We start from the raw sequence: 72089 nt of genomic DNA on the forward strand, positions 1-72089 counted from the left end.
AAAAAAAGAAAATCAATAGTGCTACCCTTTTAATCAAGAGTGCTTGGAGCTTATGGCAGAATGCCACAAGAGAAAAGCAGCAATTGACTTTGGGTTTTTAAGCAGAAGGTGAAGCTTAGAACACAGGAGAACTGTTATCCAGCACTCACTTGGTGAATCAGAGACACAGAAGAACCAAACAAATTGTTAGAGGAAACTAATGCTCTGCTGCTGACAGCAGTTAAACACACAGTTGCCATATCCAGCAGATTATGGGCATTTTTATTCATTTGTTACATAATCCTCCCCTCCCCCTTATCTGACAAGTGATTAGTCAGTGAAGAGTTGTTTAACCAGGACAGATGGCTTTTTAATTGTACCTGATTGCCAAGAACAAGCTAGACAGTGGCTACTGTGTGAATTTATTGTTGTCTTCAAGAAGAAAACCTAGATCAGGAATCCAGATTGTTGTCTTACATGATCAAAACAATCAAACAGATGAGGTCGTCCACCTAATGATTCAATATGTTTTATTCTAGGGGGAAGAAATTGCTTACTGTATCATTTTGTTTGGAGTCATAGCATTTTTCAGCCATTTGTTTTGATTTTACTGCTTCTAACTTTACTGCTATGCTTCAATCTCCTCAGCAAAATCTCCATCAGGAGCTGTTTTTAGAAAAACCCACTGTTCTGCTAACCATTATCAGGTAGGCTATGTTTAGAACTAGTTGGTTGAACACAGTGGAGGATTTAGCCAATAAACTTACAAATACACAGCTGAAGTGTTGGTAGTGGGTAAAATACAGACAGGAGAATGCATCGGTTTTAGGGCCAAAAACCTGTGTGGAAAACAAAATAGCATTGAAAACAAAACAGGTAAGGAAATCCTGGACAGTTTAAACGATGAACAGCACTTTTGGGTTGCAAACACAAAGCTAACATGGAAGTGCAGATCTTGTTCAATGACCATTAGGGAGCGACTCCACTGGTTCCAAAAAGACTTCTGGTTGTAATAAACATCTGTTGGAGAAATCCTTGCTCCCATGCTCTGTGGCCTCCATGAAGACTTTCCTGATAAGTTTATGGGTTAAATAGCTAGTTTTAGCTCATTACCATGGACTGGATCTACCACGGATGCATAATGGATAAGGCTAAGTAACGGATTCTAGTTGGAATAGAATAGAATAGAATGCCTTTATTGTCACTATACAGTTGTACAATGAGATACAGAGCATCTCCCACTCAGTGTAAACATGCTGGGGAAGGGGGGGGGGGGGGGGGGGTACAGTTCTGCAGCGCTATGTACATATGGACAGTATTAACATAGGGAAAAACATATATATATATATAAAATGTACAATATACAAGATGTAAGTAATATGTAATAAATAGTGTTATGTATATACAGTTGAGTTATTGCACATAGAATTGGTATTGCACAGTGGTGGTCCATAGAGGAAGTGGGAAGTGGGGGGCTGTGTTATCTGTGCATGTGTGAGTTCAGGGTGGTTATCGCTTTGGGGAAGAAACTGTTTTTGAGTCTGTGGGGTTTTGTGTTGATGCACCTGTAGCGCTTCCCTGAGGGAAGCAGGCTGAACATGTTGAAACCAGGGTGGGAGCTGTCCTTGATAATGTTTGCTGCTCTGGTGAGGCAGCGGGAGGAATAAATGTCCATCAGGGAGGGGAGAGGGCAGCCGATGATCTTTTGTGCTGTCTCGACCACACTCTGAAGCCTCACTCTATCTGCTTTGGTGCAGCTGCCGTACCATACCGTGATGCAGTAGGTTAGCAGGCTCTCAATGGACGAGCGGTAGAAGGTCAGCAGCAGGTTGGAGTTCAGCTTGTACTTCCTGAGGACTCTCAGGAAGTGCAGCCGCTGTTGGGCCTTCTTGATGACCGCTGAGATGTTTCCTGTCCAGGAGATGTCAGCAGAGATGAGTACACCAAGGAAACGGAAAGTGTGGACCCTCTCCACACACTCCCCGTTGATGTAGAGGGGGGCCAAGTCGGTGCTGTGTCTCCTGAAGTCAACAACAAAAGTTTGTAGTTTGTAGTTGCACAACAAAATGAATATGGAACAGATCAGGACTGGAAACCATTTGGATGCAGTCATTTCCCAGTTCATTCGGCCCAGATCAGATACAGATCCGTTCATGTACAAGCTCATATGACCTGGATCCATTTTATATATTTTTATTTTTATAATTTAAATTTAAAAATGTAATTTTTTTATGACTTTGTAAATTATTATCCAGGATATGCTTATTGGCTAATGACTTGTCAGTCAGATCCATCCTTTGCTTTTCACATCCAATTCCAAACACCACACTGTTATATAATGTATGATAATGGCTCACATAATAAAACATATAAATAAAGAATTTCTTGCCTCTGTTTGAATAGGAATGTTGATTTGTTAACATTATTATGGTAATACACATGTTGTTAAAGATATGATGGATAAAATAAACTTCCATCCACCCCAATCTCAATTCTATTCAAACTTTGTTCCCATATAGCAAACTCATTTTAAGAAATGCTAATTTGTATGTGCATCATAGAGGATAATTATGGGTTATAATCAAACCGCTTCCCAAAGAAACCTATGGTCACCTATCAAACAGCTCTTTTCTCTAAGCAATCACGCATTTCATTTTTAGTCATTATTATTTTTCCTTCCACTAAGCCCAATAGTGTGTCCAAATCACGTGACGTCCGCCTGCTTATTATTGCAATAACACTTTGTTTGCATAACAGTCACCCTTTTGTTCCTTATCATGGTAATTTCCGAGTGCACGGTTCACTACAGCTTTTAGGGGGCCGGCTCTGACGTCAGCCCGCCCTGCCGGACGGACACCAGCAGCACTACGCTGACTGGGTGCTGCTGACTATTAATATTCACCTTGTGAAACTATCCACAGTCAGTATATGCGGTCAGCGTTGTGCACAAAGACACGGCCACTCAGCGATACTTTTCCCAAACTGAAATCCCCTTCAGGGGAGGGAGAGAGAGAGAGAGAGAGACGGGGAGCGAGAGGGGACTGCAGAACACACAGGGTCTGGATGAATAACCATGGCAACAGCAGCAGCAGCAGGAGAAGCGATGATATAAACATTTACATCCGCGCATCCGTCCGCAAACAGCAATTCACTCCAGTAGAGGCTTGGACCAGAAACCCTCTGCGGATATCGCTCCACATCAGCGCTAAGGTGAGGCTGTTTCATTCCTCATGTGACACCTTCCTCCTCTGCCTTTTGCTGGCTGGTTTGTTGTCTTCGGAACACGAGAGGATAGAGGGAAGCTCAGCTGTCATACATTACAACAGAGAAAGCTGCTTTCTGTAGTACACTGCTGCTCGGCGCCAGAGCTGCAAGGCTGACGGATTTGCTTAAAACACGGAGGCTAACGGGTTAAATTCATAGTCCATATGCGTTTCCTCTGTATGGCAGCTGAGGGTCTCTGTCTGACCTATTGCATATATGTGGTCACCACTGAGGAAACAAAACATTTAAGCCCACTCTACAGTGATAAGCTGAAGAAGCAATGGGGAAAATACATGTAGCTTTCAAAATAAAAGCATTGATAATTGTCTTTAAGCAAGCCACATACTACAGTGTGGTTTAATTTTGATAACTGGCAACTGTGTTTGGTGCAGCACTGGATTTCTTTTGATAACAAAGGATTTTTGTCAAAGCTGTCCCCCTGTAGGCTCAAATAGTGTAACACAAACACAGCAGAGACTGAAACTCGTGTGCAAAAATGCTAAAACAGACATAACTGATGACATAAGGGCAAATAGTCTTCATTTAATAATGCTGCTCATGTACTAATGTGACAAATTCAGGGACTGGTGTAGCTGACTGATCTCAAAATGTCATTATAGAACATAACGCCGAGGTTAGAGTACTTTGAAACCAGTTAATCCAACACCGAGCATTCCATTTTAATGCCCATCTTCACACTTTTAGCTAGTTTTTTCTTTGGACAACGTGACCAGCACTCGGTTTCCATACAAGTGAACAGTGCTTCAGAGTTGTGAATACAAATAGTACGTCTGTTTACGGATTGCATGCAGCCCTCCAAACGCCAGCAGAAAAGCCTTTTGATCTTCAGAGAATCTAATTTGGCGATTGCAGCGATGCCAGTCACATCCTCTCAAAGTCATATTCTGATTCATTTAACTCCTTAACTCGGCCCACTCCTCTCTCTTGTTCTCTTTCGTTTTTATCCTTTTTTTTTTTTGCAGGGATTTGGCGTAATATTGTAATTTAACAACAGAGAGCATAATACAGCATCATGGAGGGGTTTTAGCAAATGCTAGATTATGCCATCACATGATTGCTGGGCTGGCTCAGTGGATTTCTGTGAAGTGCCACTCCAGATAACCAATTTGCAGATAGCTTTCTCTCGAAATTAGAGATGGTGAAAATGATGGATTTGCTACAGCAACTGTGATTTGATACTTGCTTATAAGAAGGTGCTGTAACCTAACGGCCCTTTGTCACATATTTGGTGACAGCTTTTTGTTGTTGTGTGCTGGAGAGGGATGTGGATGTTAATCAGTGGAATAATGTCTGAGATTAATTTCCGGTTCTTTGAGCTATGTGCACATACAGCAGCTCATGGCAAACAATGGCTCTCTGTCTTACAGTGACATTTATGCCTGCTAAGCCTGCAAAAATGTGCTTATTTCACACGCAGACACTGTGAACGTGTTGCTTTTTCATCCGTTCTCAAATTGACACTGGAGATGTCATCGGTGGTCCCAGCTGAGCTGACGCCAACAGGAGCTGCAGCAAAGGAAAGAGGGCAGCTTAAGGACAACAAAGAGTTTTTAGGTTTTCCTTAAGGTGGTAGAATTAGCCAAGTTGCAAACTCTAGACCTCCAAGAATGCCAGAGTGTGTGGTGTGTTTGTGGCCTGCATTAAATAATAATAAGACAGCAGATGGGTGTTTTGCAACGATTAGTGTTTAATGATTTGCTTCTAGTAAGAAAGAGATAATTCACAAAATTGCACAAGCAGAAAATTCCAAGTGTAGTTTGGCTACAGGTTATGTAGAGATGTCTGGGAGCTGTGCTCGAACACAGTTAATTCAACAGTGTATTAAGGACATTGTATGAATGCAGGAATGTGTTTTTTACTTGTTATGTTAGTTGACATTGACCTGTTAATCATTCAGGCATAAAAGAGGCCTCCTAACTCAAAGGGTAAGCCAGGGTTGTGTCTACACATAACACACCTCTTAGCAAAGAACCAAATGTAAATTGTACCTTTAGGCACTTTGTCACTTTGTCACAGCATGTTGCAAAAACTCAACATCTGTTCAATTTCTTTTGTCGAATCTACAAAACAAACAGACAAAAAAACCTGTTTAGTATTTGTGCACCAGCACACCGATTCCCAAACATGTATTATCTAAAAATTGGGCTTATAGCAGCATCGTGTGCAATGGGTTTATAAAAAAATTGAGGAAATTGAACAAATGGAAGAAAAAAGAAAGCTGTGAGTTCTATTTTCTGCAAAGAGTTATGCAAATCGAGCAGTTAATAAAATAAAACTCTGTTGTTGTACTATTTTCGGGCCTTTACCTTACAATATAAAGCGCCTTAAGGTGACTGTTGTTGGGATTTGGCGCTATATTAATAATACTGAACTGCATTGGAATTTTCTCTCATCCTTAAATGCCAGCATTTCAAGTTCAGTCCCACAGGCATCTACATTCAACTTATTCACTAATTTATTAATGCTGACGTAAAGGTACAGAGAATGCTTTAAAACAGGGGTGTCAAACTCAAATACACAGTGGGCCAAAATTCAAAACTGGAACAAAGTCGCGGGCTAACATTAATATTTATTGAAAAATCTTCCTCCAGATATAAGAATGAATCTTTTGTTATGGACTCAAACAAGTTTTGCTGAAAAACTGAATATGGAACAAGCAAAGCTTAATACTAAACAATATATATATTACCTGTATAATACCAGTAGGCCAGCTCTAATAGTAATTTGGTATGGCTTCGCCAAATTTGGCCCGCGGGCCAGAGTTTGACACCTATGCTTTAAAAGGTCCGATGCTGCAGTTTAGCTGGTGGGGCGTTTCATCAACCAAGATCATTGTTGTCATCGTCATGAAAAGAAACACAGTGTGTCTCTCTTAGATGACTGACAGCTGTATGCCTCTGGAGCTGTCAGCGTGGGTGCTTTGGTGTGTGCCTCGCTGATTTGATTAACGTATTGATGAATTTTCAACACAGGCTGATAATCAGTGCATGCGTCTGGGTGCTCTTGTCATGTACTGTAGGCTGCTGATTGTTTCACTGGGAAATAAAAACATATTACAGTAAGTCCCCGGCCTGTGAGCTTCCATTTTATCAAGTACACAGTGTTCATTCGACTTACTGCCTACCTAACACATTGTCGGAGAAGTGAGCTGCTCCTTCTTATTATGTATGTTGGAGACAGCCGATAACAGATAAGTATAACGGTGGCCTGCACAACAGTTCAGTGAATTAAGGAAGCGACAAAGCAGCTTTAGCTATATCTTAAGCAGCGCAAAAAGAAACATATTTCAGCATCTCACCGTCTCCCATCAAATGACCTATAACTGTTCTTACAAGCAGCATGCCGAGTCAGCACAAAGAGAAAGCGTCTCTGTCGTTACTTGTCTCCTTAGGCCATTTGCGGCAGTGGGCAGCTGATGTACTACATTAGTGAAGGATACTGTGTGTCTCAGGACTGTACTCATTTGCTTTTATGGTCTTCAGCTTTAATGTGGGCACTGGATTTTACTTTCTTTCTCCACTGTTGGCAGGAATCTTCTAATCCATCTTATCAGCATTAGAAGAGAGCGTTTTTCTGCCAACTGTCAGGACACCTTAGATTCACCCTATTTGGTCAAATAAAGTGTTAAGAGAGGACACTGGGAATTAATTTCTCTGCTCAGATGAAGGGACAAGTCAGACTTTTTTCTCTAACATTTCTTTCTTTTTTAAAAGCTGTAACATCTTCTTAAAAGAATCTTGAAACAATTCTGAAATAAAAGAAGCCTTTTTGTCCCAGCCCAGACACATTTATGCAAATGGTACAATAACTGACTCAGAAACTCACCATTAGATGCTCATTGGATAACGGCTTACTAACTTTTCCCCAATGAGGATATTCCAGATAATCTTTCTTCCTTACTCGTAGAATGACCATCATTTTCAGGGAAATGTTTATTAAGGTGACACCTAAAGTGACCTGAAGGCGGGTGATTTCATGTAGCCTTCTATACCACCAGAAGTCTTTTTGCTTAGAGGAAGATTGCTCCCGGCTAAGCTAGCTTGGCACCTCCAAGTTAGCTTGGCCTGGACGCTCTTATACCGTCTGTGCTTTTGTCTGACTCATGCATATAGTTTAGCTGTTAATGAAATACTATGTGTGTAGTCAAGGACTCCTTTTACATAATCCTCAATTTAAAACAAATTAGATAAAAATAGAAAAAACAGTTGATATACCTGTAGTTTAGCTATTAGCACATCGTGTAAGTATTTTAAAGTGCATTCGTTTTAAAACAAGTGTCTTGAAGCTTTAAAAAAATGTGCCCCAAAGGCCCCTTTTTTAAACTAACTCAACCATTCACACCTATGGGCCATACTGAATCACCAATTAGCCTAACTGCAAACACACCCATCACCTTCTTGCTGTGAGGCAACAGTGCTAACCTCACGCTATATCGATATAAATACACTGAATACTAAGACAGGGACAGTTGTATTTTTTTCCCCCATTTTCCTTATTGCAAATTCAAATGATATACGCTCTGAGTGTCTGAGCTCTGATGAAATGAAACGTCACTGTGTACGTCTTACTTTATAGTAATATTGCTTTTATAGTTTTTACAGTGCTTACAGGAAGACTCACCCAATACCACACACATGGTGGTGTTATATTTCAAAGCGTTTAATTATGGGTTTCTTAATATGCTTGACTGTAAACACAGTCAGTGTTTGAGCACCTTTCGATTGATGGCAGCTCAAACTTGCCGTGTTTCAGCTCTCATAGCACTTTATAGCCTGTGTACTACGAGGTTGGTATCTAATGTTTGTAGTAAATTGGATGGTTCATGTTCTGAGCTTTAATTACAAGTGACAGGTAGTACTTTTAATATGGTATGAATGAACGGAGAGTCAGCAAGTCTAGTATGTACAGTACTGATCAGAAGTTATTTTGGACACATGGGTTTATAATTGTGATTTATTTAAGCAGGACTCAATGACTTGAAGCATACCTATTAGATCCTACCAATAAGAGATCCCAATAGATACCTAAGTCAAGAGACAATGGAAATTCAATATTAGTTTATATAACTGTATAATAGTAAGGCTTCTGGAGAAAGATAATGGGTTTCTGTGTTGTGTATCCAAAGGATGGATTCAAAAAAATTGTGCTACAGTAAACAAAACTGTGATAGATAATCACCCTTTCTTTTGAATAAATGGGCACCACAGCGATACACTACGTTAAACTATAAGTATTAAATGTTATTGTTATGTCAAACACAATAAGGAGACTCTTCTTCTTTGTGTTTTAAAATATTGGGCATACAAAAGTGATGTTTAAAAATGAAAAACATCTGTGTTATAAAAGTTATTATTATTCAAATGTACTATAAAGGTAATGTGACAATGCTACTGCTGCCAATAAACTGATGTTTTCTACAATAGAACCTGGCTCACAGCTTTTCTTTTTAAGGTAGATAGAAGACAGAGAACATACAGCTGCACGCATTCATTTTTTACTGTGACATAATTCAATCACAGGGGTGGTTGTCATATGTGCAACATTAACCTGACCACTGGTAATGAGAACTATATTCAGACCAGGGTCTCTATCTTTGTCTGCTATCCACACTGCAGTGGACTGAATGAGTCATGCAGTATCACTTCCATGGGAGCTAGTTTTAGAAATGTCATCATTTGTCTTACCTCTCAGTGTGGATTTGGTGTTATTTTGGCTCATTGGTCTTATACATCATATTGATTGGTTGTTTTCTTTTTTGACAGGTGATGAGTGGGATCATATCATGTCTGAAGTACAGGGAACAGTGGAGTTTTCTCTAGAGTTGCACAAGTTTCACAATGTGGATCTCTTTCAAAGGGGGTAAGAATTTTTCTTATATATATTTAATAGTATTTAAAAAGTGCACATATCCTGAATCATTTAATTTACTGGAAAATTTCTATTTCTATTTCTGCTGCTAGTTAAATACTCTGCTGGTTAAATGCAACCATTGTTAGCTAATATCAAAATCTCTGTTTGTTTCATCATAGAACAATAACAATGCTATTTTTTGACACAGAGCTTGTGTACGCAACTAATTAAAATGAGTTCAAACATTAGTTCAATTTGTTAGCACAATCTAAAGCTTTTGATGTGGCTAAAGTCCAAAAGCTATATCAAAACTGGCGCTAACTAGCTAGAGTGTTGTAGCTGCTAATTCTGCTATTGCTAGCCGATGCACAGGCCTAAGAAGAAATGTTTGCAGTAAAGTGTTGCAAAATGTCACATGCAGAGCACTGACAGTGCTGTTTGGAACAGTGTTCAAGAGAGGCAAATGAAAATGAAGCAGTGAGGCCCCCAGCAGACTGCCTGTAATGCAAAGTCGTCTTCCTATTATTATATAATGTAGTATTATTAATGAAAAAGACAGATGTTACATCCAGTGCTTTACAAATAGGGAGTTTAAAAGGTTTTGTTAATGATAGAGGTAGTTCTTCTTTCTTGTTGCAGTTTTTATGATATTCCCAGACTAAAAAAGGGCCCTGTGTAGCCTGCTCTGTCTGCAGATTAAAACATGTCATTTGGCTCAGTGAAACACCAGCTTTATCAAAATGATTTTCCCTCTCCAAATGTGATGGGCTAAAGCTTTATCACGATAATCCCTTCAGTTGAGTGCACTAATATGTTTGTTTTTACTCGATGCCACGTTGCTCTGTGATATCAGAAGAGATCCGTTGTGAGCACGAAACAAAATCTGACCCCAGTGTAAAGATAAAGCCCTATGGACAGAGAATAGTTTAGTTACCAACATCTACACATCTTCCCACACTGAAATGTGCTTTCTTAAGTCAATACTAATCCCTGTGCTAGACTAGTGGGCCACACAGCTGACCACTGATTGCATTAGGAATACTGATTAAACCTGCATTTGATTTGCAAAGGATAAAATGGCGATAAGCAGCATTTACATTTTATACTGTAATAGGAAAAGTACGTTTTAAAAACACAGGTGCATTTTCTTATTCAGTATTCTGTCCTTTCTGCAATTTAGCCTTTTAATAAAAACAATTCAGCTTGTTGAAAACTATTCATGGAACACTGCTATTTATACATCTCTGCCATAGCACATGAGTAAGAAGTGATCACTAAATTGACCTATTTTCTTTCCAAAAAAACACCTTTTTGATTTTCTTTATTGTGACATCTTCTCTATCGAGCGCTGTCATTAACACACTGATGACATAATCAAGTTCACAGCCATGCTTTGGTCTCAGCTTGCTAATGATGTGAAGGTTTTACCCAAATCTGCTTTGGGTCACAATGATTCAATGTAAATGATACATTTTTAACACAAAAAGACTGTTTATCATTTCAAATGAACCCTATTTGAGATATTTTCCAATACTTTTACCTAATTAATAACCCTCTGTCAATAATTCTTTAATAGTATAAGAATATTTGTGCAATCGATGGGCGACTTTGTGTAGCTTTAATGTTATTTTCTCATTAAGTTAATGGAAAGCATGTTAGAATCTGAAAACAAAGACTCTAATCAGTTTCAATAAACAGGATTACTGCAATACGTTGGTTTAAACAAGAGCTGCAAAGTTAGCCAAATTAGCCAAAGCTTTCTGTATTAGGCTCCAGGTGAATTTCACAATGCCAAAACTGCACATACCTTAAATCAGTTTCCCTGGATCTTCTTGTTAATAAAAAAAATGTAGTTACAAAGATCTGTAACTGCATTTTTCAGTTGCTGAAATTTCAGCAAGTCAAACTATAAGTGGCAAATATCTTAAATGAGTTTATCACATTAATATAAATACATGGTACAATGCACAGTTATGTTCCAGAAATGGTTTGGCTAACACATACATTACCTCCAAACCATGTATTTAATTGTTTTAATCGTTAATTGTCCTAGCAACGTCTGCTCCAAGTGTTTAACTACAAAACAAGTGGGCCTGGTGAACACAGTAAAATGAACAGACAATTTTATGCAATTTTTAAGTACCATTTTCTTGTCACTTCCACTATACTAACATGCAAACTGAATGTTAATTAGCCAGATATTAGCGTGGGCAGCATGATGGCGTGGTGTTTAGCACTGTTGCCTCATAGAAGAAGGGCCTGAGTTTGATTCCACCAAGTGTCCAGGGCCTTTCTGTGTGGAGTTTGTATGGATGGTTAGGAAGAGGCTAGAAAATATGATATTTAACATCTTTTGAATTTAAGTGGCTTTAGTTGAAGAATAGTTTTACAAACAACTGCAAAGTTAAATGAAAGATGGGCTTAAGAACATTTCTGTCAAGAAAATATTTTGTGGGAATGGGAATTGAAAGCCAATACTAAGGATATAAAAAACTAAAACCTTTATTAAGGTCAAAGAGCACCAACGAGACAAAAATACAGACAAAGTACAAGGAATGCATGTCTGAAACAATAAAACAGGAAATAACTAAACAGGGAAACACCTCACACAGAGACAGGACTTGACACAGGAGAGAAAGCCAAGGGTCTTATGGAGAAACTGTTATCAAAGCTAGAAACTAAAAGGAAACTAAGGGCACAGAATATATACCTATAAAGTTATAAGTATAGGTATATACTATATATATACCTATAATAATAATAATAATAATACATTTTATTTGAGGGCGCCTTTCAGAAACCCAAGGTCACCTTACAAAAAACACAATTAATAAAAGGAACAATAGTCATAAAATACATAAAATAAGTTAAAATTACAAAACAGAGCGTGACAACAGATAAAATCAGCATTAAAGCGAATAAGCCAGTTTAAACAGATGTGTTTTGAGCTGTGTCTTAAATACGGAGAGGGAGTCAATATTTCTTAGTGCAGGAGGAAGAGAGTTCCAGAGCCGAGGAGCAGAGCGACTGAAAGCTCTGTTCCCCATAGTGATAAGGTGTGAGGACGGAACAGTAAGATGAATAGCAGATGATGATCTGAGAGTGCGGGAAACAGTGGTGATATGGAGCAGGTCACACAAATATGAAGGAGCAGATTTATGGATACACTTGTATGCAAGAAGTAAGATTTTAAAATTTATCCTGGCTTCTATGGGCAACCAGTGAAGCTGCTGAAGAACTGGGGTAATATGAGCACTTAACGGAGTGCAAGTTATGACCCGAGCTGCAGAATTTTGAAGAAGTTGGAGTTTATGAAGGGACCTTTTAGGGAGACCAAATAGGAGGGAATTACAGTAATCAATACGGGATGTAATAAGACTATGGACAAGGATGGCAGCAGCATGGGGAGTAAGGAAGGGACGGAGTCGGTGAATATTACGTAAATGGAAGTAAGCAGACCGTGTTATGTAATTAATGTGAGACTGGAATGAAAGAGTATTATCAAGTATGACACCCAAACTCTTAACCTGAGGGGAGGGAAGGGTGGGAGAATTTTCAACGTTAATGGAAAAGCTGTGGGATTTGGTTAAGATAGATGGTGTACCAACAAGTAAAACTTCAGTTTTATTACTGTTAAGTTTGAGGAAATTGGAGGAGAACCAGGATCTAATCTCAATAAGACAGTCTGAGAGGGAGGTAGGTGGGAGGGATGAATTGGGTTTAGAAGAAAGGTAGAGCTGGGTGTCATCGGCATAACAGTGAAAATTTATATTATATTTTCGGAATATATAACCAAGAGGAAGCATATAAATAATGAATAAAAGAGGCCCTAATACTGAACCCTGGGGCACACCAGCAGAAACAGGATAGAGAGCTGAAGAATGGGATTTAAGTTGGATAAACTGAGTGCGGTCTGAGCGATAGGAGGTAAACCAGGTAAGTGGGGTATGACTAATACCAATGGAAGCTAACCGGTTCAGGAGAATATTGTGAGAAATGGTATCAAACGCTGCACTAAGATCAAGAAGGATGAGAATGGTATAGGTATATATATACTATATATACCTATACATAGTATATATATACCTATACTATGACTGAGACAGAGAAACTCTTGAATCAAAAGAAACAAACCCTGAGAAACAATTCAACTGTAATACCAATAAAGTGGATCTAAAGCACTGGATAAATAATACTAAGGAAATGGATAAAGATAAAAAATAAAAATAAAACCAATAAACATACAAAGAGTACAAACAGAGACAGTAAATCGAAAGTAATTTAAAATAAACATACAAAAAATTGTTAAAACCTAAAGTTGTGTTGATACCTTTCACCTACTCACAGACTGCAGAGGGTGAAGTTAAGCAGTGCTGCTTCGTTAAGCGTGACTGTTCTGTTTTTATCCACCACCTCAGGTTCTACCAGATACGAGCAGGGCTGAAGGTCTCACCTCGAGTGCCCCACAGGGTCATAGCAACAACACAAGACAATGCAGGTAAGACAGACGATGTTTACTTCCTCACACTCTGAGAAACACACACATCAACTTTACCACTCGTTCTGGTGTGTGGAGGAACTCTTAATTCGCTGTGTTGTGTTCAGTAATCTGTTTGTGTAGTTTTGTTAAATAGATGGTGGAGCACATGTCTGAATACTTTAGTTTGACACTGGGTACTAGACCATGGTTATTGTTTTTTTGCCTCATGTTTGGCCATTTTACTGGTGCTTTTTCATGGTCAATTTCCGTCACATTTTAATTCCTTCATTGTCCCTTTCTGGCCATTTAGTGTCTCTCAGCAGTTAGTTGGCATCACCCTTTAGTCGTTGTGCTTTCATATATAGTGTTGTTCTCTGTGTGTCGTTTGTGACTACAAAGGTTGTTCTGTGTTGCTTCACCATTGTTCTCTTTTTGAATATTTTTACAACCATGTTTGGCTGTTTTGTGGTCATTTCTGATCGATCTTTTCATACAGTTTTGGATCTTTTTAAACTTGTTTGAATGACTTTCTAACAGTTAAAGGTAAATTGCATTGAGAAACAGCACACAGACTCCAAATTTACCTGCATTAATAAATTACCAGACATGATAAAATTAGACCAAATAAACTTTTGAGTTAACACACTTTGTTTTTTGAAAAAGATTGAATATTGAATATAGTTAATATTTCATGAAAAATATTAGCTAAATAAGATTCTGTACACTGCAGTCATTTCTACGTGGCCTGGCTGTGAACACCTGTAGTATTGTAGTACCAGAGTCTTTTAAGCTGATCAATTGAAACTCTTCAAATAAACAAAGAGTTTAAGTGAAGGTTTAGAACGCATCATAGCAAAAAACAGCACTAGTGAAGGTTACTAATGATCTCAGTAATGGTCTCAGATTTGAGTCAATTTGTAAAAAACACTTTACTTCAGCATCTGTCTGATAGATTCTAATTTGTCCCGGTAAACAAAGAGTTTTCCTCGCACACAAAATAAGTCATAAAAATCTATCTCAGCCCCGCCCGCCGGGCAATCATATAGCCCGATGGGCGGGGCTGAGATAGATTTCGGTCGCCCGACCCGAGATATCGCTAGCCCCGGGCTAGAGATTTTGCGAGCCCTGCCCAGTGGTGACTAGTGAAACATGTAGCATTAGATTACATTTCAGTAACATGCAGAGAAATGTAAGAAAAAGTAGATGTCACCCTTCAAATCAAGTCACTTAGATGTTTCTTGGTTTCACAATTCTTCTAAGATTTTCAAATCAGACATGTATAAATTGGATACAAAGGACAAGATTTGAACCTTGCAGGGATATAAGAGGTTAATCAAATCTTTAAACTAGTCTTCATTCATCTGCACATCTGTCTATGAGTGATCCTGAAAGAATAATTGATGCAGTTGTTCTAAACTTCTAAGCTGGAACATTCAAATTCTTCGTCCTCAAAGCACTCTGAAAAGCCTCTAAGTGACCCCAAATGCTGCAGCATGAATGATAGAAGGGACTAGAAGGAAAGCTAATATTTCTCACATACCTCTTTATTTGCTCCTGTTAAATCCAGAATTGAGCTTAAATGTATTCTTCTAGCATATAATTCAAGTTTCCAAAAGTAGAATGGGAGGTCCCTGTGAAGCTAGCTCCCAGTTTGGGTTCAGAAGACAGACGCCTTCTCTACTTTTATGATTAGGTCTCCAATTTTCCTGTTTAAAGCTTACTGTTGAGGCTGGTTCTGGAAATCCTGAACCATTAAGCTGCTGTAGGCTTCGTATGATGCATCGACTACTGTCACTCACGTACTTTGACTCCCCTTGCATGCCCTCCTTTTTCTCTTCTTTTGCCCCTTACTCTCTAGTCAGCTGAAGACCCCTGAGCCTGCCTGATGTCTCTTCCTATTAAAAGCAGTTTTTCTCCCTACCATTAGGGACTGTCTCAACATGTGGTCCTCTATCTTTACCTAAGAATTTAAACCACCTTAAATTGGCACCATATTAAAAAATTGAATATAAAATTTTGATGTCTATATTTAAAAAAGTATCAATTAAAGATGTGACTGTTTTCTTAACGTAGAGCTGTCAACAGATGACAGATGATAATTTTAATAATAGTAATAATACTAATACTAATAATAATAATAATAATAATAATAATAATAATAATGACAATAGGAAAATAAAACAACCAACAATTTGACTGCTGAGTACTCAGATTTGTCTCCAAATGCACTGTAATTTCTCACTGCTATTGTGGATAAAAGACAGAAATTTACAAAAGGTTACAGTAAACAGTAAGTAGTCCCACCACTGTGCCAGCTATCCAGGATCTGTAGAGAGTGAGAGCGCTGTCTGGGAATTTTATGGCCCTGTCTTACCGATGTGATTTAGGATTTAAAAACTGAGTGATTCATCCTGCAGAATATCTGGCATCTAAAATAGCTTTGAAACATTTCAAACAATAACTCTTAAACGTTTAATAAAATTTTATTGGATTTCCAGTTATTGAGGGAAAGTCTTTAGTCTTGGCTGAAAAGGGCAAAGCCGGCTTAAAGCTGCACTGTGCTGCATAATAGAAAAACTCATCTTATGGAGAATGTCCATGTATTGAAAAAGCTCTTTAAATTTCTAAAATACATTTGTTTCCTACTTAATTAGAAAAAAAAGTGTAAACAATCACCAAAAAATACACTGTAGTGAAAGTTTTGTGAACATTGAATGCTTCATTCCTATACAAATATACAATTACTTTCAGGTTCCTCAAAGATCATGAAATATTCTTCTTCTGTTGCGTCCATATTTGTATTCATAGGTTGTGACTGAAGGCTTCCAAACCTACCTAACTGTCAAAATGTGGATCTGTGGCGTTGCAGAAAGCTGTTTCACTGCCAATCCTGATTCTCAATATTGGCTATTTTTAGCCTATCATGACTGGAGCAGTGTGTGTATGTGTGCGTGTGTGTGTACACCAGCTGTACTTGTGACAGTGCAGCCTACTGTTTTCACTAGGATGTTTTAGATTGTGAGGGCATTTTGGTCTTTTGGAGCAGGATATTAGTCTCAGGCATGTAGCTGTTGTCAGTGTTCTCACTGCTATAGAGGACAGCACCACCAGCAACACCAAACCGTCCATGCGTGCGTGATTGTAAAGATGATGTGTGAGTGTTTTCACCTAAAACACAGTGACAGGAGGCACGGGGTTTTTGATTAAGAAGAATTTCTTGCTCCCTCATTACTGCTGGTTCCAAGTAGCCACTATAATGTCAAGTTGAATAGAAATGAAGAATAGCGGTTTGTCTATTTTTAGGGCTGCTGAATCCTGGAGGATCAGCTTTTTTACATGTTGTAAAGAAAGAGGTAGATCATTTTCCAGACAGGGGAGGCTTCAGTTTTGTTACTTTAGCTCAGATTAGCTGACACAAATATATTTAATAATGTAACTCATTTTTAGAGGTGCCTAATGGTGCTTACTATTCAGTATTTTCACCTAAAAGCTGCTTAAGTATTGACAGTTTGTGTCTTGACAGAATGCTACCTGTTTACACAACTGTAGGCCCACACATTATCCCAAACTACAGGTGACTGTAGATGCTTGAGCTCATGATTTGTTTTAAACATGTAACTTTCCTCAAATTCACAAATTGCGTTTTTTATAAAATACTTCTTCATATACAGTAAGGAAAACTCCAGCATGCTAAGCTAGTCTAGTCTAAGCTAGTCTAAGGTCGCGCCATAGCATTTCAGTCAGGCTGATGTCTAGACTTTCACATTTGTGTTTGGTTTCATTATCTTGTTTCATAACCTAATTCGGGCCAAGCTTTAGTTGTCAGACAGATGGCGTCTCGTTGACTCTAGAATACTTTGATATATGCTCATGTTTGTGAGTTCATGGTTGACTCAAGGTTTCCAGATCCCGTGGCTGCAAAACAAGTTAAAATAATTATCCCTCCACCATCATGCTTGACAGCTGGCATGGGCTGTTTTGTTGATATACTGTGTTTAATGCAGCTTTGCAAAACCTAAGCCATTCAGTCCTGTTTTGTTTTTTAGAGAGAAGAGACTTTCTCTGGGCAATATTCTTTTATATAAGCAATATTTTATATATTTGTACTATCATGAGCTTTAACGTCTGACACTAACTGAGCTCTGTGGAGTCTGGATTGCAGCTCTTAGGTTTTTTGCAGTTTCTCTGAGAATTTTATGGTCTGATCTTGGGGTGTATTTGCTGGGTCATCTGCTCCGTGAACAATTTTTCCATTGTGTTAATGCTCACCTGAACGCTACAGAGCAGCAAACGGCCAAAACCTTTGCTTTAATAGTTGGCGTGACACTTTCTGATGATCAAATAATCAAATACATTTGATTAGCACTTGATATAGATTGGTATAGTGCATTTTTGATGCACTAATATCTAAGCTGCTGACTACACTGCAATGTTTCACCAGCCATTAGCATATGTAGACAGCAAGAAACACTGCAGCTACGTATATTACAGTGAAGATCTTGCATGCATATTGTAATTGGAAGGCTGCGGCCCTCCCCTCTCCTCTGCAGCTCTTTCCACAAGGTCATGCACTGAGCCTGCATACCTCACAGACTGAATCATAAACATAAAGCTGCCATTCTGGCCACAGATAGAACAATTACATTCATCATACAATTCCCTTACTGTGTCCTCTTTGAAAGCGTGTGCTTGACATTTCAATTGTCTGTGCCCTTCAGAAAAAAAATGAATTACTTGTGAAGGATCGTGCCACACACTCAGCTGAAGGATTTAATGACTGTGATTCATGCGCAGTAAGATTAGGATTTTCAAGTCAGAATGTTAACTGGGAGAACTGGAGTGTTGTTTACGGTGCACCGGCTAAGATGCCCTTTCTTATTAATATCATGAGGAGCAAATCTGTGTGGCGAGTTCTGTGTGCTTTACTGATAGGCAGAACACGAACACACACACACACACACACACACACACAAACACACACACACACACACACACACACACACACACACACACACACACACACACACACACACACACACACAGCAGATGCAGAGCAGAGGCTGTAAGCTGATTATTTCCAGCACAGAAGCACTGTGGCTAAAGCTGAAGGGCGTTTCAGCAGGTTTTAATGTGCAGGATGTGTTAACAGTCCAGTACCTGTGAGAAGCACAGTACACCAGAAGAGTGTCAGAACCGAGTGATTTCTGATGGCATGTGAATATGTAGTTAGTTTGATGATGCTAGGTAATTTTGTGTCAGGTAGGTTTAGCTTCTTACAAATTTCTGGACGACTAGTCCAGAAAAAAGACAAAGAAACTGGTCAAAACTGGGAGTAAGAAACCAAGATGTTTATGGCACGGTGGAACAGTGGTCAACACTGCTGCTTACAGCTACCAGATTCTGTCAATGAACATGTGGGTCAGCTTGAGCCTTCCTGTTGACATGTTTTGAACTGCCTGTGTGAGTTTTAAAGGCTCCTTCAGTTAACATGTGCCACCCTCTCATCGATATTGATTCAATCAAAAATATTATCATTTTACTTTCAAATAAGAACACTTTCATTTTGAGATGTTGTCGGCCTGAGTAAAAAAAATACCTTGGGATTGATGATGCTTAATATTTCCTTAAGAATAGGCATCCATCCATTCACTACAGCCTATCCTTTTCAGGGTCGTGGGGGCGGGCGCTGGAGCCTATCCCAGCTGTCATAGGGTCGCCAGTCTGTCGCAGGGCTAACATATAGACATAGACAATATTTACATTTAAAATAAGTAATCAGAAGTGTTATTATAGTAGATTATGATATTACTATTTTTTATCAATTAGCGTTAGATACCAGCAAAATTACAGTTTAATATATTTATATTGTAAGTCTTAAATTATATGTATGTATATATATATATATAATGTATATTATATATATAATATATGGTGTGTGAGTGTGTTCTACCGAATGTGTAAGAAAATGCAACTTTTAAAATTTTTTATATACTATATTTAAAGGTCTTTTCTTCTACAGCCTCATGTGACTGCCATGACAAATAGCTTACAGCCAATTTAGTGCCAGTTCTGTATAAACAAACTATAAACAATACAGTGTTACACCGATTATCAGTTTCCATCTTAACTGATCTTCAATCTTATGAAAGAAGGGTTCATAATATTGTTATATTGCATTTTACGGGTGGTTTAGTGTTTTTTCCACCTCAAGTGTGCACAGCACTGCTAGATGTGTCAAAGCTGTTATTTCAGTTAAGCTGCGTTCTTATCAAGGCCTTATCACTGAAAGTCCCTCGACACGTATTGTAACATTTAATCAAGTCTGTAGAACAAACAGGCATTGAAAGGGAAGTATAATATCTGTGAGCGTGTGAGAGTAGCCACTGCAGCAGGTGCAGTTTGTTGATTTAGTGATTCTGGCCACATGAAGGGAGAAATCCAGCGTTTGTGAAGCACGGAGGGTCCCGAGGGAAACGATGAGTCCTTCACAGGTCAAATAGACACAGAGGATAATTTATGTTAATGACAGCACACGGTGTCGAGTTTCTAATCTGCTTATGTGTCTTGAAACAGGAGCTTGAAACCTACACAAAAACAAAATAAAAACAAGAACATCAAAGTCACATTCATGCAACTGTAAGGAGACCGTGCTAACACCGCGCAACAACTCCTACCCCAGAAAGTACATCCCCAGAGGGATTACGCTGTCTGTGCCACACATCCACCAAGCCTTTGACAGCACTCGTGCTTCCACACATCCGTCACCCTGGCTGGGGCTGCTTGATGCTGCAAGTAGTGACAGCATTATCGGGAGGAGGCCTGCAGAGAGAGGGAGAGTAAGACCGAGACAGAAAAGAGCACAACCTCAGCAGGGGATTTCAAAGACCTCTCACGGCTCACAGCTGGACAGCAGCTCTGCAGTGCTGCCAGGGAAAAATGCGCTAGTAGCACACAGTAAACAGCCACCGCGTCGCACACCAAAGTGCTGCGACGTGGACGATGATGGCAGTTGAAACAATGGGCTGCCTCTGAGATCGTGTGAGTTTTGGGGGCAAATGTGTGACCTAAGTTTTGCACATAAAATCCAATTTATTAGTTTTCCCTTGTGCTTGAAAACATATGTGAATTTAAAGGTACTACTGGCTCTGCATTCCCACACCAAGAAGTTTAAAGGACTTTAAAGTTTATCAGTTGAACTTGATGTGAGCAACATCGATAGACCTAAATATGAAAAACAGCCCACAGCTGTTCGCTTTGCCTTGCTTTAGTTAAACAAGCCTAGAGACAAGCGGTAACTTTGCTAAGAAAAACTCCAGAGTAGTTTCTGGAGGTTGTTGGCTGGCCCTGGGCGAAATTGACTGCTGCACCAACGGCCTCACTGTGATTGCTTTGGTTGCTAACAGACTGCCACGATTGCCCATAGTTTGCATGGGAAACATGTGCCATTTGTCCATGGATTAATGAAATGGGGAATGTTCACCTTTCAAAGTAAATGTTGTTCCTTACTGCTGAAACCAACAGCTTTTACACTGACACTGAACATTCTCTGTTTCCTGTTTGCATCACAATTTTTCAGGTGTTTCGAGGTAGCTGCAAATAAAAGCTGACAGATCACCCAATGTTGTAGTCAACCCGAGTCAGTCTGCTCTCACCTGTGACTCTGGTTCTATTCTACAATATGTATTCTGATATAACAGAGCGTTGCCAGGTACATGTGGGATTTTGCAATTAAATTGCCATCTTGCAGCAACTACTTTGCTATTTGTGGAAGAACTTCTGAATTGAACTGATCAATACAACTGCAGGAAGGTTTTTTCTCTAGCATCCGCAGCCAGTGTGAATACAGGTTTAGAGGGAACCTACTCATAGATTTTTTTTTTGTTAACAGTGTGCGCTGACCTGCTTTCTGAACCAGCCTAAGTGGTCACATGAAGAACTGCAGTTTTTTATGTTTCCATTTTGCTGCTTGATTTCTTTTTTTTCAGCGTTCTTGGCCCAAAACTCATTTACAGATTTTATCACTTGGTTCTAGAGCTAAACGTAGATGCTTGCCTCTGAGTGCCTGTAAATATGTGCAAATGTCCTCACAAACCTGTTGATGCTGTGCAAAGATAAAGTGATGTTTTGTTTGTTTGTAGTCATGACAGAGAGCTCTGAGAAAGCTCCTGTTATCAGTTAAACATTGGTGTTTAATGCTTGTTTTAGTCTATCGGATCTATGTCTTATCATATGTGGATACTAATTGCACTTGCTGTCACTGTGCTGTGCTTTTGCGTCCCACATTAGGAGAGTGCAGCTTCAGCTCTGCGGGGGTTTACGACGGCACCGTGTTCAGCCGGATATTTCAGATCCTGTACAGAAACGAGGAGATTGCGGTGAATGACTGTATGATCTTCAAAGTCCACCTGCTATTGGACGGAGAACGGGTGAGTCATGCCGGTGACATTTTCTGCACACACACAGACAAATATCCAGTTTGAAAGGGGGGGGGGGGGGGGGGGGTGGATTGATTGCCATTTGCTCGCTTTTTTATTTATTCCATAGCAACTTGTAGCTTTACAGCATATTAAATGGCCCGTAATTAATGGATTTCATCATTCTCTGTTCCCTTCTGCACTTGTTGTTTTTATCATCTGACACAAACAATACTCCTTGTTCAGAACACACACATTCGTTCCACTTAATCACAGCAGATATTTTACACAACAGGGAATAAAAGATAAAAAACTACAGTGCTATATATTTTGCAGTCTGAACACCTGCAAAATATATAGTCTATCTGTCTATAGCAGTATAGATTTAAAGCAGGGGTGTTGGAGCCGTTCTATTTCTTTGGCCAAAGACAGCTCAATTTGCAAAGATGTACTTTCTGGAAACATTGACTTGTAAGGTTTGTCTAACAGAGCTTAAGATGTCTAAAGCATCATTGACTGTAGAATGAAAATAGGGCAGCAACCTCCTTGCGATTAGGAACAATCGATGGGCGCCCAGTGGTTGCATTAAATTGTTTTGCTGTTGGGAACCAATTGTAAGTAATTGTCAGTGCGCAACACCCTCACCTGACGATTGCACAGGCCACCTGGCAGGAGGCAACCTATCTCCAAACAGTTGCAGTCCGACTCAGACTAACTGCGGTCCCGCTCATCCAGATGAAGGCGAAGGTTTGCAAATAAAGCAGACGGATTGCCGATATGTTGCTTTCAATCGGACTCAGTCTTGTCAGTGACACGTAGGTAGGGACTCGACTCAACTTATATAAACTGTTTGCATTCTGATTATAGATTCCTGTTGAAAAGCAAGATTGCCGGGCAGCTATAGCAAATTGAAATTAAAGTGTCGTCATGCAGCAGAGGAATTTCTGAATTTCTACTTCAGATCTATGAACTGTGGCTGAAATGGAAGTAGTTGTGTATGAAGACAGCAACAGATTTGTGATTTTTGCAGACTGATCACAGTTACAGCTGCCATATTCTTAGAAGTTTGCACTGATGTTCTTGGTAAACATTTCATGTGATGGCTATAACAGGGATAAAAATGCATTTAAATAAACAAAGCTTATAAGTTAATGTAGCTCTAATCTTTGAAACTACTGGTCAGTCTGATGGCTCGCCCTTTGGTGCCGTTAGCTAATTTTCTGAGGCTACCAGTGTAGCCCGGATACTTGGATAGACGTTAAAGGAAATCCAGTTCAGAACTTCCTCTTAAATGTTTATGAACCCAGAAAATGTAATAAAGCTTATTGAAAGCTAAGTTGACCTCAGACACAGCAACTGTTTTTGCGATTGCATTGGTCATATTAAATTAACTATTAAATGGCTGCTAATTGGTTAGCTACATGCATGAACTGTTCCAGAAAGAGTTAGTGGTAAGTAAAAGATTTTTTTAAATGGGCACTGATTTTATTTTGGAGTAGGTCTGAAGTGGAACTTTTCAACTTTTTGACAGCTGGCTTTCATTTTCAGGCCTAGAACTTGTCTCCAATACTTTCTTTAAGGGTCTGTGGGCACACTATAGTTTTTTTTGTTAACGGAGGCATTAGCGGTTTTTAAATGTGATGAAATGATTGACAGGAGTTTGGTTCCCTGAAAGATAACAAAAGCTATTCAGTGGAAAAGGTTAATTGCCTTTTTCAAAGGAATTCTGTGCTAATCATAATAACCACTCAACCAGTGTGAGGGTCACTGAGCTCGTAGACGCGTTCCATGAAATTAATGTTATGTAACTGAAAGACTGTGCCTGTGCACCCAGACCGGCCATATTTAGTTCAGCTGATCAGGTGTGTAAACCTACCTGACAGTTATTGATGTTCTGTTTTACTGTGGGCGTGACCCTGAGAATCCACTCTGCCCGTTTTTGCCTGTGGGAGCCACCGGAGCTCAAATTGATCAGCAGTGACAGCGGTGACACGGGCTTGATGCTGGGACGTGGGAGTGTTAAGATGGCCTCATTTGAAGCTAATCATGCATTTGATAGCCGTAGCTCACACGCTGACAGTACTCTAAACCGTCGCTCAGCTGCTCCCTAACATGTGGTGTATACGCCTAGTTTACTGTGGAAGGATTCCTGCTTCTGCCAGAATGTGGATTTTCTGTCTCACATGACAACTAATTTTAGAAATTTTCATTAAACGTAGGTGTTGCTGTGGAGGTGTGGAGACAGAAGAGCTTAAAGGCATATCAGATTTCATCTGTAAGCTCTCCCGAAGGCTCCCCGCTCATTAACCTTCCGGAGGTTATCTGCTGTTCACAGCTACAGATAGCGCAGACGAAAATAGCCTCTCATTTCCCCTGTGCACACCCGATGTATTCTTAATCAATCACACCATCAATATCAGATGGATTTATACGTTTACTGTAAGCGCTACAAAAGTGGAACTACTTCTATTAAAATTTAACAGCGCTGCACACCAATCCTCAGAAGAGTCTGTTGCATCCATTTTCGGCCCCGGCTTTGTAGTTTCCTAATATCGTTTTCTTTTTCTTTTTTCACTTTGTTGTTCAGATTTATGCCTTTATTTTCTACCGCACTTTGAACATGAAAGTAATTGATTTTTTCAGCCCACATGAAAGACATAAATGCCGGAATACAGAGAACATAAACAGTTAATCAAAAAGAACACTAAAGTGGCTAAATCAGAATTGCAAACAAGGTTGGTTACATTAGCTTCTGTGCCAAATAGCAGCAAATCCATCATGTTCTTGTTGGTACCGTGTGATGGCCGTTCCCCTTCATTAATTCCGAATTTCTCCATTCACGTGAGTGACAGTAAATAAATGAGAGTCAGATCCTTCTCCACAGAGCACAGGTGGCTGCCGGATGGTTTGATGAGTGCAAAGATAATGTGAAAGCTGAGGCTACAGCTGTCACATCCACCTCTGGGAGATTTTTGAACATGTTAAATGAACCCTGTCATCTAGAAATGGCATTTATAAAAAAAATATGTTTTTGTGAAATATCAGAATCTACATACGTTGACTTTTACCAGCCTACCTGTGCTGCTTAAATCTGGATATGAACACTAGTCTAGTCTTCTGTGTGAAACACCCAACGGCCTCTTGCACTGATTTGTTGCACTTCCGTTCTGAAGTCTCAGTTTTGCATTCGCCATTGTGTCAGGATGGAAGCTGTTGGGTGTTATCAGCAGTGTTGGTCAAGTTACTTAAAAAAAGTAATTAGTTGCTGATTACTTCTCCAAGAAAGTAATCCCATTACTTTACTGATATTTATTTTCAGAAGTAAATAGTTACTTTATTACTTAGTTACATGATACACAACCCAAATACATACTAAAGCAATAGACCTTTCAGCCCAATTCTATTTTTTCTGCATAACCCATCATATAAAATTGAATCAAGTGAAAAACTTGTTTTATTAGTTTTAATCTTTTAGCTTTATGCACATTGCATTAAGCAAAAATGTAATTATATGAAACAGTCTTTGACTTGAACTTTGTTTAATAATTAAACCTATTTTTTTGCATATTCCAGCATATAACATAAAATAATGTTTTAGCGGCACTAAGTCCTGTCGCTCTTATATCTATGGTCACCTGGAGGTTTGCCCCGTGCTGCAGCGGTCATGTCAGTGGGAGGATCTCTGTGAATTTCACACTCCCGTGGCAGCGTGCTAGGTGCTTGCTCAGATTTGAAGTTAAATTTTTTGCTGTAGAAAGAAGTTTTCTTCCCACGCTGAGTGTACAGCAGATGCTAATGTTTTTGTCACTTTTTACGGAATCAAGCTCAAAGTAACGTCAGTACGTCCATACTTTAAACGCTGCACAGTCGTACTCTCTCCCGCTCTCCATATTATCCATTATTGATCTACACACGTCTGTTGCTGCCACGGACGTCGCACGCTTTTACGTAATTGTCATGAGACACTCTCACAAACAAAATCATGGTCTACTAACACAGTAACGCAGTGTGCTTACAGGAAAGTGACAGTAATCTAATTAGGTTTTTTTTTCAATAGTAGTGCCTTACTTTACTCATTGCTTGAAAAAAGTAATCGGATTACGGTAACGCGTTACTGCCCATCTCTGGTTATCAGCTATTGCTAACTAGCTTGATTAGCAAGGTGCAGTTACAATTCTATGTGATATCAATGCTACATTTGGTTAGCAAATAAACAGGTGGAAGTAAATAAGTATAATCCAACACCGATTAAAATACACTAATGCAAAGGTACAGAGACCAAAACTCTCACAGACTCATGGGCCACTTGATGCCATGTCCAAAGCGAGTTAACCCACGTTCATTTTTATTTTACACCATAAAAAAGCATGTTTAGAAACCTGGTAAAAAGGGATCTGGCTTCTATGGAAAGTTTCCCCACCATAATAACTGTGTGGACGGACAGATTTGTGTACATCTGGACACTGTAGTTAGGGGCGTGGTCACCTTGGCAGACAGGGACCAGTTGAGGTAGCTGAACTTGACCTGTCTACATGAGTTTTTTTGGTTTGTTCTGTGATACAAAGATTATGATTATGATTATTTTGTGCCCAAGGTCTTTCAATATTTATGCATCAACAATCCTTATCGTTCCCATTTGCAGGTGGAGGAGGCCTTGAGTGAGGTGGATTTTCAGTTGAAGCTGGATCTTCATTTCACTGACAATGAGCAGCAGTAAGTTTCTGAACCACTTTGAAAATATGTGTTTGGTGTGTATTTGAGATGTGAAGTGAGCGACTTTCCCATTTGGCTGCTAGACGTCACTTTAAGCACCTGATCACAAATATACGGCATACGATCCATGACTGCAGGGGTTTGTATGTTTGCTTGGGACAAAAGGAAGAAGAAGAAATATTTAGATTGTATCATCATTGTTGATATTGGATTATGAGTGAGCAGCTTTCCCAGTTATTTAAAACTGGTACTTGCTAAAGGCAGTTGCCCTGATATTTCCCACTCACTTAACAAAGAGATGCTCCTTTTAATGTGAAGTTTTAGGCGCTACAGGGTCACACTTTTACTGTCAGCAATAAAACCACTTCTTTAGTTAATCTGCACTCTGTGGCACAGATACAAAGATTATCAGATTTTAATTTTTTATGTATTATTTAATTCTCATTTTCAGTGCTGAAAAAAGCAGGCATTGAAATTCTGCTTAGTTTTAACAGTCTACTCATAACATAAATAACAGTTATGATTCGTCATATTAAAAACTTTAACTGTAAATATTTTCATTAGTGTTTCCTGATTAATTTAATATACCAACGGAGAACAGTGTAGCATTATCGAATTAAAACATCTGAGTACTTCCATCAATGATGTTGTTTAGTTATTCTGTCCTTTGCTACATGAGCCATTCTAATGGAACAGCTGCAAACATTATGGACGGTGGCAAAAAAGGACGATTTTCACTTAAAGAGTTGGGTTTTGTTTTTACTCCCTCAGGTTGGCTGATATAGCGACTGTCCCCTTGATCAGTAGTCGGACCCTCAGCCTCCATTTCCACCCGCGAAGAGGCCTCCACCACCACGTCCCTGTCATGTTCGACTATTTCCACCTGTCAGTCATTTCTGTCTCCATCCACGCTTCACTGGTTGCCTTACATCAGCCCCTGCTCAGGTAAAGTCTGGAAAGCTTGCAACTGTTTCGCATCCTGCAGACCCCGAATCTTCACATTACACAAATTTGTATCTGATTTGGTATGATCTCAGGAACCCAGCTATTCTTTTCACTGCACAATCTGCTAATCCGTTATCCAAACCTTGCTTGGATTCATTTTTGTTTCTTTATAAATAAGCCATTCATTTTGTAATCTATGGCTTTGAATGCTGTTTGGAGATGTGTTCAAGAAAAAAGGTCAACCATCTGCAATGAGCAGGTTTTAATTTTTTAAGTGAAAAATTTAACTGAAATGAAACCCATACAATCAAGCAGGCGAGAACGTGAGCTTGAACTGCTGGCACATCTTATAATATGATATATAATGTATCTCTTGGCGAGCTGAATGAATAATTTTCCAAACACTCATCTGATGAATTCAGCCGTCAGTGTCATAGTCGATGTTCCAACATGCATTACATAGATTACTGCAGCACTTGACTGATTGCAGCAGAACTGCTCTTATTTCTCAGTTCATGTCTTCCTTCAGAGTCACAAACACTAAATACAACACAAACATTATTCATGCTTTGCCCCTGCTGTGTCATCCCTGCCCTCTCTCCAGCTTTGCCCGTACAGGAAAGGGCTCCTGGCTTGGGAAGGGCTCGCCAGAGAGCACGAACGACCCGTCCGCCATGTCTGTAGAGAACCTCGTGTTCGGCGCTGGCTACTGCAAACCTGTCATCTCTGAGGTGTGTTAACCTTTAGCGGTTCAGCTGCTTTCAAATAGAAAGTCACACAAAGTCAAAGCCTATTTTGTCTCACAAAGCTGAAAACAAATGTCTCCCTTTGAGCTGGTTGTTCTCTTCTTTTTGTGAGCAAGCAGCTAAATGCCAAGCGATGACGTAAACAGAAAGGTTTAGGACAGAGGCCGACAGATTTAGCCGGGATTTGCTTGGGCATGTCATCCAGAAGCAACGGGATTTTGAGCTGGGAAGGGAGTCGTCCTGATTTGGATTACAGATTCCAGACCTTGTCTGTCCTTCGGAATCAGTCATTTGTTGGCACTATGCAGAATCCTGTAGGTTTTAAGACCAGAGGCCAACGTGGTGATTATCACTGTGCAGCGCTGTGGTGTTTCATACTATTTGTTGAAGCCGCTTGCCCAGGCTTGTAGGCTTCCAGGCTTAGCATCTGGAATTGATAGGAACTCCCACTGGAAATGATGGTGCTGTCTCTCATGCTTCTGGCTTATTTATAGCGCACTTAATTCACAATGAAATAAATAATAATCTATCATAATTACTAATCATGATCATATATGGCCTATAGCAAATTTATTTTATTGCCTTTTATTCACCTAGGCGTATATTAGTAAAAAGCTGTATTCAATAGTAGCAGGTGATAAAAGACACACATGACTCATGTTCGTTATTGTGACTCAACAACTTCTTTCTTTAGTTTTGTAATTAGCCTTGATTCTGTGAGTGTGTAGCTAGCTGTCAGTCAATAGGAGAGAATGCAGCACTTTGGTTAACAAGCCCTACAGCTCACAGATAAAAGTGAGAAATCTGCAGGCGTACGGAGACACAACCAGTATGCAGCAGGCGTGTCAAACGTATGGGAAGCGGGCCCGAAAAGGCCTCATCAGAGGGTCCAGTGTGAAAAGATATCATTAAAAATCAGAGTGGTGATTCCAGCAATTTCTTTTTTCCAAAAGACTCATAAAAAGGTTTTGTGCATTTGTCGATCCACTGTGTGGGTGCATTTGAGACACAGTGCCACTTATTTACCATCATTTCTCCTGTAAATGGAAGATTCATGTATAAAGTTACATGCACTTCTTAAAACTAGAAGAAAATGTTTTATATTTCAATATGTTACAATGCAGTGAATGCTGTGAAAGCACGGGTGAATGATAGTTTTAATCTTACATAGATTCCTGTCTAGACTAGTTTGCATAGTTTACAGATAAGGAGCCACACAGTATTAATAAAGTTCTATCTTATCTTATCTTATCTTATCTTATCTCTTTGCACTATCAAGCAACTAGCCTGTCCTCGTGACTCTTTGGACTCGGAGCAAACAGTACTGAGCAGACAAAAGGAAACAAAAAGTGTCACCTTTTTCAAGTCTTCCAAGAATTGCAGAACCCAATGCAGCGGTGTACTCCCAACACAACTCGAATCTATGATAGTTTCACTGCTGCTGTTTTCAGGTATCACCGCATATCCGAAAATTATATTTTGGGGCTGTTGCTCCTTACCGAGTTTAGCTTTCTTGTGTATATTTGGTAATTACACCAACATAAGGTACAAAGAGTTTTTCCTCAGGTTTTATAACATGCATCTCTCAGGTCTCCGTGAACGTCACGGTCTGCACAGTAAATCCTAATGAGCTCCCAGGCCCCCACGCCACCTTGCCTCTCCTCCTCCCGGTTTTTACTCCCACCCCTGGCTGGGCGCTTTAATAAGCTCAGTGTTTAGCCAAGCGGGGGGGTTCCGTTTGATCACAGTAATGAGTTGTGCTTGCAAGCGCCACGTACCACATAGCTGCAGGTGAAAGCTGCGCACAACGCTGCAGACTCTTTCACCTTTATTTATTTACAGCTTTTTACCCGCGGCTACGCTTAGTTTCCAGCACTTTCCCCCTTAACATGTGTCATTTTGTCTAAATCTTGTGCTTCTGCTGTAAGATAAGACTTTTTAAAATGTGGTGTTTCTTTGTGGAATGAAACGCTACCTGCATGCTTCAGAAGTAAACGGCTCCGTAGCCATAAACAAGCAGCAAACAGAAGCAGAAATCGACATCAGGTGAACTGTGGCAGATTTTAACCATTGTTAGTGTGCAGAGAAACTGTGCTTTTAGGATAATGACTAGTTTATGGGGGGAAAAAAGCTATTTTTCGGTGCATCTCGCTTACAGACTGTTCCCCAGCGGGCCTCTATAAAGCTAAAGAGAATTATGGAAGTAAACATACAGGTGTTCCTTCCTGGTTCGGGTATACTCCACTGGAGCAATTACAGAGTGTGCACAGGTATGATGATAGGGCCGGCAACTTTACTAGCTCGAGGGAAATTACAGTATGTCCTGATACTCAGGCATCACATGCCTTTTGGAGCTCTACGCTCCACAGAGGCAGCCAAAAATCTCGGCACTGGGTGGGAAGAACTCTGATGAGTGTTTGGGGTCAGGGACCATGGATGGTTGTAGGCATACTGTGATGACTCACGTCTAAAGTGATACAGTCTTTTTGGACCACTGTCTCTTCTAGAAGACTTCAAGGCTTTGGTGATTTGTAGTTGGTTGCACAGTGCCAGCAAATGCTATTAACGGCTTTGGTGAAGCACAGCTAGAGCCCGTCTTTCATTGTTAGAGAGCCATCTGCTGGAACAAAGGCCCATATTACAGCCCAGATTTTACTGGCCGATCAGAAAGCAGAGGTTTGTACTTGAGCTACCAGATCTTGTTGTTTTTATTATTTCTCTTTTTATGTGCTGGTTCCTCGTCAAGCAGCTTTTCACCTACATTTTAGCATACACTTATTTATGTAAGAAAGAAACACTCAGTGGTAAATGGGCTGGCAGGCAGATGAGTGAGCCACAGCAGACACTGATAGGGGTTAGTTGTTTTTGTTATACTTGATGACTCGCACCCTTTACATTCTGAGTTTCAGTTTCCTTCTTTTGGATGAAGTGCAAAATAACATGGTATAAAAATAACTTTTCTACACCAGCTACCAAACTGATGGTGGTGCTTTCCTGACGCAGATGCAATTTTTTGGGCACTATTTGGGGGATGACTCATCTACTCAAAACCATATCTACCTACAGGCACAAACAAAGGACCTGTGTTTGGACGTTTGATTCTAGTTCAGTGGATATAATGTGAAGCATAGTTAAATACTATTTCATACAGATTGTTGCACCGATTTTAAAAAGACTATTCTCCAAACAGTGCTTTGCTTCTTGGGCCAAGTTCCCACACCTGGGACCTCTGAAGGCCCTAAAGGGCTGCCATACATCCACGTGTGCCACATAAATGTCTTGATCTGCTTTTGCAGCTCACAGCTAGCTGTTTTTAAGAGGCATTTGTTTTATTGTATCAGATCTTCCAAGGAGTTATTGTGACTGCAAAAGTAAGCTTCTATTACTAAGAGGTCAGAGCAACAAACCTTCAAACCAGGCTATAGTAGAGCCTGTTAAGTTCAAGTATGTGTACATGTTTGTCATTAAAAGAGGACATTGTACTTGAGAGGTGGCTTGTGACCTACATAGTAGCTGACATTTCCTCTGTCCTTCTCCTCAGGGAAGTTTTTATGTGCCCAGTGAAAACTGCCTGCAGAGAGCTCATACGTGGCACTGGCGACTCTGTCGCCTCCTGTTGGTGGCACACAGAGGCCTGCACACGTACTACACAGCACTCATGAAGGAGATCCCACAGCTGCAGCAGATTCCTCTGGAATCAGGTGGCACATATATAGAAAGCCTTGGACCTGTTTCTTCATTAAAAGTCTAGTGAGATCTGAAAATAACATATTGGAACATTTTAATAATGCAGGAACTGTTTTTTTTTACGACAATGTAAATTATTAAAAAAATATGATTAAAACTGTAGAAAAAGTATTATTTTAATGACCTTGTCAGAAAGTAATTTAAAATCAGCCCAATAGAAATAGAGGACTAACATTAAACAGTTTACCTGTACTGAAAACTAAACTATAAGTACTGCTATTATTTGATGTACTTAGAGTACTTGTTGTGTATTCTGTAAACCTTTTTCCGACTCTGGTACAGTGACAGTATATTTCCGCTAAAACCTTAACTTCGTATATATGTAGTGGAGTACAAGCATGCTGATTGTAACCTCCAGTTTCCTGAACACAGTTTGATCACATGGTCTTAAGCAGTGAATGTAAAAGTTTCCGTATTTGCCCTTTTAGACGGGGCTTCGCGCAGCCTCTTAGCCGCTCAGTAAAACAAGCCATTTCTGTTCCCTTCACTTCAGCTTGTCTATATCTAAAACTGTGCACATATGCTTAACTTGTTTTATAAGATTTTCAAACTATATGTGTGTATGACCCCCTGTCACAGGATAACGAAAGTTAAAACTCCCCAAATATCTTTATTCCCACAGATGTGTCGCCTGTAGAAGAAACGCTAAATCAGCTGACAATAGAGCTACAGGTAAGTTCATGTCTTTGTATGATAGTAACAAACATATCTTATCTTATTGTATCTTTATAAATATTTTATTACACAAAAAGTAGGAAAAATGCAGGTTAATCTATAAGTAAAAATAATTAAACTTAACAATCAATCAAACCATTACTTGTATGTGAATTACTGACATAACGCTATTTTATTTTTAACCTCATCAACGCAGAGCACACACTGACAATAACAAAAATACTTTATTATAGAGCTCTATGTAAGAAAACATTACTTTTTTAGAGTCTAACCAACAAAGCAGCCTCTGTCACTTTTCACTTTGATATGTCACTAGTCCATAGTACCTGCTGTTTCCTGTTTGTTTCTATTCTAATACAAAAAATCACCAGCATGCTAAGAATAGATTCACATTAAAAAAGTTATTTCTTTATATTGTTATGTGCTTCTAAGGAATCAAACGTCTTAATTTTTAAAGTGATCTGGAGCAAAAGTTTTCTAGACATTCTAACTCAACATTTTTAGTCCACTCCTCACTGACCATTTATTAAGTCACTCAACACTGACCTATGAACTGTCAAGCAATCAAGTACAGGATGAGCCAGTGTTCTCACCGCACATAACAGAAACTTAGCAAAGAAAGACTTTTAAATACTATCTATAGGCACTTTGTTACGAGCAGCCTGTTAAAAAAAAATCACGATTTGCTTCCATGTGATTAGATGAATCTGCAAAAAATGCCAAAGACAACTTATAAAATAGTATTTTTACGCCAGTGAGGTGATTCCCAGAGAGCTATTAGTCAAAAACTTGGTGTATCTCATCATGGTGTGCAATGTGCTCTTAAAAAATTGGAGGTAACTGAGCAAGTGTCGGACAAAATAAGATATAGCAGACCTAATGATATATATCACAGATGAACAGTATCTGATTTAGGAAAAAATCCGAAGACTCATCAGAAAAGGACTCTGTGGAAGGGTGGTGATAGTATAAGTAGTGGTTATAAGTTTGGGGTTCAAATCATTGAGTGGGTCATCAGAGATATACAGATACAACTGGAGTTCTGATTGGCAACAGCTTTTTTTTAGCTTGACAATGACCCCAAACACACTGCAGTAAAAACATAGACACAGTGGAACATTATCAGTCATAGACAGGCCTCTCCAGAGTCCGGACCTCAACATTGCTGAAACAGTGTAACAGTTTGCTGTGGCTATAGCTCAGGAGGTAGCGCAGGTCAGCTGCTGATTGGAAGGTTGGTGGTTCGACCCCCGGCTCGCCCAGTCGGCATGACAAATATCCTCGTGTTGTACTAACCGACTTGCTCTCCAATGCATCCATCAGAGTATGAATGATAGTTAGAAAGCTCTCATAGTGCTTGTGTGAATGGGTGTGTATGGGGTGAATGTGGCGTGTTGTATAGAGTGCTTTGAGTACTCCGGGAGAGTAGAAAAGCACTATATAAGAACGAGTCTATTTAACAGTGTGCAGTGTTCATCTTGACCAAAAAGCATAAAGCAGCCAACATCCAAAGAAGAGTGAATCCTGGAGAACTATTCCTGAAGGCTCCTTAAAGAAATGACATGAAAGCTTGACTAAGAGAGTTCAGGCTCTCGTGATCTTTATGTTTATGTGCGGGAATCTATTCTTAGTACTTATTTCATTTTACTTCCTTTAGTTTAGCTGAAAAAAAAGAAGTGTTTTAGTTCCCTCATTTTTTTGTCCCGTCATTGTTGTTGTCCTGATGGCGTTCACCTGTTATTATTATTCTCCATGCTGTGTGCAATTAGTTGGTTTTCTACTTCAGTCTTTGTCAGCTTGTTGTGTGATCTCCGTCTCACTCCTTTCCCTCTCTGTTTGTTACTACTAAAGTGCTTTTACCCTGGTTGTTTTTCTGCATTTGGTTTTAATTTCTGTGTTTTTCTGGCATCTCAGTGTGCATTGATATGTGCCTTAATCAGAATATGTTGGGGCATTTAATAAAATCTGTTTATGAGGCCGGAGCTTTTCAGTATAATGAAGCTATTAGATGATACCAGTAAAAATGGTCGTGATTAGTGTTTAGGTGAGCAGCTGCCAACCAGTCAATCTAGGATCTGACAATTCTTCGCTGTGTAGGCAAACTGCCACTCCATACTTGGACATAAATTTCATATTAATAATCTGCCCACAGTCATTTTCATATCAGACAGATTGTAGACACTGTTTTCTTTGTAGGTATAAATATGTGAGCAGGACAATCACCCAGCCTTGGATTTGTGCATGCTTTATTCTGGGAGTTCTTTGAAATGCAACACTTTCAGCTAAATATTACAGGACTGCGTTTTTCTTTTCAGCTGCAAGAAGGCCACGAGAAGGTGGCGGAGCAGATCAGCAGGGACGTAAGCGAGCTCTGCTTCCAGCTGGCTGCTCTGTGGAGCTGCTTCCTGGAGGCCGCTGTGTTCAACCCCCACATCCTGTCCTATCTGGCCCAGGAGCACCACACGCTCAGGGTGAGAGTTCAGCTCCATCAAAGGCAGGCTTATACAATGTTCAAACGTCATCATTTGCCTCTCTGAGGTGCTGAGCCTTTATTAGGCCCTGGTGCCGATATGTTTAAATATAGTGATTGTGATCCACCCACGCTAAAATGCAAGAATACCACAGAACAATAAAACATGTTTCATAAGCATTGACATTTTATCTCTGAAAGCAGCTCCTTAAAGGCATGTTGTCACCAGTTTTCAGAAAGTAACATGATACTGAACAGTCTGTCTAAGAAGAATCAAACTAACTTTCACATTGATGAGGAAAAACATGTCAAAGTTAAGCCCAATCAAGCATCAATAACTGTTATGCACTAAAAAAGTTCGGATGATTACCTATAGAAAGTACTGTTAAATTTGTCCATCATGAAGATAGTTTGGATACAGCGCTTTCACAGGACTCAATGCGCACTCGTGAAAAATGAAGTACAGCCTTATTGCTTCCAATTTGGAGGTTAAGTAGGAGCCAAGTGCTACTGATTAAGTGATCGTCCCAAAAAGGACTGACCTCTGTAAAAGCAGGGTGACACAGTCCTCCCAGGGGTGGACATCCCAGCAAATTCATCCCAAGATTACCTCAAGCAAAGCTCAGAGATATTACAAAAATGACTTTTTAGGAAGAGCTGCCAGGAGAAAGTATCATCTCCCTAAAAAGAATATGGCAGCGACTTTGGTTGCATCTTAGCAAACCTCAAGACTTGAAAAATCCATCAATCAGATCAGACCTTCTACCTACTGTTTATCATCTTCTTCTTCTACTACTACCAATACTGGCTGCTCTCTGTTCACTGATCATCACCCACATCCTTAACCTTCAACACCTTCTTCCCAGATATCTGGCAACTCTTCCCTACCACCCAGGACCAGTTTTTGTGCTTTGCTCCTTCTTCAACTTCCAATATTTAATCCCTGTTCCTGCCTTCACTTGCTTCCTTTTCTTGACTTCCAAAGTCAACCTGCACCCTACCAACACGGTGTTGTAAAGATGAGTGGGCCAAAAATCCCCCCACAGTGATGTTAGAATCTAATAAAGTCATAGAGAAAGTGATTACTTCACATTCCCGCTAGTAAAGATGGTTCTATAAGCTCCTGAATGAGGTGTACTTAGTTTTTCACAGGAGTGCATAAAGTTCTGTAAAAAGAATATACATGTTACTGTCTCCTTAAAGTTTGGTATTGGAAATGCATCTGATCCCATGACATCAATGTCTGTTTAAATACATGAAGATAATAAGATACCAGAGGCAGCCAAGTCAGTCTTTAAAAGGGGAGCTTTGTTCTCAATTCCAGCTCTGCATATTTATTCTTGGATTCTTCTAGAGTAACTGCACATGATTTAAATTTATTATTATACATCCATACTGACCCTCAGTTCATCCTCTGTCTAAATAAGCCTTATAAGCTCTCCCTCCCCTGCCCTTAAGCCTAGTTGACTTTCTCAAACAGAAGATTTGATCGCAGGTGAGTAAGGAGCATGAAAAGTCTGTGCTTAGCTTACTGACAGGGCTGGACTGGGACAAAAAAATCTGCCCGGGCATTTTGACTAGAGACAAGGTATTATAGGAAAAGCCATAAAGCCTTTGAATGGTAATAAACGCTGTTGTGACAGTGATATGCACTGTCTTGTTGGTATATGTATGATTTCTATACATGTTACATCAGGTCAAAACTTTGGTTGTAAGATTCAGATAATTATTCATTAAAAGCAAAACATTTTAAATGTTAATGCCCTACCTGGCCACCTGCCAAAACTTTGCTAGACCCGCCGCTGCACAGTTACCAGCTGTCAGCTACTTAGAAAAGGATCCTGGTGTTATTTGTCTCTCAGAAACAGTTCATAACTTCCCTTCAACTCATTCATGTCACCTAAAAGCTGTTTCTGAGGGGTGCAACGATACACAAAATTCACAGTTCGTTCGATACTTTGGTGTAACTGTTCGATATTATTTTATATTTTTTCAATACAAAAAAATGTTCATGCCTTTTTTAATTTGTCATTTATTAAAATTATAAACACATATTTTAACTCAAAAGTACAGTTGAGGCAATTGCCATGTTGTAACGAGCTTAACTCCTGTCTTGCTAGCTTGCACTGCGCTCAGTGGATCTGCACTCGACAGTGCAGCCTAGGCGGAGTAAAATGGTAAAATGGTAAATGGCCTGTATTTGTTTAGCACTTTACGAGTCCCTAAGGACCCCAAAGCGCTTTACACATCCAGTCATCCACCCATTCACACACTGGTGATGGCAGCTACATTGTAGCCACAGCCACCCTGGGGCACACTGGCGCCACCGGGCCCTCTGACCACCACCAGTAGGCAGCGGGTGAAGTGTCTTGCCCAAGGACACAACGAGCGAGACTGTCCAAGCCGGGGCTCGAACCGGCAACCTTCTGATTACAAGGCGAACTCCCAACTCTTGAGCCACGATCGCAGTCGAACACAGTTCCACTGAGCGCTCAACACAGACAGCATCGTTAGAAGAAAAGTTGATAAAATAAATTAAAAGATTTTGTATTGTTCGATACATATGCGTACCGAACCGAAAGCAGTGTATCGAACGGTTCAATACCGATACGAGTATCGTTGCACCCCTACTGTTTCTCCAATCACCTGTTCAGCTCTGATGATTCAGTAAGGACATCTCCTGGTTTCATTTTCATGTTTCCCTCTCACCACCAGAGGTGGAAAGAGTACTCAAAATTTGTACTCAAGTACAAGTACTGTTACACTGGTTAAATTGTACTCAATTACAAGTAAAAGTACTGGTGTTAAAAAAATACTTGAGTAAAAGTACAAAGTACTGTTCTCAAAAACTACTCAGAGTATTAATTACTTTTTAACAGACTGATGTTTTATTCTGTTGTCAATAGCAGGCATTCAACTCGATTCACCAGTATAAATATTTATGTTCAAAGCACATTTTTCAGATGAACAAGGTATAGAAAGGTAACTTGTTTTGTAAATAAATGTAGATATAAAAGGAGGAATTTTGTTTGTTAAAACAATGACAAAAATGTTTCTGAACATGCGTAGAACCATTTAAACCTTTCCCCATACACTGAACAACAGGCAGGTAAGTGTCTTAAAGTCTTAGCATTTCTTTCACACTTTACTTTCTGAACCTTTTGTTCAGTTTCAGCAAGAGCTGGTTTTCTAAATTAACAGAGGCAATCCGACTTCGTTTGGCAGTGAAGAGTAGACCAGCACAGCTAAAAAGTCGTTCACACGCAGCAGAAGCAGGCAGAGCTGTGTTCAGTTTAAGAGAGAGGTTTTTGATGGCTGAGAAGGAGTGCAGCAGCTCCATGGTGTCTGTGGCACAAGCAAGATAACCATCAAGCTCAACTGCACTTTGCAGCCTTCTGGAGATCGGTCTGGAGAAGAATTCATCTTCATCAGATGACTCTCTTTGCTGATCCTCACTCTCATGCTCTGTCGTTTCAAGATGTTGTTTGATGTATGTCAAGGCTGTAATTGCAAGTAGATAACACAATTTTGTTATTTAAATTTCAGTGATTATTCCTGAACACAAATTTAAAATCGGCAAATTCTCAAAAAGGATTGTTTAGTATTCAGGACAGACCATCAATAACTTACAATGTATTAGGTGAAATACTCACTTAAGCATGTGTTCAAATGTAAAAATACACAAAAATGGGATCACATGAATCCTTACCAGCCTCTGTTACATCTGCTCTGTCAGTCCAGGAAGTCTTGAACTTGGGTAAGAGGACTGCAGCTGCAGCCAACTCTGGATCCTCCATCATCGCTCCAAAATGCTTTTGAAGGCCATTTTGCAGGGCTCTGATGAGTGGCACGCATGTCTTGCTTGATGTCTCCAGCCTGCTAAGTTTGGACAGTAGTTGTTGGATTACTGGCAGGAGCCATCCCATAAAGGAAGTGGACTCAGACTGAAGGATGTTTGAAGCTTTCACCAGTGGCTTCATGGTGGTACAGTACTCCCTTAGGAATGCAACTTCTGCAGGACTCAACCTGTAAGACACAACAACAAAACCCACCATGACTATAATAGGGATCTTCTGATTTAATATTAAGAGTCTGCTCACGTTTTTAACCATCCATTAAGGAAAATTCACAAAATTTGAAACCATATTGGTAGGTGTCCAATTTTACTCACATTTTCACCTTGAACTCCTCACAAATGCTCCTGATGGCATCTTCCCCCTTCTCATCAATGATGCGTATTATCCTTTCAATGGCAAGGTAGGTTGAATTCCATCGTGTTGCATTGGGACGAATGATCTGTAGCTCACACTTGTCCTCTACCACTTCATTAGCCAAATGAGACCGGCCAGTTTTGTTCCAAATGGCCTGGCATTTTGCAAAGGTTGCACGGGAGAGCCTCTTGTAGGTTTCATTCATGCTCTCTGCTAGGGCAGCATCAGTTGTTGCCACAAGGTTTAGCAGGTGACATGCACATCGCTGATGAGGCGGAAGTTGATACTCCAAACCAGAGTCTTCATCAAGAATTGCACTTGCCTCATGGTAGTCAATATGGTCAGTCAGGTCAAGAGTTTCTGGGTCTGCTTCATCTTCAGCTTCATCTGCATCATTTTGTGCCCCAAACATGTGGAAGGCCTTGACAAAGTTGGATCCACTATCAGTTGTGGTTCTTACAACTTTGCCTCTAATCTTGTATTGGCAATGGATATCATCAAGCGCACCAGCAAGCATGTCAAATGTGTGAGACCCTCTCAATCTTTTGCATGCTAGTGCTGCGGATCTTCTTTCCAGGGACTCTTCCTCCAATGGCATGTGACTCCAAGGTAACTTTTCTGATGAGCTGACCAACAATCAGTAGTGGTAGCAACAAATTTGACTTTATCCAATGCTGCAACCAAAGTCATCTTCATGTGATCAGCAGCTTCACAGATTCTGGCACGGACAGTGGGTCTGGAGATGACTTTGGCTTGAGGTTGTAATGTGGTAACCAATTCTTTGAAAGATGGCTGTTCTACCACTGCAAATGGCTGTAGACCCTCACATATGAAATTGATGACAAGCTTGTCAACAGTTGCTTGTGGAACATGTTTGTTTGCAGCTCTCAACATCAGGTCTGGTAACTTGGCTTGTGTATTTGCTGAGAGCTTGTTTGGTGTGGCTGTGGTCTTTCGCTGTCGAGATGTTGATGCCACAGTGATATTGTACTGCTCAGTCTTCGATGGATGTTTCCTCTGTAGAGATAAATATTATCATACGTCAGGTTCATACATTACTTCATAACATCACTGTGATTAACACTAAAAGAAAACACATTTTTAAAACATTATTCAACTAGACTTGAGCTAATCTTTGATTGTTGAGCATAGTATAAAAGAGTGGTGAATTGGTCAAATTTTGCAGATATATTGCTGTATTTATTCACAAGTGTAAACCAATTTTGAACGATCATTGCAAAAAACATGAATTTCTGTATACATTCTAAGTTCTGTAATATGTATACTATCTGTAAAAAGAGTATCGACCAATGTATCAGTATCTAAATTTTTAACTCCTTTTTATCAGTATCACCCTAAAGTTTTCAGTATTAGTCAGGTCCTAAAAATACTAAGAGAGCAAAATATGTGTATCTAGCAAATCTAATTTAAGAAAAGGGATCACATACACAAAAATGCTGCCCATACAGCTAACAAATAAAACCAATCCACATTATGTTCTTTAAAAAAAGATATCATATTGGGAAACATATAACCCTACTGATTAAGAGCCACGTCACTATGATAGACCTATATCAGGCCAATGATACTGATCAACTGATCCATCAATCGGGCTCTGGTACATGTCAGCTGAGAGCTGGAAGATTAATTTGAGATGCAGCTCAGCACTGTGTTCAAGTTTGTTTGTTTTTTTGTTTGTTTGTTTTTTTAAATAGGCCAGCTGATTGTAGGCCTGTGAGTTTTAAATGACTACAAGTTTAATTTATTGTAATGACGGTGGTTATCCAAATAATAAGCTAAAACATTCCTACGAATTGTAGCTCAATTATGCATGCACACACGCACATTAGCTAGCTCCGTCTTATTTTAATATCAGGCTAACCAATGGCGGTGACAACATCTTAGCCAAACTAGTAACCTTAACACACATGAAAAATAAGAAAGCAATATCATACACGTATAGTTGTAAAACCTCTTACCTCAATGTGTTTTTTTAGATTAGATGCTGAAGTCTTGTAAGCTGAAATGACTGTAGAGGTCAAACAAAGTTTGCACTGCATCTGGACGCTGTCTCCTTTTCTTCCTCTGTACACGAAAAATTCCTCCAGGTATAGCCACGGGCACGCGTCCTCCGTCTTTTCTACGTCGTTTTCATGGTTGACAGTGTTGTCCTCTGTCTCCATTTTGGCTTCTTTGTCTCCAAATCTTTCGTCTATAAAGTAGTTTATACTCCACCATTTAGCACCTCCAGACACCTGTGCCTGCTGCTGCAGCGGAGTTTATTCTTTGCTTACGTCTTAAATTGGCGCGGTTGCGATTGCACGGCCTTATTGGCTGCAAAAATGCAGACGAAAGGTTTGAATATTAATTCAAATTGTGGGCGTACTCAGTAGTGACTTTTGATTTTATAAGTAGCGAAGTAGATTACATGGTGTAAGTTGTACTCAAGTATGAGTAAAATTACACACTTGAAAAATTACTCGTAAAAGTACAAGTACCCAAAAAATTTACTTAATTACAGTAACGTGAGTATTTGTAATTCGTTACTTCCACCCCTGCTCACCACATATCCAAACCGATGTCATGACCAGCAGGTTTACAGCTGTGGCTCCAGCAAACATCAGCTGATACTAGAAATTAATATTAAAAAATTCTAACCACAGTTGATCAAGCGTAAACGTGCTGCTGTTGTTTAGCGCGACATCCGCTGGTTTCCTCTTTCTGGCACAAAGTGTGCGATAAACAAACAAAAGAGACGGGACTTGAGACAGAAAAGCCGATCAGCTGATCATTGATCAGTTTCATGATTGAAATAATAACAGGAGAGAGAGGGGAGAGAATGAGCAAACAAGAGGCAGCTGTGCAGCAAAGACACAGAATAACTCCAGCTTTGTGTCTTTTCCATTCTAGCTGAAGTTCGGGACAAACTGTGTTCCTTCTCAGCTCAATACGAAACACGTAATATTTTCCCTGAATATGAGACGATTCCGTTTTTTACGGGACGGTTGGCAACTCTACTAACCTTATGAATAAAATAAAGTTCACTATCAGTAACATCATAGCACCCACCCAGCTGTATAGAAACTCCATTATGCTAGCTAGTACGCAGTATTATTATTGTAGCTGACTGTAAAAAGTCAGCACAACGAAAATAAAACTCCACCTAAACTCTGTTTATATCTGACCCAGATAGACTGCAGGTCACAACTTCTTACCTGAATTTTAGTTCACCTGACACTCAGACCGGCGGCCTCCTCGGGTCTCTGCTCCTCCTGCCTCCCCTTTCCCTCATCCACCTGCTGGCTTCTGTGGAAGCTTCGCCATAGAAGCCACCACCAAACAACTGAGTTATTTTTACACATCTGCCAGCATCTGGCCAATCCACCACCTTTCGTTGTTTATACCGTTAAAAAAAGCAACAACAAAAAAACATCAGCCCATGAAAATGAAAAATCACCATCGGGCATACCGGGCAAATACCCAGTATGCCCGATGGCCAGTCCAGCTATGCTTACTGAATATGTGTAAGATCAGAGACAAAGGTTTAAATGATGTAATTTCATATCATGAACCCCTGATCAGTCATGTCCCATTAAATCAAGTTGTCCTTTTTTCCATGTACATAATTTATTCTGTTGTTAAATATTGAATACACTAATTTCCAATCTTGTGTAAAATGCATCAAACCTGTTGCCATTAACACAGCAGGCTTGCTGCTCCCTCTCTGAGTCCACATTTAGACTATGTTTAGTCTCATTGCTGATGCACTTGACTATTTGTGAGCTTTGAGTGTTTCAAAAGGAATCATTCAAATTATAAATGCCATTCTGGACCTCTATATCCTAAAGCTTGCTGAGCAATCTAATATGATTTCCCCTGCAGTTTCTATTAAATCACTGGGCTGTTTAATATGAAAATGTGCTACACAGTGGAGTAGCTCTCAAGCTTTTTTGTCTGTTTTTTGTGCTCATCAAATACTTGGTAAATTTTTCTTGCTTATTGAACCAAGAAATCGAACCCAACCATATGTTTGCCAGTGATCTGAGACTGAGACTGAGGCTCTTATCAAAATTAATTTGTTTGTATGTCTTTGGAAACACAAGGTCAGGAGGTTCTCTGAGGCGTACTTTTTCACCGAGCACCACAAAGAGATATCTCTGACATTTCAAGAGGAATTGTAAGTACCACCCCTGTCAGAAAGCTCATTCTGTGAGTGCAAAGAAGTATAATATTTAATATTGAATTGTCCTGATTTAGAATCAATAGACACAGCCAGATAGCTGCAGAAGTACGGAGCTCAGACTACTTGACCAAAATGCCTCCTTTACCTGTTGAGTGCCTGGACATCGATGGAGACTGGAACAGCCTGCCTATCATCTTTGAGGACAGATACGTGGAGTCTCCTCAAACACGTACTACAAAATATATATCTTCTGCTACCTGCTATTAACATATCATTACGTATTGTCTCAGGACCAAACTCTTGTTCTACAAACTGAATTTCTTTGTCTTTCCAGAGTATACATCACATGTGCCAATGCCTGCAACTGCTGATGAACAAACCAACTTAGATCTTGCCAAGAGGATTCTCGAAAGCAGCCAAGAAGCCGTATCACCAGCAGTACCCAATGACTCTCTGGGTAGTGAATGCACGGACCTGCCCTTGTATGTCTCGCTCACAGCAGACCAGAATAAGAGCGACACCAGATGTACCCAGAACATCATTCCTACTGAGGGCAGAACTGAACTTTCCGCAGCAGTGAAGGAAAACTTGACGGAAGCAGCAGAAAATCACAACCAAAATAAGGAGAGCTATAGTTCAGGAGAGATCTACGTTGCAAATAAGTCATGTGATCCTTGTAGAGGAGAGGCAATTTTGGCTCCCTCCTCAAGCTTTAGTCCCCTCACAGATTCTGCAGACAACAGTGACAAGTCTTCTCATCCTGTAACAGAAGTAATTGCCCAACTTTGTGATGCCACAAACCACAGCAAAGCAATAGAGAATGAAAACACTGAAGAGCAGCCTGACATTGCCATGCCTTTAAATCACTCAGTGGATGATGAAAGTGAGGATGTCCCTCCTATCAGTGTACCCGCTGGCTGTCCAGTAATACCACTCTTTCCGGGTGAGCTCAGAAAAGAGACGACTCATCGCGGAGGTTTGGTCGGCACCAAGGTCATGAAGCGCTCGTCCTCTGTTATTTCAGACTCTGGTATCGAGAGTGAGCCCAGCTCTGTAGCGTGGCCGGTGGAGGCCGCACTGCGAGGACGACCCCCTCTGGACTTTTCCAGCGAACGGGAGATCCCACAGCAAATAGTGTTAAATCATCCGGTGCACCGCAGCTATCTGGAAGGGCTGCAGATGGAGAGCAACGGCAGCCTTCCAAGTGGAGGTATACAGGCTTCACTTACATCAATTAGCTCTCTGCCCTATGAGGAGGATCAGCATCAGAGGCAGCTAAGCAAGCTGACCAAGTCTGTTTCTGCGCCGCAGATAAGTAGCCCAGAAGATGTAGAGGATGGCCATATGCTGCTCAACCAGGAAACAGATTGCAAGAGCTTAGTACAACATGAAGATTCATGTAGGACAAACTGTTCTTTGTACAGCAACCTGGATTCTGGACAGTCAGAATTATCACCATTAGACATGAGTTCATCATCAAATCCTGGCCATATTGTCAAGGAGAATGGGACCTCTGAAAAGTCAAACTCTCCACAGTACCTGTCAGAGACATACAGGATAAAGTCAGCGTCAAGCAGTGTTTCTGAAGTATTACTTTTACAAGAGTCTGCAGAAAGCCCTCATGTCAAGGAAAGTGCTGTTATTGGCAGCCAGAGGGAGAATACGAACAATCAAACACACATCAGTGGAGTAACCTCAGTGAAGAATGTCTTTGTCGTTGAATCGGAAACAGTGCCCTGCAGCTGTGGAAACAAACCATGTGTGCATGAAAGTGCAACAGATCAGGAGAGGATTAACACGGGAGATGAGTGCCAAAGTTTCCATCAGACCCAACTATTCGGGCCTGAGAAACATGAATGCCTAGATCCCTCACAGATACTTATAAAACCTTCATGCTTCAGTGATCTGCCCAACAGTAACAGCACCACTCAGAGGCCAAGTGACCCCTTGGGTGTGACAAACAGAGAGATAGTGTCACCTGCTGATGTAAATGGAGTATCGAGCTGTGAGAAAGCACCTTTGGACTGCCAATCGAAGGCCACCAAGATCCCTAACTCAGGACTAGCCTTTGTGAACAAGAAGATGGTGGAGGTGGTGAACATGTCAGTCTCCTGTGCCCCAACCTGCCTCCCATTTTCATCCGTCCTGAGAGACTCTCCATCTATCAGTGGAATGTCCACTCGTCAGACTACCTCACCTATCACCCATCAGCCTCTGGGCTCCTTCGGTATCATCTCCTCATCTTCACTCAGTCCCCTGAACATGGATGAAGAGACAAATGAACGAATGCTGAAGTGAGTTTTTCTTTTTCCTAACAGGCATTCTACCTCTTTGTATCCCGCTAAGTTTATTAGTACACTTACTACTTACTTTTGTGTTGCTGCTCAATACAAAAAAGATATTTTAAAGTGCAAATCACATCCAATTTACACAGAGTTTTAAGATCTATAAGCATATACAACTTTCTTGTGGTATTTACCAAGCAGTAACCTTTAGAAATGAAAAATTAAATGCATTAGCTAAGCCGGCAGGCCTAGCAATGCTTGCTAGCTTAGCTAATATATAATGTCTCATTGAAATGTGCTCAATTCTCTTTGCACTGCAAAGTAAAATAACTTTTCCCAAAGCAAACAAATAATATATGGGAATATATATGGGAATATGGGAAAAAGCAGAAATACACAAAGAATGATACACATACAATGCCAGTGCTAACAAAGAGACAAGACTTATGCTGCACTTTGGTTTGCAGAACAAGCAAGAGAATCAACAACCGCCTACTTAAAGAAGCACAAGTATATTTTCAATCTGAAGATCTTAAAACTCTGAGGTCTGAGTTGACATCACTGGCAACACCAACTCTAATCCCAACCTAACCATAATCAGTGGGAATTTGTCATATATGTTTTTTTTATGTGTTCCCTCAAGTTCTGGCAATGAGGGAATCAAGAAAAAAAAAATGGACACACTGAAAACTATTCATATTTATTCAAATAAAGGCATCTTTTACCTTTTTCTAAAAACTGTTTTAGGGTAGGACGAGGGTTAGGATTATGGTTACCACCTATGATGACTTTGGCCTAGGGTTAACTGGATGCTTCAAATAAACCTTAAACTTAGTTACCATTAAAATGTGGCATTAAACTGTTGACTTCGGTCAACACTGACCTACTGAGTAGCTGCAAATTTAAACATGTATTAACAAATGTTCTCAGTCCTATGACATCAGTTCTGTTATGCACTTTTAAAGTTCAAGGACCGATGTGATCAATTTCACAAGTTTTGAAGCGCAGTATTTAGCTTAAATGTCTGTATAACTATCTATTAAATATGTACAGTGTGTCTTGTACAACAAAGCTTGAAGACTTTCTTGATTAACACCCACCAAACACGGAAGATGGAAAAGAAAGTTGAGAATATAATGTTTTTGTTCTTTCTAAAGCTCTAGCCAATTAGTGTAAAAGTAAAGTAACCATCCTAGCAGATGTGCATCAAAATCTGTAGACATTTTTTCTGATAAATACTTGCTTGTGTCCAAAACATTGGGCTAGGGTTTGAGACTTGAGGTCATCACTATTGAGAATTTAGATCTCAGGGGGTTATGGTGGGCTGGATTTATGTTCAGGGTTCCTTTCTCAATTGGGTGTCAATAAAAAATTTTTTCTAAAATTTAGCTCAATTTCTGAAGGAAAATGTTGTGTTATTTGAGTGTTATCATCATCCACACCAGCTGCAGGAAACAAGGCAGTGATTCTTGAGATAAGGGACAAAACATGTCTGGCAGATAAAACCCCAATTTTGTGGTTAAAAATATGCATACAAGTGTTAACCCAACTGCCTAAAAGACAAACCAAGGCAATGTTTATACAACAAAACTATGATTTTGCATTTTTTATAAATATATATTTATTTTAAATGGTACAGTACATTACCAGTACCTTAAAAATCCATTGTCCAGAAGCAGGTGTGATAATATTAAAATACAGAAAAATTTTTTTAAAGTAATGTAAAATTAAACATCATGGCTCTCGTCACTAAGTATTTAAGTCAATACCTTATATAATATCAAAATATGCAATTGAAACTTTATTTTTAAATATTTTTTAAGTGATTAAAATCGTGTCCAGAGTTTTTGTCAACACCATCAGATTTTTTTAAAAGTACAAAAAATCAGGAATTATTGTGGGTGGCTTACACTCTGAGGACCCCTTTACCACTTCCTGTTTGATACACATGCCATGAGGTCACTGCTGTGATAATTTGTTTGTTTTTATTTCATTTATTGCACACCTTTCTGATAAAACTCTGTGTCACAACCATAGTGCGTCAACACCAAAGTCGATGTAATTAATTATTTTTTTTGTAAAAACAGCCTCATTTAGGTAGATTGTAGAGGCCATCAGCAAATGATGAAAAACAAGATGGCTTCTGTCAGATAAACATGTGTTATGAGAGAAAGTCGGGTATTTTGTCAACACCATCAGATGTCAACACCATCAGGACTTTTGTCTGACCCTTTTTCTAATGGTGTTGACAAATGTCACAAAAGTGTTCTATTCACCATTTATATTAAGTTATTTTTTACTAATATTTCAGTCATATTACTTCTTGTGTGTTTTACTGATATTTCTGCTTCACAGATGTGTCAAATATTATCAAATTTGCCTTATCTTGAATCTCATTGTTCATGTATACATTATTAATCCTGTAGAGGAATGCAGAGGAAAATGCTTAGTCCTCTGCATTTAACCCATTCACTCAGTGATGCAGTGGGCAGCTACCAATCCAGGATAGCCTCTGTTCATTGGATTTGAACGCCCAACCTTTCAATCATGTGGCATCTACTGAGCTAGCTGTGCCCCGAGAGTTGGTCTTTAAGTGATGATGCTTCCTGCTTCCGGGCCCACACTACTCTTATAGCCTGTTGTGCTGTTAAAATTTTTAATGCTTTTTATCTTGTTCTATTACATCTGAACAAGCCCCTAAAAACAGCCAGTGATCACTGCCAGCCTAACCATCGGGAATCCTCACGTTAACCTTTATCAAGTGGTAAAAAGTTAGCATTCATCCTCCAGCTTCACTGTGTTTATGTTATGCTAACACAGCTGTGTCGCTAGCGATCACGTAGCACATCACTATATACTAGCTAGCCCAACTTCAGTAACCTGACAATAGTCACTGCTGTTTAGTTTTCTGTCTCCCTTTATGTTGGAAGTGGTAGCAGAGCTGGTGTATCATGTTCAGGTGGAAACAAGCAATCTAACTTCTAACTCTGTTAAATTTCATATATTCTGTTTTCATGGATGCCTGGATGTTACACCTGGTAGAGCCACACACTGATCATTTTATTAAAGATGAAAGAATTTAGACAGTTTGTAACTCTCAGTGATGCCGCAGAGTTCCAAAGTCAAAGGAACTCTGAACCATCAAACTTAATGGCCGGATAGCATTTCTATTGCTTAATGCATAATTGTGTTGTGAATATTCATCCTTAATCTGTGAAAAAGCATAAGGTTCAGAAAAATTATAGTAATTACAAAATGGTACATTTCAGGCTAGAATAGCAAAGGTGAACCTGTCAGTAGAGGAACGAAAGAGAAGGAACAGGGATGATCAAAAAAGAAAGAGAGAAAAAATTAACAGCCAGCCTGAGTTGAAGAAAGAGTTTCTCATAAAGGAAAGGGAAAGATGGAGAAATAGAGTGAAAGAGGGAAAAATAAAGAACACCAGTGATCTGAAAGGAAGAGAAAAAAGTCAGAAGAGAAGGTTTTGGAAACAAGCACAGAGACAAAAGGAGAGAAAGTCCAGCAGGGTCTAAACACACAACCACAGAGAACTTTAGGAATCAAGGAGTAGTAGGCAGCTACTTGCTGGTGAACTATTAAGATGTAGAACTTGACATGTGCAAAAGCAGAATTGTTATGATGTGTCTTGTGATATTACAAAGGTTGTTAAGGTTTAATTGTCATTTTGAAAGAAATAATATCTTGTTTTCTACTAGAGTGTCACCACCGTCAGCACCTTGTCAACTCCATAATATGGAGTTTTTGTTTATTTTTCTCTTTTGGAGAACCATATATTTTCCTCCCTCATGATCTTCCAATAAAAATACATAATTTTCTCAATAAATGTGTAATTTGCATGCTGCTTAATATGACTGTTTCTTATACAGATTAAATACAAGCTTCTGAAAATATGTATGACTGTAACTCTAACAATAAAAAGCCAAAACAATCTTACTTTTAAATGTGGTATAATTACTTTGAAAACCTATGTGCATAAACAATAGAATAGAGAAGCTGCTAATAAGATAAGATAAGATAAGATAAGATAAGATAAGATAAGATGACCTTTAATAGTCCCACAGGTGGGAAATTTGTTTTGTTACAGCAAAAGTGCAAAGTTATGTAGCAGAAATTAGAAAACACTGGAATGCAATAAAATAAAATAAAATACTATATACAATAGAATAAAATAGAATAGAATAAAATAATATATACAACAGAATAAAATAGAATACAAATGCTATTTACAACTGAGTAAGAAAAGTAATTGTCAAAATAGCTGCAACAACTTCATTTAAAATATATATTTTTGCATTTCTTTGTGTCTGACGGTGTTGACTAAACGTTGCACTTCTCCAGCAAAAACATAAATTATTAAAAACTGTTACACCTGGGAGATTGTACCAAAACATGGTGAGACAGACAAAACTTTGTGTAACAATTATATGTAAATGTGTTTTTGAAAAATCAAAAAATATATTTTAGAAAATTAAAACCTGTTTTGTCCCTAATCTCAGGAATCACTGAAGGCCAAAACATGAGGGGTTTACATGGGTTTTGGGAGATGACTCCTGACATCTGGTGCAGTAGCTGGCAGTTACTCATGCTTGGAAAGTCAAGCATAACAAAATGAAACGAGGGCAAATATGAAGCAAGGAAGCCAAAACGAGGTGAAATTCCTCCTGAATGTATTAAGTCACATCAAAGAGTACACAGACAAATCCATCACGATAAGCTGGAGGTACACTAACTTGAATCGGATTGGCTTTGACTTCTGCATGACTGTAATCTGAAACCTGGCAGAATGACAGAGTAATAAAACTTTTGAGCAGCTTACTGGTTAGTCTGAGACTTCTGTTAAGCAACACGGGCTTGCTCAAGAAGTGGGCAGCATGAGCAATGTAAATTCTGAAAATTGAATGTAGGTTGTCTATTATATTTGGGCCACACGGCGAAAGCTGTAGGAGTAATTCACTTTTTGGAAAATGAAACATTCATCAACTTGTCTCTAAGGCAGCGGTAGACAATTAGGTTTTCCCAACGGGCTGCAAGTGAGATACTGGGACTGTTGTGGAGGACTGTCCCAGTAGGCTGGACTCAGTTCTGCTTAATATCAATTTTATCTTTTTATAAGACTACTGGCGCGACCCTCCACATCTCATGTGGCCCCTTGGGGAAATTAATTTGCCACCCCTGCTCTAAGGTCTACATGCCAACCCTAAACTCAGGCCTAAGTTTAAAGCTAGGCAATTATAGTATATAATTTTAAAAAAAATATTATTAAACTATTCTCTCCAGTGTTTACAGTCAAGAGTCATAAAAATGAATCATTCTGTCACACATGAAAAAGTAGCCACATTTTGCCCTTTTAAGACTAGATTACAATTAGAACGTATGATGGCTGAGACAGCAAAGGGTTAAAGGCTTAAATCAGCTCATATCTCATTAGCTTAAAATTGTTCAGTATAAGTTTAGTAATATAATATCACATTTTTTTCTCCAGTTTCTACAAAGCCAAAGAGGAGCTGTTCAAAGAGTTGAGCTTCCAGGCCAGCTTGTACAGCGACCTCCCGCTCCTGGCATCAGATCTCCCCTACTTCCCTCCTGAAGAGGATGATGAGGAGTTTGATGACGGCATACACCTGGTGGTGTGCGTCCATGGGCTTGATGGTGAGGCTGCACATTTAAAAAATGTTCTGCTTCGCTGCGATCCAGTTCCACGTCTGCATTGCACTGACACATCCATAACTTTCTGTACAGCCTTTCATATCATTCCCTATTAGCATTGTAAATGTAATATAGCCTGATAAAGCCCTACAACTTTATTACACTGCACTGTGCAGTCTGTGAATACTAATTCCCTGAAACTCATTTCAGGTTAACTTTTAAATGTTTATCGAACATGCTTAATAAAAGCAGAGCTACAAACTTTGTGTGTCTGTTTCGTCACCTGCTTCTAGGAAACAGTGCTGACCTTCGTCTTGTGAAGACTTTCATAGAGCTGGGATTGCCAGGATCCAGGCTCGACTTCCTCATGTCTGAGAGGAACCAGGTACATTTGACAGTGACGGGAGCAAAACTGTGAAAGTGTGCTTCGAGGCAATTTGCAGAGCGCTGACAGCCTTGCTTTTCTCCCGTAGGCCGACACGTTTGCAGACTTCGACGCCATGACGGACAGGCTGCTGGATGAAATCATTCAGCACATCCAGCTCTACAATCTCACCATAGGCAGGATCAGGTCAGTCGGCCAGGTTTAACACGCTGCAGCGTGCCCATTATTGACACATTTCATTTTGATTGGATATTAAACCTCTTAATATCCACTAGCTTGCTGGTGAACCCCCTAAGGGCAGAGATAGGGTGCAAATACATTCAAGTGACTTTTCAAACAAGCCTGCTTCCAGAAATTAGAATATATCACCCTTCAAGTTGAGTTTGTAGTTTCATTTTGGTCTTACAGTTCCTCTGCTAGAAGATTCTCATGTGGGAAGTCATTTGAGGTTAAGGGAAACCAGTAAAGGACCAGCCTGAGCAGTATTCAGTCCAGTCAGCAGATGGCAGCAGAGACTTGGCTCTGATTCTTCTGTGGAAGTCTTAACTTCGGAGAATGACAGCTCCGTCATAATGTATAGACTCAAAATGGATAAGTGGCAGAAAACAGATGAAAAGCTCTTATCATACCGTGCCAATAAGCTTGTGACTTTCACATGATAGACTGCGCTGCTTTATGCAGCACTGTGCTGCCTAGTTCCAATCAAATTAAGCTATTCATCTTCCCGCTTAATTGCCCTCAATGTGACAATTTATTTCTTTGTGAGAGTTTCTGCCCAAGTTTCTTAACTCTCTTTTTATTGTGGCGTATTCTCTGGGGAGCGAGTATCAAAGACAAAAGGCAATGGAGTGCCGCAACAGCATCTGGTTCTTTCCACATTACCTCTATATTTAGTTTGGGAGCAGACAGATGAGAAGGAGCAGGGATGGAGATGAGGGATTGTGGGTAGAGCCGCAACAGTACAGTAATTAAACTAAGTGACAGACATAGCTTGATGAATCTAATATTTCCCACTGCTGGGAAGCTGCTATTAATTCGTGCGGTTTGTCCTCTATGTTCGCATCAATAAGTTGTCATTGCCTTTGAGGATGTTTAAACATTTAGCAAGTTAATGAATTTTCTGTAATCACCGCATGCTGCAGCAGGAATCTCCAAATAGCTTCCGCTGCAACCCGTTCCTGCTTCCAGAGGAATCTACCAAAGCTATCGGGCAGTGTCGTAGGTCAGCAGCGTTGGAGGCATTTTTTTTTTCCCAGCCGCCCACTCATGCTGCAAGTTCCTCTCTCTGAAAGTTGTTTGTCTTCGGCCAACAGCTTCATCGGCCACTCTCTGGGGAACATCATCATCCGCTCGGTGCTGACGAGGCCTCGCTTCCGCTGCTATTTGCCCAAACTGCACACTTTCCTCTCGTTGTCAGGGCCACACTTGGGAACGCTGTACAACAACAGCACACTGGTCAGCACAGGTGAGGCCACGGCTCGTCTCCTGGAAGAAGGCAGAGCGCTGCATGTTTCGCGCCTCTCAGCAGCGTATTGTCTTTTGTCTAAGAATATCATCCATACTGCTCAGCTACTGTGATGCATGTGGAGTCCTGATTCGGTGTGTGTGTGTTTTGCTTAGGTTTGTGGTTAATGCAGAAGCTGAAAAAATCCGGATCGTTGCTGCAGCTCACCTTCAGAGATCACGTTGATCCACGGAAAACGTTCCTCTATCTCCTGAGTCAGAAACCAGGTACGGCTTGAAAGCGGCTGAGATCCGAAACAGAGGCTGCGTGTTGACGGCCCCACTTTACAGACTGTTGCTTGAAAGGCAGGCTGTTCAAATATTAATGAAAATGTTGTCATCTTGTCTTTTTTTTGTCAAATTTCTGTACGTGTCAGCTCGCTAACACTCAAACCCCTGCCAGCGAGCTGCAAGAGGCCTGTGAGAGGCCTCCCCACTGTGTGAGTGGAACAAAGCAGTCGTTTGTCACACAGGCTTGAAGAAGATAAGCCTGAAAACGCTTTCCCCCCCCCCCCCCTCTCTACAGCTGTGGCAGGCTGACAAAGTGATCCAAACCCTGTCATTGGAAACCCACCAGTGCACTCTCTTAAAAGCACACAGAGAGGAGACTAGAGAGAGAGAGAAAAAAAAAAACACAGCTTTATCGTATCAAGGCCTGTCATTGTGCTTTGTGATTGTACTTTGCATTTTACCACCAATTCAATCCTTTACCCTGTCTTGCCCTCCTTCTCTCTACTCTGTGCTGTCTCCTTTACTTGCGTCTTTCATGTCCTTGTAGGGCTCCAGTTCTTCAAGAACGTTGTGCTAGTGGCGTCTCCGCAGGACCGCTACGTTCCTTTTCACTCTGCCAGAATAGAGATGTGCAAAACTGCTCTCAAAGATAGAACCACAGGTGAACAATCCAGCTGTCATCACTTCAGCTCATATTTGTATTTCAATAGTTTCTATCTGGATATCTGGGCACCTGGGGACCTTGTCGTCCACATTATTTTAGCACACTTGTTTGTTCCTAGAATGACATTTTACATTATTCACGAAAGGAGCGTGCCTCACATAACAGCAGGTAAGACTGTGTCCCCTTCTCTCCTCTAACACTGCAGGTTAATAGGGAAGACTTGGCAGAACAGTGTCATAAAAACAGCAATTACATATTCTGATCGCCTCGGGTTCAGAGTTTGAGTTGGAGTTAGAGTTGATGGTGTCATCGATGACTTAAACGCCAGAAGGTTACTTAGTCACACTTTTTCTCATTTCATGCCATCCCTGTTGAGTTAAAATAAGATATAGGAATGCTTTACTTTTGTTTTACGTATGTCTGGGTCTAGAACACCCACATGCAAAACCTTTTAAGGGCTTCATCAGTGATGAGTCCAGCCTTTGCTCTCAACACTGACCTTATTATTTGGAGAGAAGCAAAAAAAGTACCTCTTTGGAAAATAGCCTCAACAGATTTTTATATGTGTCAGTGAGAATTATTCCTCTCTTTGTCCATGGATTGCCAAGACTTTATGGAATAATGAAAAAAAAATCTTATACCATACATTTAGGGTCGGGGTTATCAGTGGTTATAGATGGTTAGCAGAAGACCTGTAACTGTGCTAGTGTAGGCCAAATACATTCACTGATGTATCATCTTCTAGTTTTATATGTTTCTTAGTCATCCAGGTCAGGGTTTAAAAAAAGAAAGGAACTGGACCGTTCATCCAAGGCTATGTCCACACGTACATGGGTAGTTTTGAAAACGCTGACACCCAGGCTTCTAGACTTCTGATTGGCCAACATTTCGTTTTTAGCGTTTACATGTGGACAGAGTTTTGTTTTGTTTTTTCAAAACGAAAACGGAAAATCTCAGTTTTCAAAAATATCCGTGTGCATGTGGACGTAGCGCAAGAGACTTCTTCAGATTTAAAAACCAAAAGGTGGAGAGTTCAAGGTGGTCTTGAGGGTCGTTGATCCACTATTGATCATGTGAGCTAAGGTGTGAAAACAGGCGCAAGTTGTTAACGTCACCAGGAGTTAAGGGTTAAATCACTGCGAGACCTTAAGGTAACTAGAGGCAAAGTGTGAATACGGGTAAAATGCCTGGAAAGAGATCTCAAGACTGCATGGTAGGTAGCTGATAGCTGGTGTTGTAAGCCACAAGCTCTGTTTAACCCCCACAGGGAGGTAAATACCTGGCACTCTGCACCTTTTGTTTTTAGAAATCAAGAAACCTTGAATGAGAAGTGAAATGTCCTTAAAACATCAAGCCGTCAGCTCTTAAAACATCTACTAGTTTGTATAAAAACCGTTAAGCATGTGGCTAAATATGAATGCATCGCCTGATGACGTCTTTAACAAATTCATTTGCTTTCATTTATAAACCTCTGGACTTTAACAGCTCAGATTTAGCAACTTCTTCTAAATTTCTACCCATATGGAAAACTTAAGTCATACATATCTGTGCAGACACTCTGAACTGATCCTGCCACCCATGTTCCACACATGACATGGTTGGGGGGGTTGGCATGACATTTTTAGTTTTACAGGAGATTAGGCTCTAGGGTGTTGTATGGCAACCAGCCAAGACTCTAGGAAGTCATTGCACTGGGGCAAAAAACAGTCTGGCTCACCAGCACCTGTACATGCCTCATGCAACGTTGGGCAAAAATCCCAGTAAGGGTAAACACTCTGCAATGGCAAAACTTTGCACTCATCAGAGATTTCAAAAAAAGTGGAACGGAAGTATGTTGCAGTAAGTATGCAAATCAGAAAAATTGACAAGAATTATTGTTATTATGGGGTGTATGTTTCATGTTTCTTATTAAGGTCGTTTAGATGGTGGTGATGTTCTGCACTGCGTTATATTTAGAAGCTTTCCTAATTTTATACCCACTCTATCAACATGAAAAAGTAAGTTTCTCCATAGAATATCTGGCATTTGTTGACCAAACAAAAACAGCTGATGAATCACTAATGAATCTAACTGTGGCCCTAAGTTTTAACACTTGAATATGGATAAGACATCATGCACGTAGGAGGACACGCTATTACTTTCCTTTTTTTTCCTCGCACTGAAGGGCCCGTGTACACCGAGATGATCAACAACCTCCTGCAGCCACTCGTAGAAGCTAAAGAGTGCCGCCTGATCCGCCAGAATGTGTTCCACGCTCTACCCAACACAGCCAACACGCTGATCGGCCGCGCCGCCCACATCGCCGTCTTGGACTCTGAGCTATTCCTGGAGAAGTTCTTCTTAGTGGCAGGACTCAACTACTTCAAGTAAAGGTGCTCCTACTGCAGGCTTGCTGGACCGATCTGAATGGTGGATAAAGGAGTATAAAGGAAGGGGATGAGGTCATTTTACCCTGTACAATAGATGTAATGTATATATTTCCTGGTATCCAAGAGGCCAGATTTGTATATCCCATTTGTTAGGATGGTTAGCAGCTGTTAATAAAGGATTGGTATATTGTGACTGTTTAAACCGCTAACTCAGAAGTCTGAGTTTGATGTGTAGCCAGTCAAAGCAAAACATCTGACATCGATGACAGGATTGATTGTAGATGTTTTGTCGGCCTTATGAATAACCTCTCAGCCAGAACACTAACAGATGCTAATTGTGGTTTAAAGCATTTACTTTCTTTCCCTTTAGAGTTGGTTTAGAGCCTTTGCTATCGCTGGTTGATTGAATTCTTCTTTAAGGGTTACACTAATGATAGTCTTACACTATCCTTACAAGGCAATAGATGCATAGCATTTATGTCCTTGATTGTACATGAAGTATTTTGTTGTACGAAACATAGATGTTCATTTATACAGAAATGACTATATTGTTTAAAATTATTTATTTTTTACCTGCTTATGTTATTTACAGTGTAAGTAGTCCGTCTACATTTAAGTCTCTGTGTGTAATTATCATCAAATGTGTCAAATGAAAAGTAAAAAGTGTGTTGTCTGTATGTTTATCTGTACATCTCAAAAAATCTTGCTGTCCATGACTAGCTAAGTGTTAGGCTACAACAAACGTTTGCATAGAAGTGTGCAGCAAAGTATATTTGATAAGAAATGATCCTACCTGCTGTGATAGCATTTACTTTGTAATTGTGTTTTTGTACTGACTTAGTAACAGATTAACAAGATTCAGGATTGGACCATTTGCTAAGCCCCACCTCCCCTTAGTTACCATCGTGCCACCTGTCGAGCTTTTCAGCCTCTTAAGGCCCTTATGCAATCTAGAATGATACCCCTCCAACCTGCAGTAATGTTTACATTACTAAAATGTGATGTCAGACCTAAGTAGACAAAAGCAGACCTGTCACTGCTCCTGGATTTTTCAGCGTTAGCTAGCTAACCAATCAAGCTAATCTCAGCTACTTGACTATCATACCTCTGTTTGACTTTGTTGCCTGCAATTTTTCCTTTTTTAAGCTGAATTTAGACATAACATAGCTTTATTTGCATGATTTTTATGACGTTTGCATGACGTTTTGGGTTATGTTGGTTGGGGAAGCCAACATCCCAAAATGTGTTAGACAGCGCACAAAGGAAAAAGTAGTACAAGTTGTGATTAGACGTTTTTATACTGATTCTGTAGACATTTGACCACCAACCATTCATCACCCATTTTAGACATGTGCCAAAAATGGTGACAAGATCAGTTGAAGACTAGACACAAAATCTTAGCGACAGTCTGACCATTACTTTGAAGGTGAGCTTTCTCCCTTTCTGGTTTGTTTTATATCTGCTTGGCTAATAGTGCCGGTAACAGTGTTTGCTGACAAATCTGAAGAACTACAGGAAACATTTGCTGCCAGCCAGTCAAGGCATACATATGTTTCCTTAGCAACAGGTTGTTGTATCATGTCCATTATGGCAGACAAATTTTAGGCAATGTGTGCATGGCATTATATAAAAAGTGAATGTGAATTTGGCATTTGGGATTTTTGGAACAAGAAGTGTATATGTAGATTCATGATGTTTTTGGACTTCTTATATGGTGTGTTTGAAATAAATAACTGCACAGCCATAGTATTTGTCAAATAATGCAAAAAAAAAGAAAAAAAAGAAAAAAGAAATCAGCTCCAAATAAAAGATACTGTATGTGGCTTTAAACATGCATTTCTTCTAATGACCAGAAGGGGGCGACTCCTCTTGTGTCAAAAAGAACTTCTATAGTCAATGGAAAAATTGTCCTTGGCTCTTCTGATCTCTTTTATGGTGTCACAGTGCATGTTTGGTAAATTCTGGTCCTTAGTAGGTTAGTAGGTTATAAAAAAATAGTAAAAGGGTAAAAGCCCTTAGGCCAGGGCTGCTGTGTGGTTGACAAGTGGCTGCTGCATGTGATTGCAGTGCATTCTGGTTCTCCGTCAGTTTCCCCTCTCACATCCGGTTTAAAAACACCAAAGTAGCGACAGTGAAAATGTTCAGCCCTCAGCACAGTACAGCACATTTTCTTCCAAAAGGTAACGTCATATTTATCTAAAGGCAGTCTACAACTTCTTATATGTCACAACCTATAACACAAATTATTCATCTACTTTTGCCCGGACATCTTTGGATGTGGAAGTTGATAGGTTACAATGATGTAAGATGTAAATGCATACAGCTGCAGCTGATGGTAGCACCCAACATTATCATACCCTCCCATACTTTTGTGCCTACTTTTGGTTTTGGAACAAGCCACGGGCAGCGTTTAGTTCTGTTGCTTCACTGGTTTGAACCTCAGCTGGGAATTTTCTGTGTTGAGCTTTCGTGTTCTCCCTGTGAATGAGCAGGTTTTCCTCGGGGTAATCTTCCTCCACAGTCTAAAGTCTAAATTGGCCATGCATGTGATGTATAGATAAAATATTTAAACTGCATCGAGTAAAGCACTCTATGAATGTATGTTTAAGTGTGGCTTGGAGTCAAAAGCACTTTGATTTATCAACAAAGCTAGAAAAGCACTGTATAAATGCCCACACACTTAAACATGCAGAAATCCATAGCTTGACAGGCTTCTTGTGCCTAAACGAGTTGCTACGATGGAGCGATAGCTAACCGGGGGAGAGGTTTAGCAAACAATTTTTCCTTTGACGTGATGAATATTTAACAATCTAACAATCATGAAGCAATTTTATGGAATTACTGCTATAAAATATAAAATTATATACAACTACTAGTAGTTGTAGCCTCTAGTTAATCAGTTCTTTTGATAATGCGTCTTGAATCTCGAATGGCAGGCGGTAAACAGGCTTGCTGGTATAATCAACGGCAGATTTGATGTGCATGCATGTGACAAAGATTTGCCATTCATGACTGTACGATACAATAGACTATTGTGGTCTAATGAGGATCTATTTTCTAATTAGCCATGTAAAGCTGTAGATTAAAACCCTTTGAAATGCATTGCTTTTTTTTTAAAAAATTGGTGTAAATCAGGGTGTCATTGCTTTTGTTATCCTGGATGATTCTGTGTAATACTGACACACTGCCAAGATTCTCCCCCGCACACTGTCTACGCAATGTGATGCATGATGATAGCAGGGAACCGCTGTGCAAGCAGTCGAATGTTCTCTTGAACATGCCGTGTTGTGATCTCATCAGCTTTTCCCACATCCTTGGCTGTCAGATGCAAAGTGTTGTTTTCTAGCATCCTGGCGAGGATTGTTTCCTCACCGCCGTGCTGTTCATCAGACAGTGTTTACATATTCTGATATTAGAGAACTGTCACACACGTCTCATTTCCAGCTGTAGTTATGCGTCTGCTGCATATGTAGTTATATACAGACAGAGAGATATATTTTAACCTTTGCACTGGTTTGAAGTGCACTTTATTGAAAACCTTGGATCAACTTCCACTAGCTTTACAAACTACAAACAGCTATTTTTCTTTCTTTTTTAGATCTGAAGGTCACGTCCTGTTCTCATTGTAAAAACTAACCTCACCTGTCTGTCTTGGCTGTACAAGCATTGTTTTTTGTTCAAAGCGTGCTGTCTCAAAGAACGACCGGTGACACGGCAAAGTGCTTTTTTTCCCCGTGTGGAAGCTGCTGCTCTGTCACTGTGATCGACTCTAACCAAATGGGTTCCTTAAGGACGACGGTTCTCAAAGACCCGCTAAGCAAAGCTGCGCAAGCAGTCTGCTGGAGCTGCCGTGTATCATGCACCAAAAACACACATACTGTACATGGCTGAGGCTTAAGCTTGTTTGCTTTTCCTTTGTGTGTGTTTACTCAAAGGAGTCGGCAGGAATCAATGGAGGGGAAAAGTGATGGAGAGGTATTGAGATTGACCCCTTCAAGGGCAAACAGAGGTATGAAATTGCTTTATGAGATGGATGGCTGTCCTGCAAAAGGTTTCATTTGAAGGTTTCATCAGAAAGAATTGTATTTACGTCACTCTTGGCTCTCTTTTTTACCAAATATTTATTGGCTGTTAACTGTACATTTATGTTGTTGAGTAAATTCTATAAACCCAACACTTGACTGACTTGAACCATTTTGTATTTGACTTTTTAGAGAGCCTTGTTTATGTGTAGCACATGGAGGTGTGTATGGAAACTGTGTTATATGTCTGTGAAAGCTCATCTGTCTTCGCTGTCCCTATTATTTTGGACCCTCCATTTGTTTGATCTGATTATAAAAATGTTTCATGTCCCTCAAAGAATCATTAATTTATTTCATTCTGCATTTCTTTTGCTGAATGTACAACATGTAAAGTATAAAACAAATACTACTTCATCTGTGCCAATACTACTATAATATTTTTCTATGTTGCTGACTGTACTGTACGCATTCCTTAGTAGCTTGTGTTCAATGTAGAAATAGAAATATAATTATATGCAGTATATAGCATAATATTGTTATAACATATATGAAAAAAATAAATGACAAATGTTCTTTTGCATAATTATTTTGTTCGTGAGCCTCAGTTCTATATTGATGTTAACTCTCTCAGTTTGAATGATGATTCCAACCTGAACCCAAAACAAAAAAAAGAATCTTTCTACCTGATAAACACTAAAAATGGACATTTTTCTTTCTTAAAAGTACAGAGTTAGCATAAGGTTAGGATTATCATTAATAATGCCTTAGATCTCAGAGGATTAGCCACTTAACACTGCGAACAACTAGACATGGAGCACATGTGCAAGAGTCGTTGCGGTCACAAAACCTCAGCATTCATGTGGACCATTGTGTTCACTGTCTTATAATGAAACTCATGTCACTCATACCTGATTTGATCCTAGCGTACTTGAGGACACAGAAAGTACAATCAAGGCCACAGCAAATCCAGCATGTCCAAATTAACACTGTCAGATTTGATTTCAACACTATTAGAGTGTCTATATGGGTCCACACCAGAGAGTGTTAATTTAACTCTTTTTGGAGAGTTGGTAAGTTAACTCTGATTTAGTGTTAAACACCAAATCTGTCTGGAGTTGATAATTTAACACTTACTAATGCTAACTAGGTGTTAAGAGTTTATATATTAACTCTCAAAGAGTATTTTAGTTTAACTACGTAAGAGTTATCTTCTAATTAATTCTAAAAAGCGGGAATTTTCCTGTTCTGAACCTCTAGAAATTTCTTTTGGAAATAAACATTTACTAAAAAGATGCAATGGTTTTTAAAAACATTTATTCTGAACTGTGCACCACAATTTCAAAACATTTTCTGAAAGATGTAACAGTATACATGTTCTCACTTTCATTAGAATTTTGTTTATCAAAAGGTCTGACATGGTAAATGCAAATAACAGCGTTCTCATCACTTATTTCTTCAATACAATATGCATGTCCTTCATTCATCACTTTGTGGAACTTCAACGCACTTCTGCTCTCCCCCACATTCCATCTTCACAAGCATATCCTATGTGGAGATTGAAAAAATAAATAAATTAGTTGACACTAATTAATGGCACAAATAATCCGGTAATCAATTGCAGCACAGTAAAAAAAAAAAAAGGAATCCTCTTTGAGCCATTACTTGTGTAAAGTATTTTCCCAAAAGACAAGGACACAGGCAACAGGTAATACTGAACTAAATGTAAAACCTCAACCTTTTTCATTTTCACCTAAACCGTGTGCACAAAACTCTGGAGGGATCTATGCTAACGTAGAACCCAGTCAGGACGTCAGCTACTGCTGTTTGCTCGTTTTTTTTTATTTATGGGAGATCATTTTCAGGGTTCAAGTAGCACCATTATACCAACATTTCACATTCTAGACATTGTTTTAGGTGTATTTGACCAAAAAATTTGACTGAAAATTCACATGCAAGCTTTTTTTCAAGGCTAGCTAAAACAGAATATTATGCTATCACCGAGCAACATGGCTAATGCCTTTAACACAGCTTTGTCTCAACTCCAAAGAGCCACAGAAGTAAAAGCTAATAATAATAATTGAAACAATCTTTGAAAAAATGACTTACCAAGCATGGCAAACAACTCAAATATGTAGAGCAAAATGTTCTAAAACGGCTTCACTTCAGCTTCGATTGGAGCCTATGGTGCTGGGGGCGGAGTCTGTGAATTTACTCTGTTGGTGTCATAGCCCCTGTAGGAGTTCAGAGTTCAGAGGTCAAGAGTTAATGTTTCCATTGTAACACCTCCAGATTTGACATAGAAACACTCATTTTTAACACTCGATTTTAACTACTATCATTTTACACCTCAGAGTTACATTAAAAGAATGTGACTCTGCTTAGAGTAAAATTAACTCTACTTTTGCAAGAAGACTATTAACACCAAAACATTTAACACTTTTGAATTTGCTGTGGGATTAGGGGTACGGTTGTGTTGCATATTGGCGACATGGTAAACAAGCCTAGTTTTAGGAGCCTGGTTCATGTTAAGAGGTCATACATGTTACATATTCTCATAGCATGAGGTAAAGGCTAGGTTTTAGCTCGGCGAGGTCATTACTGTTAACTCTAACAGAGTGCTATCAGCATATATGTTTCCCCTTAAAAGTACTTTTAATTAGGGGCGACAAAGAACGTAATCATTCTGACTGATACACATCAAAAGATGACTGCCCCTCTCTCAGATTCTGCTGGAGGTTTCTGCCTGTTAAAAGGGAGTTTTTCTTTCCCACTGTCGCCAAGTGCTTGCTCATAGGGGATCATCTGAATATTGGGGGTTTCTCTCTATTATTGTGAGGTCTTGACCTTACAATAGAAAGCACTTTGAGGTAACTTGTTATTTTGGGCTATACATATTAAACTGAATTGAACTGAATCAAAAACCTGGTACAGTTTAAAAAGAAGGAATCCAAGTCTAAGTACAGTAACAGGTAACACTCACAAGCAGAAAGACATTCACAGGAAACATCTTAAAGTCTGTTCATGTATGAAACAAGTTTTTCGGGACAGCTTAAACCTAGATGAACTCGTAGAAGAGGGATGGGATGAGTGTGGAGAAGGGAAATGAGAAGCTCATGATCCAAAGCATCTTTCAAACATTGTGAAAGGCATAATTACTGCATTGTCATTCATGGGTGCCACTGGACCCGGGTCACTGGTATTTACTGATGATATGAATCTTTGTCATGTTCATTAAACCATCCTGTGGACTGCTCTGTGAAATGAAGCATGTTCATGTTGGAAGTTACCTTGAGAAGGTGCAAAATTGTGGCCATAAAAGGCCACAAAGCATTCAAACAGTGATTGATTGGTGCAGGCAACACAACACACCTCACACCGTGATACTGAGCGTGAACTGTTGACGTGCTGCAAGTTTGGTCTGTTTGTTCATGCTGTTGTGAGCCATCTTGTGAGCGTATGTGCAGCCTCAGCAGAATGCATTCTGAGAAGCTTGTCATCTCAGCACAGTTCGAAAGAGGGGTTATCTTAGTTACTGTAGTCTCCGCTCCATCAATTCCGGCAGTCCTTCTCAGGGTGAAATGACTCGCGAAAAGCTTAAAATGTGTTGACATGACACGGAAAATGTCCTGAAAAGTGTTGGTTAATAATACGGAAACAATTGCTGGCTATTAATGCAAAGATGTAAAATTGCAGCAGAATCAATCTTCCTTTGTCATGGAGAAGACTGAAAACATGCTACTTTTTGGCAACTTTGTATATATTAAAAAAAATGAGATTTGTTGTTTAGACCTGTGAAAGAGGCTAGGAATTATCTAGACATATGATTCGTGTCACAATATGGAATTTGTCAAAATTAAAGTTTCATCAGTTTTCTTTTACATCAGGATGTATTTGGTTTTATTACATGCCAATAGCTATCCAATTCAGGCTTTGGCCTTGTGAGACAGGATGTTGTGAGTTAAACTGTACTCCAAATTAATTACTGTGCTTGTCTAATAAGGGCTAATCATTTTTCTGGACGGGCTGAAGGATTTATGTGGACCAAACTGTACCTCAACAAACTATAAAAGACATAATTTTCAAATAAATACAAGCATGTCCATCCATCCATCCATCCTAAGCAGAGAAGCCCAGACCTCCCTCTACCCGGCCACCTCCTCCAGCCTTCCCACGTGAACACCAAAGCGTTTCCAGGCCCACTGAGAGGTATAATCTCTCCAGCGTGTCCTGGGTCTGCCCCGGGGCCTCCTCTCGGTGTGACATGCCCGCAACTACTCACCCAGGAGGTGCCCAGGAGGCATCCTTGTCAGATGCCCGAACCACGTCAACTGGATCCTTTTGATGTGGAGGAGCAGCGGCTCTACTCTGAGCAGACGGCTAAACTGCTCACCCTGTCTCTAAGGGAGAGGCCAGCCACCCGTCGGAGAAAGCTAATTTCCGACGCTTGTATCTGCGAACTTGTTCTTTCGGTCACTACACAAAACCTGTGACCATAGGTGAGGGTAGGGACGTAGACCAACTGATAAATTGAGAGCTTCATTTTTATGCTCAACTCTCTCTTTTCAAATTATGTTCAATCATAATTTCCTTGGGGATTAGTGAAGTATTAACCCCCTGAGGTGTAAGTAGGGAGCGGAATTAAAAAATAACTCTTGCAGCGAACTGTAGTTCAATTCCTTGGAATTGTTAGCTCGCCTATCATTTCCATTTATCAGTCCACTACTGCTATAATCCACTGATTTGAATTTGGTGCTGAACGAGGAAAATAGTGTTGCAGCCTACAGCGTGGATGTGGACATTATACTTTTATTTTTATTGCACAAAAGGACGAGAGTGAGATGGTAAAGTGCAAACTGCATCCAGGACAGCTGGATTATGCTGCTAACAGAACTTCTGCTCTTTGCTAGCACCTACGCAGATGGCAAGCTAATGCTAAGCTAGCCAAGAACCCAAATGATGTTAAAGCAGTGATGAGCAGTCAGGCTTACAACCTCTACTTCTACCTGTTCATGTTTCTAAAGTAGAATCTTTGTGACGATCGCTTCAACGTATTTTTGGCTCTTTTAACTTTTACTTTGTGTTGTTGACTTGTAACTATACCTAAAAACTAAACAAAAGATCCTATCTCCGTCTCCTTATGAAAATGGGGAATTGTGTTGGTGTGTGATAAAGTGTTTCAGGTCATTTTGCAGAGTAATGAGAAAGTAATGTAACTCGTAGTGTAACCCAGCGGTCTCCAACCTTTTTTTGCACCACGAACCAGTTTAATGTCACACAATATTTTCACAGACTGGCCTTTAAGGTGTCGCGGATAAATACAACAAAATAAATGGTACGACCGAGACAAAAACTGTGGTATTTTGGAAATATAATAACAAACGCAAATTCACTGTGTAATTGTGTAACTTTATTACTGAAATGCGCTAACAGCAGTAAGAGTAACATCCTCCTCTCTGCCCCTTAATGCTCTTTGGTCGCTATGGTAACGCGTAAATATTTCTTTCAAAATAAAACACACAACTACAACACGGGGAAAGACCCAGGGTAACAGAGTTAACAATAAAAACCCTGAAAACCAAAAATTTCACACCCGAGCCTCAACTCTCGGTACCAAGCGACTCACGGACCAGTGCCGGTCCGTGGCCCGGGGGTTGGGGACCGCTGGTGTAACCCATGACTTTCTCTGGTGACCAATGAAGTAATGTAATGCATTACTTTTAAGAAAAGCAACAAGTAACATGCAGAATGTTAAAAAAGTGAATAGATTTTTGTTATATGTTACTTTCTTTATCCATTGAATGTTGAAAATATACATTTTCATAAACATTTAGCATCATAGGCTCACGAATGACGATCACTTAGACTTGGATGCTTATTAAAACATTTCTATTCCTTGTGATTCTTCTTTCCCCATATGGACCTTACTGAAAAGTGGTTTAGAAACCTCAGATTTAATGCATCACTTTATTTTTTTGCAAAGTAACTGTTTACCTTGTAGTTTGTGTATTTTTACACAAACTACAATTTTGTGAAAAAAAATGTGTACTCTACCTGGTCTAACCTCGCATGTCAACCTATCAGTGTCCCTTAGCGGTGCTTGTGCCGCGCGCAGATATGTGGCTGTTTCCTGCCTCCCTGAACCACTCGGCCCACAGAGGCAGATTTGTCACGCCCTTTAAATTCTGTCTGTGTATATTCTATTAACGAGCCCTGTTGTGGGACTACAGTGACTCGCCATTTGTATTGTCCGACGGTGACACGCGCAGTAAACGAATCATAGCAGCAATCCCCTACTGACGCCCCATTTCAACTACATCAATTTATGACTTCCAGGTCTGGGGTACCCTGGAGCTATAAATCCAGGCCCACAACAATCCATACTCAATTTGATTTCAGGGTGTTCTTTCTCATTCCGCCCCCCATTTGTCATTGCGTGTTGAACTCATGATCCAACTGAGGCTAGTTGGAGTCCCACTACTTGCCTTTCTCCTTTCTTTCTTCCCTCCCTGAAATCAATAGAGCTCATTTTTCCTCCCCCAACCCTAAAGACATCACTGTCACTGGAAAAATGATGAGGGAATTGCGCTCACACATAGTAATGCATTTCATTTTCATCAAGTTAACAGTAATTTGTCGGTCACATTCACTTATCATCAAATGCAGGGAAATCGTAGCAAATAAAAGGCATGTTTCGTGTTTACAGCTCGACTCTCGCACAAACACATCCCCTCGGAGACCCATCTCATTCTGCATGTGTTGCTCCGCCCCGGCCATAAAGCGGAGCGAGGAATGATTTTGTCATTAAATCCATCACTCAGAGTTGATTGAAGCAGTGTTCATTCCATTGTTTGCCTTGTGAAGGAGGGAAACCATTAGTCCCAGAGCGATACTTTGGGCAGGCGTCGTCAATAAGCAAAGCTGCCAGTGGGAGTAATTATTGCTGCACGAAACTGTCGGTGCTGGAAGGTAATAAGATCTCACATGGTCTCATTATCTCCAGTGACACTGATTAGCAGGATTTCACACCTAAATATTGGGGAGATAAAGCAGCACAAATGTGACGGAACTGGACTTCCAGAGCTGTTCTGAATGACGTCTCGCTGTCTGCTGTTTGGAAGTGCACACGGTTCTGAAGCCTAACCGCTATGGATTTTTGCTGCAGAATTTGTTTGGAAAATGATGTATTTGAAAGAAAGATCCAACTGAGAACAATACCCCCACTCTACATGCCTTTAAAAACAAGTGTAGTGTACCATTATGTGCAGACAGGATGCATGAAAACATCAACAAAAATGGCTTTCCTCAGGGTGTAGCTCAGGCGGTAGGTTGGTGGTTCAACTCCTGGCTTCCCCCTAGTCTGCTTGCTAAAGTCTTTTTTTCCCTTTCTCATATATTAGGATTGGGCTTAGGGGACCACCTGTGATGACTCGTTGCCCTGAGTAGGCTGTGTTTTTAAATGTTTCTGAATGAATGGGCTAAAAGTTAAGCTGGCCTTTAAGTTCCAGACTAAGTGCAGTTCCTCACAATGCCTCTAATTTTCAAATGACTGTCAGTCACTGTGGATTTCTTAAAATCTACTTCACAGTTTTACAAAAAGCCTGTTTACACTGGTTTACTTGTTTTTATAACTTATACTGGTGTTATACTGGTAAGGTGCATGACTGCTGTGATTGCCAGGATCTGCTAGGTCCAGCTGGTTTATCTGCTAGGTTCATCCTAGATAAACCAGCTGGACCTCTTAACTGTGTTTTTACTGCTGTAACTATCTTACTTGCTGTGTGCACTATCTCATCAAAGAAGACTGTGTTTTAAATGTTTCTGAATGATTTTTGTTTTTGGTGTACTTGCTTGGGACTAATTAACAGGATTAGTTTTTAACTTTGTTAAAAAAAGGAAAAAGTTTTCTAGCATGAGCTGAAAACTCATATTCCACTTCGTTGTCCCTTCTGTTCCCAAAACATCCAAGATGTTGTAGTCACGCTAACAACAAATGCAGAATTTAGAAGCACTTTTCATATTTGCTTAAGGCCAGCACAGCTAGCTGCTTCATTTACACATGTAAGTTTCTGCTTCTGAATTTAACTACACATCAAAGGAGCATGTCATGTCATGAATCCTTAATGTCTAAACCAATCAAACAGTATGACTCTCGTGGATTGGCTCTGGAATAATCTGCTCACATCACTACGACTGTTATCTCAGATATTTTACATATTTGCTTCCAAGCTTGGCCTTCCAAATATGTATAAATGAAAATTTGAGAAAGTCAAGAAGTTGACTGAAAAGTTGAGATGTCAATCTCCTTAAAATGATAATTTCATCTGTCACTGACGACAGCATGTGTACACCACAGCCTGCTGGCAATCTTTCAAAAATGTTATACTGAGAAGTACAATTTTTCTAATTGCTAGATGGAGTTATATACATTCAAAATTGTTTGCCTTATACTAATCACCATGACAGAAATGCCAGTGAATCATGAAAAGATGGTGACAACTCCTGTGCAAGTTCAGTATGGATCAGATACATAATTAGAACATATGTTTGGTCTGAAACACCATTTAAGTGTGTGATATGTGTCTAAGTAGCATCCACAAGAGGGTATTGCATTTCAACATTGCATTGCAGCAGCTGAATATTACTGTAGCTGTTGAAAGTGTAAGGGCATAAATACATCTGGCTGTCTTCTGTCACGGTGCGTTTGTCCAGCAGGTGATGCTACTGCACCTGTAACTGCAGCCTGTTATTAAAAGAACCATCAATGAAAACATTTTGTCAGTAATATGGGGAAAAAAACTTCTACACAGTGCCCTTTAAATCATTGCATTATGTTTATGTAGCTCCTGTTTGTGCAGTTTTAAGGTTATGTAGACCCATGGGTCAGATGCATCTATAATGAGCAGAGAAGTGAGAGAGATGTTGTACTGTGCAGCGCTACAGGCAATGATATTGATCCAGAGACATTTACTGTAGCATCCTTACAGGCCATAAAGTGTCAAGATGCCTCCTCATATCTCAGCTAAGTGGTTAGAAAGCAGACAAGAAAAAAGGAAGGAAAAAATACACAAAATCTATTCGTTTTCACCTCGATGAGACCCATTTCCTCCATCTTTCCTCAAGGTGACCAACCTCTGCTGTGGGATAATAGCAAGTCGGCTTCCAAAAGTGATTCAGACAATACCTACCAATTTTGTGTCATTGCTGGTGAACACACTTCACCTGACACATTCATATCATTTCTCAGCTGGGCTGGGCTGTAACTATAGAGGTCAGTGAAACCTGAAACTAGATATATCTGTGGGGGGTGACAGGCTGTCAAGAAAGAGCTGGGCAGATGCAAAGTGGGAGGATAAGAGAAGAAAATGATGTGGTTAAAGCGAGTGTTCAACATTTGGAGGAAAAATACTTATTCTCACGTATAGAGTGCTCCACAATATAAGGCATCTGATAGCAGGGATCACGAGAAAGTATAGTATTAGTGCTTTTAATAAATTGTCAGATAATTTGCTGGGACAAAAAATTCTTGCTTCTTGAATGAAGAAATATTAATGGTTATGCAATGGTGCAGAATTTCACTAACCAAAACAGGAAGCACTGTGTTCTTATACAGGACGTACCAAACCACGAACACGGTGGAGAGCTGCAGCAGCTGCTCTGAATGTCAGGATACAGGAAAGCAGCTACGCTCCAAACTTTAGTAGTAACCATAGAAGTGAATACTGCAATCTCCACTGTACAGCTGCTAGAAAGGTGAAATATTTTCCCTAATAAAATGAAATAATGGTGCTTTACAAAACTTTTTATGATCACCAACAGTCCATTTTTCCAGTGTCGCATGTTTTAGACGGTGCACACTCATCTCACGGTGCCTCTTTCTATTTAATTCAATTCAATTTTATATATACAGCATCAAACCACATTAACAGTCACCTCAAGTTGCCTTACACTGTAAGGTAGACCCTACAATAACATACAGAGAGCAACCCAACAATCAGATGACACACTATGGGCAAGCACAGGCGACAGTGGGAAAGAAAAACTCCCCTTCCCATCGGTTGAGAAGTCATTCAGTGTGTAACACTTAGACACTGAGTTACAACCAGTTTCATTAAATTGTTCAGCTTTGATCATTTTGGTGAAAATGTCTGCAGTTGGAGATCAGCATTATTTGTGTTTTTAGATCTTTCAATTATGATTTTAGGTGATCCAATAGATTAATATGATCCCATCGGCCATGTCTGGACTTTAAGGTTAAAGTCACTCTTTGCATTTCCTACGCAGTAAGGACAGCTGAAATGGAAAAACAGCTAAGTTGGCTATTATCCCGAAATAGAGAAAACGTTTTGAAACTTCCCAGAAGTGGCCAGCCTACAAAATAGAATACTAATAGAGCGCATGAACGACTCACCCAGGAGGTCACAACAGAACCCAGAACAACATCTAAAGGACTCAGTTAAGGTCAGAGTTCATAATTCAGCAATAAGAGAGAGACCGAGCAAAGATGGCATCCATGCAAGAGTTCTGAGGAGAAAACTACTGCTGACCAAGAGAAACTCTATCTATCTATCTATCTATCTATCTATCTATCTATCTATCTATCTATCTATCTATCTATCTATCTATCTATCTATCTATCTATCTATCTATCTATCTATCTATCTATCTATCTATCTATCTATCTATCTATCTATCTATCTATCTATCTAGATTTTATTTAAGCCAGCTTCCTGTGCTTTGTTGGAGACACAATTCCCAAGCCTATTATTTATCCCCATACAGGAATTCCAAGAAGGCAAAAGAGAACAGATCAGAATATCACCTTCAAATTTACTCAGCTGACTTCGTGCGTTGTTAATAAAGTGCAGTTTCCTACATGGAACAGCTACTATATCTCCTTCAAATCCTTAGGGAGAGAGAACAGGCAAGTCTTGCTCAATGCATATGAAAATGTAAAAAAACAACAACAAAAAACACCCAAACTGAAGCATATAATACTGATTTGGTCTTACAGAGGTAATGGTGATAATGGCTAGAATGGTGATGGATGCACATAAATCACAAGTTTTACTAATGTTGACAAAATAGAAATTAATTCTCTGAGAAGTCGTCAGGATGGAGGAGATTGAGTGTCTTACCAAAAACTGTTGGATGGAAAAGATAAAGGCAGATTTAGCACAGGGGTTTAAAAATATGAAGTAATCTCCCTGTAATCCCAAGAGATCCCTACATGCAAAGAAATAGTAATCCCACATAATGATAGATGAT

General features: G+C 39.8%; 2 protein-coding genes across 2 annotated transcripts; one reads left to right on the forward strand and one right to left on the reverse strand.

The window, feature by feature from the left end:
• The first annotated feature begins 2851 nt into the window (after nt 1-2851).
• On the forward strand, nt 2852-57479 carry fam135b (family with sequence similarity 135 member B). Its single transcript, XM_085445429.1, has 20 exons — nt 2852-3189; nt 9027-9123; nt 13533-13612; nt 21881-22020; nt 26651-26721; nt 27493-27666; nt 28271-28397; nt 31954-32113; nt 32782-32831; nt 35150-35305; nt 43619-43692; nt 43773-43927; nt 44033-45992; nt 51487-51653; nt 51944-52035; nt 52124-52221; nt 53349-53500; nt 53656-53766; nt 54317-54430; nt 56598-57479. Exons 2-20 carry the CDS (start codon nt 9047-9049, stop codon nt 56801-56803), a joined length of 4164 nt encoding a protein of 1387 aa, XP_085301555.1. The 5' UTR covers nt 2852-3189; nt 9027-9046; the 3' UTR covers nt 56804-57479.
• On the reverse strand, nt 38394-40071 carry LOC146683599 (uncharacterized). The gene is made up of 3 exons (XM_085446589.1): nt 39476-40071; nt 39014-39330; nt 38394-38805 (listed from the first exon to the last, which is right to left on the reverse strand). The coding sequence occupies exons 1-3, from the start codon at nt 40030-40032 to the stop codon at nt 38450-38452; spliced, it is 1230 nt and encodes a 409-aa protein (XP_085302715.1). The 5' UTR covers nt 40033-40071; the 3' UTR covers nt 38394-38449.
• Nucleotides 57480-72089: the final 14610 nt, after the last annotated feature.

This window comes from Copadichromis virginalis, linkage group LG22 (assembly GCF_057382275.1).
Source record: "Copadichromis virginalis isolate Kocher_CV1m ecotype Utaka linkage group LG22, C_Virginalis_male_GT1.1, whole genome shotgun sequence".
Classification (NCBI taxonomy): Eukaryota; Metazoa; Chordata; class Actinopteri; order Cichliformes; family Cichlidae; genus Copadichromis; species Copadichromis virginalis.

What these genes read in the sequence shown, in the direction of transcription:
- fam135b (XM_085445429.1), top strand. Translation starts at nt 9,047, where the DNA reads ATGTCTGAAGTACAGGGAACAGTGGAGTTTTCTCTAGAGTTGCACAAG. An exon ending in TTCACTGACAATGAGCAGCA is followed by an intron (nt 26,722 to 27,492) that starts GTAAGTTTCTGA and finishes TTACTCCCTCAG; the next exon opens with GTTGGCTGATATAGCGACTG. An exon ending in CAGCACACTGGTCAGCACAG is followed by an intron (nt 53,501 to 53,655) that starts GTGAGGCCACGG and finishes TGTTTTGCTTAG; the next exon opens with GTTTGTGGTTAATGCAGAAG.
- LOC146683599 (XM_085446589.1), bottom strand. Translation starts at nt 40,032, where the DNA reads ATGCTTGCTGGTGCGCTTGATGATATCCATTGCCAATACAAGATTAGA. An exon ending in GAGGAGTTCAAGGTGAAAAT is followed by an intron (nt 39,331 to 39,475) that starts GTGAGTAAAATT and finishes TGTGTCTTACAG; the next exon opens with GTTGAGTCCTGCAGAAGTTG. An exon ending in AGCAGATGTAACAGAGGCTG is followed by an intron (nt 38,806 to 39,013) that starts GTAAGGATTCAT and finishes TTGCAATTACAG; the next exon opens with CCTTGACATACATCAAACAA.